This window comes from Eulemur rufifrons, chromosome 3 (assembly GCF_041146395.1).
Source record: "Eulemur rufifrons isolate Redbay chromosome 3, OSU_ERuf_1, whole genome shotgun sequence".
NCBI lineage: Eukaryota > Metazoa > Chordata > Mammalia > Primates > Lemuridae > Eulemur > Eulemur rufifrons.
Window position 1 is genome coordinate 59,444,348 of NC_090985.1, and position 72,089 is coordinate 59,516,436.

The 72,089-nt window shown below is 41.2% G+C and overlaps 1 protein-coding gene and 2 pseudogenes across 3 annotated transcripts; 1 reads left to right on the forward strand and 2 right to left on the reverse strand.

Annotated features, from left to right (window-relative positions):
- Positions 1 to 337: 337 nt before the first annotated feature.
- Positions 338 to 39,780, forward strand: ANKRD46 (ankyrin repeat domain 46). 3 transcript variants are annotated; one of them, XM_069466172.1, is made up of 6 exons: positions 338 to 389; positions 1,005 to 1,095; positions 29,197 to 29,292; positions 31,622 to 31,959; positions 33,137 to 33,295; positions 37,785 to 39,780. In XM_069466172.1, the coding sequence occupies exons 4-6, from the start codon at positions 31,649 to 31,651 to the stop codon at positions 37,999 to 38,001; spliced, it is 687 nt and encodes a 228-aa protein (XP_069322273.1). In that variant the 5' UTR covers positions 338 to 389; positions 1,005 to 1,095; positions 29,197 to 29,292; positions 31,622 to 31,648; the 3' UTR covers positions 38,002 to 39,780. The 3 variants fall into 3 exon arrangements, with proteins under 3 accessions (XP_069322273.1, XP_069322271.1, XP_069322274.1); XM_069466170.1 differs by lacking the exon at positions 1,005 to 1,095 and having other exon boundaries at positions 340 to 389; XM_069466173.1 differs by lacking the exons at positions 338 to 389; positions 1,005 to 1,095; positions 29,197 to 29,292 and adding an exon at positions 30,082 to 30,119 and having other exon boundaries at positions 37,785 to 38,264.
- Positions 4,360 to 5,678, reverse strand: LOC138381379 (heterogeneous nuclear ribonucleoprotein A1-like; annotated as a pseudogene).
- Positions 6,100 to 6,802, reverse strand: LOC138381380 (thyroid transcription factor 1-associated protein 26 pseudogene; annotated as a pseudogene).
- Positions 39,781 to 72,089: the final 32,309 nt, after the last annotated feature.

Sequence of the window (72,089 nt, forward strand, 5' to 3'; positions counted from 1 at the left end):
TAATTCATACCTATAGCACCATAAAACTGTCTTTGCCTTTGAAGCCTCTCTGTAGCTGAGAGGGTGGGATGTGTATTTAGAAAAAAGGACTTGAACCGTGCAAAATGCTCCCGAACTCGGATCGGATAAAGGCTGTCTTGTCTTCTCCGAAAGCCGCAGTTTGGGCACCTTCCCTGGTTGAAAGCGGGCTCCTCCTGAGTCTCTGACCCAGAGCAGGCCGGGCTGCCGTGCGGACAGCCCACCTGCAGGGGGCGCGCCGGCTGCCGCGGCGCCAGGCCGCTCTGGCCAAGCGAAGGCTCCGACTGCCCCCGTGGCTGGCCTTTCCCCCTCCGCCCGCCGTCGCCAGCGGGAGGTGGTGCCACTGTCGCCGCTGCTCGTCTGAGTCGCAGGTACCTGGGCCAGGGCCCGTGGGCAGCACCTGGGCGGGAGCCATTGATACCTCCCCTGCCGGCCCTGAAGAGCGGAGGCCCCCTGGGCGGGGGCGGGGGCGCCGGGGCTCCATGTTCCGCGGTGGCCGGAGGGAGCCGGGCGGAGGAAGCGCCGCGGGTCCGAGGTGGCTTCCCCGCGGGCTGTGCTGTTCGGGAGGGCCGGGAAAAGGCCTGCGGGGGTTCTCGTTTGCTTTCGCAGGGTAAAACTGTGGTTGTCAGCCGGAGGTGCCAGCCTGGATTAGCGGGCCGCGGCTGGGGTGCGCTTGCTCGCGGTTAATCCAGAGGTCAGCGCGGAACCCTCCGGCCGCACGTCTTGTTGTTAGGCCAGGGTGAAAAATGTGCTTTGGCAGCATTAGCATGGAAAGTGCATGGCAGAGTAAAAGCAGCCCGCACGCAGTGTAGGCGTCAGTAGAAGCTGTTGAGATGTGAGTGAGCTGTCCAGAGTGACACATGGCCCCAGGTGGTGCCTGTGTTAAAAAACAGGATTTGCACACTGTCCACTTAGGGCTCAGGTAATCACAAACTTCCACTCTTGGTTGACACGTGATGCTAAGAAGCAGATCGTTTTCTCTCCAGATTTTCCAACACTGCTCTGCTTCGAGAAAAAAGACATTTTATTCCTTAAAACGTTCCACGGTGTCCAGAACTGGCTACAGAACATAATAAGGTAAAAATATACCATTGGATAGTAACACTTCTCAGTCTTTAAGTAACAGTGGTACCTAGGAGCTTCTTAGTTTAAAGAGCTGTAATATCAGTGGTGTGGGGATTATTTTTATATTCTAGTAATAGCTATCTATCTACTGTGCTTATTATATATCAGACGTTTGCCGAGTGCTTCTAACACCTAGTACCTTTATTTAATCCATGTAGCAATCCTATCAGGCACCATTCCAACAGGCAGGTAAGGAAACTGAGGCACAGAGAGTCTAAATTAACTTGTTCAAGGTTAGAAGCTAGCAAAGGGTGAGTGGGATTTGAACCTCATCTCACTCCAGTTTTTGTTCTGCTGTTATCTGTCCAAACATGGTAGTATTCTATAAGATGTTTGTTTATTAATTTGATTTCTCTGAGCCTTAATTTTCATGGCCATAAGCAAGGGTCCTATATTAACTCCTTTTTGGTTTAAAAGGCATTTAATGAGATAAATGTTTGCTCATTAAAGATTATAGTGATAATAAAGTTAAGCCTGGACTGGAGTCCTACTCCAGTACAATTTGATTTGGTATAGACGTGGGTTGGTTTGGTTGTTAACAAGCTTCATTACTTTTCATTATTTGTATTTTCATACCATTTTTAGTGAATTTACTTTGCCTTTGCAATATTATGTTAGCGGTACTGGAGAGAAATCAAAGATTTTTTGATGACAGTAGTTTATTTAATATTTTACAAGATGTAGGAAAGGTATTGGAGAGAGGCTGTTAAGTGATGAGGAATGAAGAGGTTTGGGGCATGTTATGTAGAGCAAATTGTGTTACTTGCTATGGGAGATAAAGGATTCTTACAGTTCCTGTCTTTGTCAGAAGGGAAATTGTATTTCCCAGTGTAGAATTATAGTGTCCCAAAGCGCTAAGCCTTATCAGGGTTTAATAATTTGCATTTGCAGTTTTCATATAGTAAGTATGTACTGAGTGCCTTCCATGGCCAAGCTCTGTTCTAAGCCCTGGGGATGTAAGAGTGAACAAATGAAGTCCTTGTCCTCATGGAGTTAACATTCCATTGGAGGAAGATAATTTTTAAAAATTAAAATATCTCCAGTCAGATGATAACAGTTACTAAGAAGAAAAATAAAGTAGCAAAGGGGGATAGGAAGCACCAGGGAAGGAGCAGATGCAGTTTAAAAATAAGGACAGTCATGCAGCTGTCTGGGAACAGTACACCAGGCACGTACAAAAGCCCAGAACTTGCCAGTCTTGTTGGAGGACCAGTACAGAGACTAGTGGGTTTGAGGGGAGGGAGGGAAGACGGGCTGAGGTCAGAGAGCTAATGGGTCCTGGCAAAGACTTTGGCTTTTACTCTGGGTGAGAAGAGGGATAGGTGGAGGGTTTTGAGCAGAGGAGTGAGGGGATCTGTCTTAAGGTTTTTAAAGGATCTCTAGCTGCTGTGTTTGGAATGGACTGAAAGGCAAGGGTGGAAGCATGGAGACCAGTAAGGAGATAGTGCAGTAATCCAAGTGAGAGGGGATGGTGGCTTAGACAAGGCAGTAGTAATAGAGGTAGTAAGAAGCTGCCATATTGTTGGTATTGCTGCTGATGGATTGGATGTGGAGTGTGGGAATAAGAGTGAAGCATGACCCCATGGCTCTGGCCTGGGAGGAGATAGGTGGAGCAGGAATCTGGAGTTTAGTTTTAATCAGGTTTGAAGTGTCTATAAAGTTGGGCTACAGAGACTGGAGTTCAAGGGAAATGTCCAGCTGGAAGTAGAAATTTGGGAGTCACTAGCAGAAGGGTGTTATTTAAAGCTAGGAGGCTGTGCGACCTAGTCCAAGGAAATGAGGATTGAGCCCTGAGGCTTTTGGAGAGTTTAAGAACTACAAAGGAGACTGAGGAGGAAAAGCTTTTGAAGACAGGAGGTAAAGAGGTAAGTATGGAGTGCTGAAAGCCATGTAAAGAAAATGTTTCAAGGAGAAAGTTGCCAACTATATCACCTTCTGCTAATAGAACAAGTCAAGGAGGATGTAGGCCAGGACCATAGGAAGGTCTTTGGTAACGTTGCAAGAGCACTTTCAGGAGAGTAGTAATGGAGAAAACCTGATTGGTGTGGTTTCAAGAGAGAGTAGGAGGAGAGGAATTGGAGACTGCAAGAATGGACAGCTCTTTAAAAGAGGTTAGCTGTAAATTTTTCATATGCCAGTTATTTGAAAGCACTGTAGTCATTCTCACAGTAAATAATTTTTATTTCTAACTTCAGCTACTTAGCAACTAGATGTGGATTGTTTTATCAATGACTGGTAGAAATAAGATAACTATACAACTACTGCTAATACTAATGTATAATTAACTTTCAAAACCAATATGCAATGAAATGAAGCTTGTCCTTTTTTTACATAATACATTTCAGGCCAATAAAAATGCTTGGGTGGAGTATGTTCTTTTGTCACTTATCTTTTTTTCTTACCTTAGGTTAAAAAATTAACTTAGAGGTGCTACAAACTGTATAAAAGCAAAACACACATAGATATTGAAAACCAGGATTTATTTTGAAATATGCTGTCTTAGTAGTATTAAGAATTGACAATGCTGGTTTATGTCATTTCTGTTATAAAAATTAAGTAACAAAATAAAACTGTACTTTTCTATTATTACCTAAAAAATATTGAGACTGATACTTCATTGAAAGTAAGTAATAGTATGGGGTAAGTAAGGCAGCATGGTTTAAAAGGTAGTAAATGTATAAAAAGAGTACAGTTTTTACCTGAAGACATGAATTTAGGTTCTTGTTTCTGACCTGAGCAAGTTAATGCCCAAACCCAAATACAAAATAATCAAGGTGTACAGTAAATACCAAATTTATACTATTTTGACTATAGATAATATGTGTCTTTTTCATGGCAAATACAGCTATCTGTTGCATTGTAAAGATTTTTTTTTTTTAAAGACACATTTATTCAGCATCATGATCAGACTATTACATTTAGGAATCAACAGCATGGGTGCAAAAAAAAAAAAATCTACATTAAAACCCTTTGTTGGAATGCTTTACACTTTCCACAGAACAGAAACTAAAATAACCTGTTATACAATTAGTCACAAATACAGTCCTCGAGTTTTTTGCCCATACACAGGAGTATTGTCTAAAACATGTCTTCTTTGTAGCAGCTAGGCCCTGCCACCACTGTGCTTGGCTGAGTTCACAAATCTGTTGTAACCTGTAGCTTCCCTGTCACTTCTCTGGCTCTCCTCTCCTGCTAAGCTTTGTTTCCTGGGAATAATTAAAACCTTTTGTCACTGCTATAGCTACTGCTGCTACTGGAACCACCATAACCACCCTGGTTTAGTGGTTTGGCAAAGTATTGGCCTCCACCACCACAGGGGCCAGAGCTTTTGCCTCCAAAATTTCCTCCCTTCATGGGTCCAAAATTTGAAGACTGATTGTTGTAATTGCCAAAATCATTGTAGCTTCCACCACCTCCAAAATTGCTTCCATCATTACCTAATCCATTGTACCCATCCCCATTGCCACCATATCCACCACCGCCACGGCTGCCACCAAAGCCGCCTTGACCACTGAAGTTTCCTCTACGGCCAAAGTTGTCATTCCCACCCAAACCACCTCCACGACCGCCACCAAAGTTTCCAGAACCACTTCCACCTCCTTGGCTGGATGAAGCACTAGCCATCCTTTGCTTTGAGGCTGGATGAAGCACTGGCCATCTCTTGCTTCGACAGGGCTTTCCTTACTTCACAGTTGTGGCCATTCACAGTATGGTGTTTCTGAATGACAGTCTTAGCCACAGAATCATGGTCATCAAAGGTTACAAAAGCAAAGCCCCTCTTCTTGCCGCTGCCTCTGTCAGTCATGATTTCAATCACTTCAATTTTCCCATACCATTCAAAATAGTCTCTTAGGCAATGTTCTTCTGTATCTTCTTTAATGCCACCAACAAAGATCTTTTTCACAGTTAAGTGCACACCTGGTCTTTGAGAATCTTCTCTGGAGACAGCTCTCTTTGGTTCCACAACTCTTCATCCACCTTGTGTGACCATGCATTCATTGCTGCATCCACCTCCTCCACAGTGGCATACGTGACAAACCCGAAGCCCTTGGAGCGCTTGATGTTTGGCTTTCTCATTACCACAGAGTCTGTGAGTGTTCCCCGTTGCTGAAACTGGCTCCTCAGATTTTCATCTGTCGTTTCAAAGCTCAACCCTCGGATGAATAGCTTCCGCAGCTGTTCAGGCGCTTTAGGAGACTGACTTAGACATGACAGCAGTGGGAAGAAAGACTTTAACGATGCTTCCTCGGCAGCATCCACGGGCAGAAAGCTGCATTGTAAAGATTTTTGATGATTAAAACATTTCAAAGTTTAGGATTATATCTGATTCTTAAAATCTATTAATTTTATCAGAAAGATGAAAGATCTTTCAATCTGTGGATTGAAATCTTTTTTTGTTTGCTTTTTGTTTTTTAGCTTAAGTTTGTGCCTTTTGTTCTTGTTTTTTTCTCTGGGAATTTTTCATGGGTTGGATCTACTCTCTAGTTGTCATAGCTGTTGTCTCACGCATCCTTTGAAACTTTTTTCTTTTGCATCTATTAATAGCTTCTTAAGTTAGGTTCTTCCATGACTGATTTCCTTACTGCTTACAATTTGGATGTTTTTTCTGTTATATTTTTATAATATTTAACTTAACCGTCTCTAAGTCCCAGTGTGCTTCCTTTTTTTTTTAATTTTCAAAACATTTTATTTCATACAAATTTCATATGGTGCAAAAGTATTACATGCTTGAGCCTATCTCCCAAATTGAAAGTTCTTTCAGTTCTTCAGGCCAACCTTCCTTCAGAGGCAAATAAATAAGAAATATGTCATATTATGTAGAGCACATATAGAAAAGTTTCTTTTACGAGAACAAAAATATTTGGGTATTTTATATTTAATACAGTTTAGCAATCCAGTTTACATTGACAAAGCAAGTTCATTGTTAGGAGGTACCCATTACACATACAAAAGAACTCAACAGACAGCAGATAAGGAAAAAAATACCTTATTTAATGTTTTTCTTGTTATTTTTTGAAGGAGATAGTCCACCTGTAAATTCAAGTTTGATTGGCCCTTTTTAGTCTTTTTACTCAAAATTTTGAACACTTCCACTTTATTTTTTGTAGTGCTTTTGAGCTTCTTCTCTCTCATTTTCTCCTCTCAAATTCTTGTTTCTAAGCAGCACACGTGGCTTGTACCTGTTCATGTTCTTCTTGTACTTATTGATTTGTTGTTTTCTTTTTATTTTTCTTTGGAATATTAAAGGACTTTACTGTCTTGCTACTTGGGTTTTCTAGCTGAGGCTGGTCAAAACTACACTGATCTTCAGACAGAGCCTGGTCAACTTTCCTTAGTTGCTTCCTGAGTCGTTCCTCTTCAGCTAAATAGAGATGTTTCAGATGATCTGGGTTTCGATCTTTAAACTGGGATTCCTGTGATGTTTGAGAATTCTTTTTCCTTCATAGCAATTTCTTGTAATTTTGCTGAATCTTCAGTTTTCTTCAAAATGCAAAGCCTTGTCCCTCGCGAACGCTCCCCACGAAGGCTTGCGAATGGTTTTAGGCCGCCACATCCTCTGTTTCACATTCTTATTCCTGAATCTGACCAAAGAACCCCCTTCACCTCACATCCCCAAACCCCCCTTCCACCGCCACTGTGCCAGCCTCACTGGCGCCATTTCCACAGACCCCCTAATGTGCTGCTTAATACTATTGTTTCCTCATGCTGAGTTCTTAATTTTTTCATATTCCTGAGAGCACCGTATTTTCTGGATTTTTTTCAATTTCTCATGATAAATAATTTTTAGTGGTGTGCTTTTCTCCATGTAGAACTAATGCACCTTTTCCTTTACGGTGCATAATTATTTAATTCACTCCATATTGACTTTCAAAACTGTCACTATAATATTGAATTTGTCACACCAGTACCATTCTACTAAAGATATTTGCCAGATTTCTTATAAGGAAAATAGAGAATTGGATTTTGTGTGGACATTCCAAAAGTACACAATTGTGGTCTTTGTGAAAGATTTACCTATTTAAAATCATTTTCAGTATTATTAGAACTTAAGTTTATGGTTATGTAATATCTTTGTGATAAGTTACCTTTTTTCCCCAACTGGTAAACAGACCTATGAATTATTAACTTAAATTTTGTATCTAAAATAAAATCTATTGCAAAGGAATAGCTATTTTCCAAATTAAATAGATGCTTATTCTATTTTAGTGCTGTTCAGGTTTTCTGAAGTTTATCTTTGTTCACTGGGATTGTTAGCACTTCCTCCAAGTCAGTGTTTAGAAGCCTTAAATAATTTAACTTCTGACTTGCCAGTACATTGTTAGAGAATCAAAACAATTCCAAGACCAAAACATGTTCAATAAGCGGAAATATACACCCATTTGACTAAAAAATGGATAGTTTTCTTGTCTCTAGCTGTCATGTGGCCCGAAACACACATATGTCAAAGAAATCATATGCAGATATTTGCATGCATTCAATAAACTATCCAATAAGTGCTTCTAATAAATTTCTGAGTATAATCAGTTAAAAGATTTGTGCACATTATTATTTAGGGATAGTACCAAGTCAGTCAGATAAAAATGTAAGAACAAATGGTTTATTTAGCTGCCTTTTCCACGTTGGATCTTCATGAAATAAGGTACTCTGCTATGTTTTACTTTTAAAAGTAAATATATTAAAACCAGCCAAATAACCTATATTTTCTCTTGTTACATTATGATGTCTTTTTTTCCTTTGGCCTAAGTTTAATTTTTTAAAAATTATCCTGAGTGCAACATTGTTGGAACAATTTACCTAGGCATTTTTTACTTTGGTGGCAATGTTAGTTCTAGTATCAGTCAGCTTTTTCCAGCAGCCAAATGGCACTGCTTTAATTTAAATCTGTCTCTCTGTCCTCTCCGCATCTTTTGGCTGTGTTGGGTGTTACGCTGATTTTTTTTCTTAAAGCAAAAACTGTGGATTGTTTATAAAAGGGTTTTTCCACAATAAGCTTATTTTTATTCCACTTACTTATTCAGAATATCCTTTCAACTTGTTCTTTAGTTTACCTCCTTATTCAATTTCTACAATTTACCCAGCTCTGTCAATTTTCAGTCTTCTCTGCTAAACATGAGATTTCTTAGGCCTTAAATCAACTCTTTCTCAAAGAGAGTTAGATATCATTGCATCCCACCCTTTGAAACATGTAACACAAGCAATATTTTTTTCCCTTTTAGAAAGCAATGACAGAAACATATAACAGTAGGCATCAAATAGTAATGATCACTTCAGATTCTATGTCATTTAGATATTTTGTTCTAAGTAACAGAAAACCTAATTTATTATAAAAAGAGACTTTATTGATGCCTATATATGAAAAGTCCAGAGTTAGAATGAGCTAGAATGAGCTTCAGGTTTAATCAAGGGTTGGCCCTATTTCTCTGTTCTGCCTCACTCTGTGTACTTCCTATCTGTCTATGAAATATATATCAAAATGATTGAAGCAATTTTAGATGTCCTGTTTACACACCATATTTTCAGGAAATATGAGAATGGATTGCTTTAGCATTCTAAGCAAAGAGTCTTATTGGAGTGATCACCTGCTCACCTTTAAATAAACCTTTACAGATAGGGGGATGTAATATGTTACATGGCTTTAAATAGTCAGGACCCTTTCAAAGCATATAAACAGCAAAGAGTAATAGAGTTGGGTACCAGTGGGACAGAAAAAGTAGGAATGGATTCTAGGTAGGCTCTGGGCATCTGAGGAAATGAGAAACACATAGTTGATTTTCAATCAAAATAGTATATTAAATTCATGTTTTGGCATATGGCAATAATTGATAAAATATAAAAAGAGAAAGCCAAAAAGTATAGTCAGAATAATAAATAAGTTAAACATCTCTATAGAGTAGAGGCACAAAGTGATGAGTGGGGCTGCAGCTGTTCTGGAGGTGGGCAATGGCAGCCAGGAATTTGGCTCCTGCCAGATGACGGTGCTTAAAAGTACATCACACAAGACAAAGGATTGGAGTAAGGCTTATGTCTTGAAGACAGGGCCTTGGGTAGAAACTACGTAAGTGTAAAAGAAGGCCAAATAAAACTTGCTGTTGACTCCTGCCAGAATCTAATGACTTAAAGATGCTGGGCCTAGCAAGGTAGGAGGACTCAGACAGTCTCACAGTCAGAACCTGAACCAAACTTGACTCAGTGATTGGGCCTGTAGTAGCCTCAATCTCACTTACAGACAAGAGCTCAAACTCACCTTTTATAAAAGCTGGCTCTGAACTACATCCCCTCCTGATTCTGATATATAATATTATTCGAGAGTGAGATCAAAATAAAGCCATTTTCAAATTTACAAAGACTAAAAAAGTTTACTGCACAGATCCTCCAAAACAAATTCAATAAGTGTGTCATTAGTCACATACAACTCAAGTGGCGTGCAGTGTAAAAATTGATTCTAGCACCGCATGAGTTAGGTATAACTCACATACAGAAAGCAAAAAAATAACAAATTTTTCATTAAATTAGAAAGGATCGTTTTGTTTTCAAATTCTGTTTTCATAATAAAACACTGTGGCCTCAGGGAAATTTTTTTTTCCCTAATGAGGCAGTCAATGTGTTAAAACTGTGCCAACAAATTCTCTGATACACCTCCCTTCAAGAGGTGGATCCTAAGTCCCCTCCCCTTGAGTATAGACTGGATTTATTAACTCGCTTCAAACAAGTAGAATGTGGTAGAAATGTCTTTCAAGGTTAGATCATAAAAGACACTGCAGCTTTCTCTTTGTCTCTTGTGTCACTCACTCTGAAAGAAACCAGCTGCCATGTTATGAGGACACTCAAGCAGTACTACAGAGAGACCTGTGTGGTGAGGAACTGAGACCTCTTGCCATTGCTAGTGAGGAAGTGAAGCTTTCTGCCAAGAGGCATGTGAGCTGTCCTGAAAAAGAGCCTCCAGACTTAGTCAAGCTTTTAGATGACTATAGCCCCACTGAAATCTTCAACTGTAACCTTATGACTCTTAGCACCACCCAGCTAAGCCACTTTCATATTCCTGACCCCCAGAAAGTGACATAATAATCATTTTTAGCTGCTTAATTTTAAAATTCATTATATACATTTATGATTAAAAATAAATCTCTTATTATATCTATATTGTCTCCCTACTTGTTCCTGATGCTGTTTACTTGTGCTTTTTCTTGTTTTATTTCTTTCCTTGATCATTATTAGTAGAGGCTTGCATATTTAATGTTTTTTAAAGAACCAGTTGTTTAAGTGCTACTGTTTTCTCTTTTGTTGATTTCTGTTCTTCCATTTCTTTCTTATACTTTAAGTTTGATATGTTGTTCTTTTTTTCTTGTTCTGAAGTGGTATTCTTAACTCACTTTTGCTCTTCTTTTTTAATAAATGTATTGAAGGCTACAAATTTACATTGACTACTAAGTTAGCTGGACGCCACTGGTTTTTATATGTATATTTTATATTGTAGTTAAGTTTAAATATTATATAATTTCTGCTATGATGTCCTCTTTATCCCACTAATTATATAGAAATGCATTTTAAATACCAAAACATGGTAGATATTACAAGAAAAGAAAGCCACAGACCAGTATCTATCATCAACAAAGTATTAGCAAGTCAAACCAAACAACTTATGAAAAGAATTATGCATCACCACCAGGTGGGGTTTATCCTGGATATGCCTGGTTGATTCAACATTTAAAATCAATCATTTAATATAATCCATCACATCAATAGGCTAAAGAAGAAAAACCACATGATCATATCAGTAGATGCAGAAAAAGCATTTAACAAAATCCAACACCCATTAATGATAAAAGCTTTTAGTAAACTAGTATAAAGGGAAATTCTTCAACTTGATAAAAAATACACACACACACACACAAATCCTACAGCTAATTTCATACCCAGTGGTGAGAAACTTGAAGCTTTCCCATTAAGATCCGGAAAAAAGCAAGGATGTTCTCTCTCACCACTGCTTGTCAACATCATATTGGAAGGGCGAGCTAATGTAATAAGGTAAGATAAGGAAATAAAAGGTATACAGATTGGAAAGGAGGAAATAAAACTGTTTGCAGATAACATGATCATTTATATAGAAAACCTGAATAGGTTGACCAAAAAACAACTTCTTGGAAATAATAAGCAGTAATAGCAAGATTTCAGGATACAAGGTTACTTGCCTATATACCAGCAATGAACAAGTGGAATTTGTAATTAAAAACACAATACCGTTTACATTAGCACCTCCAAAAATGAAATAGTTAGGTATAACTCTAACAAATACGTACAAGACCTATAGGAGGAAAACTATAAAACTCTGATTAAAGGGATCAAAGAACTAAATAAATGGAGAGATATTCCAGGCTTATGGATAGAAAGACAATATTTTCAAAATGTCAGTTCTTCCCAATTCAATCAATAGATTCAATGCAATCACAATCAGAAGAATCCCAGCAAGTTAATTTGTGGATATTGACAAACTGATTATAAAGTTTATATGGAGACACAAAGGACCCAGAATAGCCAATACAATATTGAAAGAGAAGAACAAAGCTAGTGGACTGACACTACCCAATTTTAAGACTTACTATAAAGCTACAGTGATCAAGACGGTATGATATTGGTGAAAGAATAGAGCAATGGAACAGAATAGAAAGCCCAGAAATATACATAAATATAGTCAACTGATCTTTGACAAAAAAGCAAAGGCAATACAGTGGAACAAAGATAGTGTTTTCAGCAAATGGTGCTAGAACAACTGGACATCCACATGCAAAAATATTAATCTAGACACAGACCTTAGACCCTTCACAAAAAATAGATCACAGACATGATCATGTAAAACACAAAACTATTAAACTCTTAGAAGAGAACATAGGAGAAAATCTAGATGACCTTGGGTTTGGTGATGACAAATACCAAAGGCATGATTTCTTTCATGATTAGGGTTCACTCTTGGTGTTATATATTCTGTGGGTTTGGACAAATTTGTAATGACATGTATCCATCATTATAGTAGACAGATTCATTTCACTGCCCTAAAAATCCTCTGTGCCCTGCCTAGTCATCCCTTCATCCGTCCTAACCCCAGAACCACTGATATTTCTACTGTCTCTATAATTTTGCCTTTTCCAATGTCATTTAATTGAAATCATGCAATATGAAAGAAAGAATTGATTAGCTGGACTTTGTTAAAATTTTCTGCTCTGCAGAAGACCCCGTCAAGAGAATAAAAACACAAGCCATAAACCAAGAAAAAATATTTGCAAAAGGCATACCTGATGAAAGGACTGCTATCCAAAATACACAAAGAACAGTTAAAATTCAAAAATAAGAAAACAAACAATTTGGTTAAAAAATGGGCCAAAGGCCTTAACAGACACCTCGCCAAAGAAGATATACAGATGGCAAATGAGCATATGAAAAGACGTTCCACATTGTATGTCATCAGGGAAATGCAAATTAAAACAATGAGATCCCACCACACACCTATTACAATGGCTAAAATCCAGAACACTGACAATAGCAAATGCTGATGAGAATGTGGATCACCAGGAACACTCATTCATTGTTGGTGGGAATGCAAAATTTTACACTACTTTGGAAGAAAATTTGGTGGTTTCCTAAAAACCTAGACATATTCTTACCATCCAGCAATCACACTCCTTGGTATTTACCCAAAGAAGTTAAAAACTTACACCACACAAAATCCTGCACATGGATGTTTATAACGGCTTTCTTCATAATTGCCAAAAGTTAGAAGCAACCAAGATGTCCTTCAGTAGGTGAATGATAAACTGTGATACATCCATACAGTGGAATATTATTCAGCACTAAATTAGCTATCCAGCCATGAAAAGACACAGGAAACTTAATACATATTACTAATTGAAGAATCGTACTTACTGTATGATTCATTATATGACATTCAGAAAAAGGCAGAATTATAGAGACAGTAAAAATATCAGCGGTTCATGGGTTGGGGAGAGGGAGGGATGAATAGGGGGAACACAGAAGATTTTTAAGGCAGTGAACTGCACGATACTGTAATGATAGATACATGTCATCATAAATTTGTCCAAATCCACAGAATGTATAACACCAAGAGTGAACCCTTAGGTAAACTATTGACTCTGGTAATAATTATGTGTCAGTGAAGATTCATCAGTTGTAACAAATGTACCCATTAATGGGGAGTGTCTATGCATATTTGGGAGGGAGGGGCTATGGGAAATCTCAGTATTGCTATGAACCTAAAACTGCTCTAAAAAGTAAAGTCTATTTAAGAAAACACTAAGTAATAAAAATTATACTCACAACTCAGTTGTGATACTAGTAATGTATTTTTTGGTAAAATTGTACTTTAGAAAAATTAAATTTTTTTGTTTTCAAATTCTTGTGATTATTTAAATTTTATTCATTCTTATGTGGTTATTTTAAAATAATATTTTACTTTGTTCTTCTAATTTATATTAGCATGACAGTATATGCTTAACACGTACATTTTTGTGAATTTATGGGTGTTTTTCAATGTTTTGAAATGTTCCTAATTTTTCACTTGAGATGTATTGAACATTAACTTGGTAAAACATTAATTTTGATCTTTTTAAAAATAAAATAGGCCGGGCGCGGTGGCTCACGCCTATAATCCTAGCACTCTGGGAGGCCGAGGTGGGCGGATCGTTTGAGCTCAGGAGTTCGAGACCAGCCTGAGCAAGAGCGAGACCCCATCTCTACTAAAAATAGAAAGAAATTATATGGACAGCTAAAAATATATATAGAAAAAATTAGCCGGGCATGGTGGTGCATGCCTGTAGTCCCAGCTACTCGGGAGGCTGAGACAGGAGGATCGCTTGAGCTCAGGAGTTTGAGGTTGCTGTGAGCTAGGCTGACGCCACGGCACTCACTCTAGCCTGGGCAACAGAGTGAGACTCTGTCTCAAAAAAAAAAAAAAAATCAAATAAAAAATAAAATAACCAATATTAATGCTAATATTTCCGTATTATATAAAGTAAGTATTGAAATACCCAGACTGTCATTTTGCTTTAGTATTGGGTTGATTCCACATCTTTGCAGTTGTGAATTGTGCTGCAATAAACATTCAAGTGCAGGTGTCTTTTTGATAGAAAGACTTCTTTTCTTTTGGGTAGATATCCAGTAGTGGAATTGCTGGATCAAATGGTAGGTCTACTTTTAGTTCTTTGAGGAATCTTCATAATGTTTTCCATAGGGGTTGTACTAATTTGCAGTCCCACCAACAGTGTATAAGCATTCCTTTCTCTCTGCATCCTTGCCAGCATCTATTGTTTTGGGACTTTTTAATAAAAGCCATTCTGACAGGAGTAAGGTGATATCTCACTGTGGTTTTAATTTGCATTTTTCTGATGAATAGTGACATTGAGCATTTTTCATATGTTTGTTGGCCATTTATTTATCTTCTTTTGAAAAACTTCTGTCCATGTCTTTTGCCTGCTTTTTAATGGGGTTAAATTTTTTTCTTGCTGACTTGCTTGAGTTCTTTGTAGATTCTAGTTATTAGCCTTTTATTGGAAGTATAGATTGCGAATATTTTTTCCCATTCTGTAGGTTTTCTGCTCTGTTGATTATTTCTTAGCTGTGTAGATGCTTTTTAATTTAATTAAGCCCCATTTATTTATTTTTGTTGTTGCTATAGTAGCCATTGGGGTCTTAGTCATAAATTATTTGTCTAGATCAATGTCTAGAAGAGTTTTTCCTCCATTTTATTCTAGAATTCTTATGGTTTCATATCTTACATTTAAGTCTTTTATCCATCTTGAATTAATTTTTTGTGAGTGGTGAAAGATAGGGGTCCTGTTTCATTCTTCTGCATGTAGCTATCCAATTTTCCCAGCACCATTTATTAAATAGCGCTTCTTTTCCCCAGTGTGTGGTGTTGTCTGCTTTGTCAAAGATCAGTTGGGTGTAGGTAGATGGTTTTTTATCTGGGTTCTCTATTCTGTTCCACTGGTATATGTCTTTATTTTGGGGTGTTATTTTAAATGCATTGGGTTGCCATTGACATATTCAAAGCAGGGGAATGATGTGAAATGATTTATGTTTTTGGAAGATTTTTATTTTCCTATAGGAAGAATGGATTGTAGAGAGGCAAAAGTGGAAGTGGAGAATGGTTAGGAGTTTATTATAGTAGGCTAAGTAGATGGTCATGATTGGACCGTGGGAGCCACTAAAAGTTTTTTTAGCTTGGAAATGATGTTCACAAAGCGTGGGGTGATAAAATGAACATGGTAACCTACTGTAGATTAACTGGGGAAGGGGTGACAGGAGAGAGAATGAGTCAGAGACCAATTAGGAAGACATTGAAAAACTTCATGTATAGGATTGTTTGTTAGAGCAAGAATTAAGAATGGAGGCAGTGTGAATGGAAAGGAAAAAGACTTTGCAAGACAATGAAGGAAGAATCGACTGGGCTTTTTGTCTGATTCGGTGTCAAGAGAAAAGAAGGCATCAAGGATGATTTGAAGCCTGGGTTACTATGGGAGTATTAGTAGAGAATTTTGGAACAGTGTCTTTGAGGTGTATGTATGGAATGTTTGGTTTTGGTTTCTGGGTTTGTTTGTTTGTTTGTTTGTTTGTTTTTTTAATGTTCTCCCATTGGTTTGAAAAGTGTTTGGTTTTAGATGTGATATTGAGGCCACTGCCTCCATATAGGACTGTTTATAGAACTGCCCCATGTGTGTGCACACGTGCCGGCACACAGTACTTTTATTATCTCTCTGTCCTTGCAGAGCACCAGGCTCTAAGAGTTGCTCCCATCCTTGCTGCTGACCTGCAGAGCAGAAATCTTTTTACCTGTTGTTACCAAGATATGAAAATTTTTTTACCCTTAATTCAAGGGGAAGTTTTTTTAAGGTAAACTTTTACTGGGAAGCTAAGGGGAAAAAAAGAGCATTTTATATTTGTATATTGCATTATAGTTTTTAAAGTTCTTCTGTACAAAAATGCTTTTAAGTAGGTAAGGTAGATATCATTATCCCAATTTTGCAAATGAGGAAACTGTGACTTGTAAAGAGTTTGACAACACAAGATAGTACCCTAGAAAATGACAGTCAGAACCTGATACAAACCTTTTGATTGGTATCTAGTACTCAGTGCCTATCCTAAAGAATAATTCTTGATAAATTCACAGAACATAGATCTCTTGATTCAAGTCCTTGAGTCTTCCTTTGCTGTTTATGGCTTATGGTCATGTAACTGATTATTTTTCCTAGCTTCAGCCTTGTCTAGAGTGAGAGAGAAGTGGTACTTTTGGGTTAGCAGAACCCTGACACCAAGGTTTGACCCAATTCTCAATTGCTTCTAGATGTTGATTATAGTCTTCTCTCCAGTTACTAGTCCCCTTAGTGGCTCAGCCCTTCCCCCGACCTTATGCTCATTGTGCTTGCTTCTGTGTGTCCTGGTCCCCTGGACAGGCAAGGCATTCTCTTCCCTGGTTGACGGAGAGTGATCTACTTTGAGCCTTAAAAGACCAGAAACTGGCTGCAGAGCATTAGGGACGGCTGTGGTGACAGATATCTTCCTGCTTGGGATGGCCAAAAGGAGGGTAAAGGAGAGGTTGAGAGACGTAAATGAGAAACATTTCACACGGTGTGAGGGAGTAGAAAAGGTGGACGATCCCAAGGTAGGTTTGTGGGTGAGGATCTGGGTGGTGGAACTAAGTCCCAAATGTACAAAGTCCAAGTAACAGCAACTGAAGTAAAGTAGAGAGAAGGGTATTTAATATTTGACATTAAGAAGTTTGAGGAATTCTTGGGTTAATCTTTTTTAAGTGATAAGTTATAGATCTGAAACCATCTAATAAAATATAATTTAAAAACTAAAGTTTGGGCCAGAGAAGATAAAAGAGAAGTGGTATGAAAGGACAGTGTATTTGGATAAAAGTATTTTAGATTTATTTGAATTTGTATCACTGAGGGAAATATGCTAAAATATTAGTGGTAAATTTAATAGTAACCTTGAACCTAAAAGTTTGCCTTTAATTTGTTTTTTATCTGTGTTCTTGTACTGCTCTACAGTTTAAGATACCAGGGATTTCATATTACAGATCATTTCCCCAAATCCAAAGCTTGTGAATTCTGAGAGTCTAATTTGTTTTATTTATTTAAATATAAGGAAGCTATTCTGCTGTCTATTGTTTAAGACTATAAAGTCATTATCTTTAGATATCATTTTAAAGAACAATTTTCCTATCATAATTATCTTTACTTAATGTAGTTCTCTTGAGTACATGGGCAAAAAATTTTAAGTACCAGTTGTTCAAACTTGAAAATTCTTAACAGTATTATAGTGCCTCTATGTACAGGAATAGAGAATTTTTTAAAAATGCATTTACCATATTATTCCAAATCTCCTTAGTATTTGTTATAGAGCAAATGACAAAATATTAAATAGTATTGAGAGATTGAGAATAAGAACCAGAAGGAAAATAAGGTTTGTATTTGCCAGAACTAGCAAGAAAATTTAATTGACATTGTTTAAAAAAAAAAAAACCAAAAAGAAAATTTAATTGACATTGTTTAAAAAAAAAAACTGTTTATTTAAAAGATATTTTCTGGAAAACAGCAAATCTGAAAGAACCACTTAGCTGTTAAAATTTGAGATCCATAGTCACTGACCATTTTGGTAGGTCTCTGGGCAGTCTGTAAAAATAGTTCCATGGGAAACTGATATAGGGACTTGTCCTCTGTTCCCATTTCTGAAAGATTTCCCAGAACTCTCTGAGTACACACATATAAGTGAGCCAACTCACAGATATGTTATTTTAATAGGAGAGGCTGTGTGTAGGGGCCAGGTCTCAATCAGAAGGAGAATTGCTATAATTTATTGTCTTCTGCTCAAAATTATTGTTCTACTGAAGAAGCACCAGGACTGCTAATGCAGCTCTGCTTTAGAACATCGACATTTCCCGCTTCTTGCCCCACCTCTTAGGTTCCTAAGTGGCAGCATGAGGAAAGCTCCAGCCAAAAAGTACAACTTCTGCCTATAATCTTTTATTTATTTTTATCCTTGTAAACTGGGCTAGAAAACCTTGGGGGGGGGAGAGTCCCTATTTTTCTTTCTTGAACCCTGAGCCATTTCTAAGCATATGCTCCTACTTTCTTTTCTCTATCAAAAGATGCCTCCCCAAAATAGGTTCAAAGGAGAGACAGCAGGAAAAGAACCAAAGACTCCCTTTATTTATTTATTTATTTTTTTTGAGACAGAGTCTTACTCTGTTGCCCAGGCTAGAGTGAGTGCCGTGGCGTCAGCCTAGCTCACAGCAACCTCAAACTCCTGAACTCAAGCGATCCTCCTGTCTCAGCCTCCCGAGTAGCTGGGACTACAGGCATGCGCCACCATGCCCGGCTAATTTTTTCTATATATATTTTTAGCTGTCCATATAATTTCTTTCTATTTTTTAGTAGAGATGGGGTCTCGCTCTTGCTCAGGCTGGTCTCGAACTCCTGATCTCAAACGATCCGCCCACCTCGGCCTCCCAGAGTGCTAGGATTACAGGCGTGAGCCACCGCGCCTGGCCAAGACTCCCTTTAAAGCCTCAGATACTCCTCAACTCTCTTAGATATAAGACTATTTATTTCCTTCCTACCAAAGTCCTCAGCATTAAATCTCACTTTTTCCAGTGGAAAGAGGAAATATTAATATCTAATCCATATGGTGAGTCATTCTACCATTTCTCAACTTGTGTGTCTGTACTATAAACATGCTGTTTTTAAAAGGCTGTTTGGCTAAGTTGGCTCCTCAGTCAGCTCTCCAGTTGTTTTTTGTTTTATATCTTCTTACTTGCAAGGGCTCCTAGAGATTGGAGTGGGTGAGGTGGGATGTAGGTCTAATAAGGTTATATAAGGAGTTCTAAATTTCAAAGTTCTACCCAGGCCATAAATGTAAACATCATGGTAAACTAAAGTGATTTGCATAGTTTCACACGCAATCAGAGAAGTCTACTAGATCCTCTCTGGGGTTGTATAACCTAGGGAGGAGGGCCCTTGTCCACCCAATGTCACCAGAATGTACATTCCACATGAAAGATGCAGTACATGCTAGCACCCATCTAGCACATAATTTAGAACATGGAAGGGTACAGATTACAATGGAATTATGAAAAATAAACCATTATGTTGAAGTTGATGTATACTCATGTGTCACTTAACAACAGGGATGTTCTGAGATGTAAGTTGTTATGCAATGTCATGTTGTGTAAACATCATAGAGTGAACTTACATAAACCTAAATGGTGTAGACCACTATACACCCAAGCTGTGTAATATAGCCTCTGCTCCTAGGCTACAAACCTGTACAGCATGTTACTGCACTGAATACTGTAGGCAGTTGCAATACAGTGATAAGTATTTGTGTATGTAAATATATCTAAACATAGAAAAGGTACAGTAAAAATACAATATTATAATCTTATGGGACCACCAGTTGTATATGTGGTCCATCATTGACCCAAGTGTCATTATGTGGCACACCTCTGTATTTTACATTTCTACCATGAATCATGACTAGGACTAGAACCTTAGGGGGTGAGGGTAGCATGTAAAATAGGATGTAAAGTTGTAGCCTTACTGGTTCTCAGTGTCCTTACTTGTAAGATAATGAGATTGGTTAGATAATCCTGGATGGCCTTCCAGCTTTAAAAATTTCATGGAAATACGGTCATGTATAGGCTAGATGTGTAGTAGACACATCCAGATTTGTGTAAGAACCTAAAGACACTCTAAGATGTTCATATAATAACCAAATCGCCTGAAGACTCATTTCTTATAATGTATCCCTGTCACTAAATGACACATGACTGGAGTTAAGTTTCTTCTAAGAACACAGTTAATCTCATATGTCTTCAAACTTATTTGAGGTGAAGTCTGGTTTAAATTTTATGGACTATTTAGAAAATAAGGAATAGTTTGCAAAAATTATAGTTCCTATATTTTGAAACAATACTGAATAAATGAATAAGTAAGAATGCCATTTAAGTAGCACTTTATATAAATTAAATCTGCCATATAAATTAAGTCTGGTAAGGTAGGTTTAATGAGGTTGAGGTTTCTGAATAGGCCTGGAATCATATTTATGCTATTAATTTCTTGATAAACTTTTTTTTTTTTTTTTTTTTTTTGAGACAGAGTCTCACTCTGTTGCCCAGGCTAGAGTGGATAAACTTTTTTTAAAAGGAAAATTTAACTTCATTCTAACCCTGGATTTTCACAAAATTACAATTAGGGAGAATTATAATAAGTAATTGAAATGAAAAAAATAAATTTCAAAGATACTCTCCTTGCTTTATACCTGTACTAGATAGATGCTGTAGTTGAACTTGAAATCCAGGTAGGCCACAAGGTGGCACCATTAGGCCATAAATAAAGTTCTGTTGTAGCTAGAAAAAACTGATTTTTTAAAAAATTAAATAACTCTATTACATAAGTAATACATATGCATGAAAGACTTTATATTGACTTCCCAGTGCTTACTTAATATCTTTATTTTATAATTATAGATTATAAACCAGAAACTTCCAAGGGAGGAATTCTCTTGCTAAGAATTTTAAATATGATAAAATTACATGGTAAAGATTTTGGAAAATACTAAAGTTATTAGAATAAAATAAAATATCCAAAATAACCAATATTCCTTTTGTGAATAGTTAATTTTGGTTTATTCTAATGCAATATCTTTTCTAAAAGTTGAGTTGTACCTAAACTCTAACAATGCAAACAAGTACTAGTTAAGTAATATAAACATTGTCAGGGATATATCAGGAATTCTTGTGTGGTGTCTTTTGATTTCCTGGAGAAATAAAAATTTAGGTAAGTATTTTCTTCTTATCCCAACGAGTAAGAAATACTTGAGAATAATGAGTCTAGGAGTTTAATTACTTCCTGTCAAGTAGAAGACATTTCCAAATATTTTATTATTATTTTTCCACACTTTAAGAAGTTTACTTTGTATGAGATGATTACAGAGTTAATTCAACATATGTGTGCTAGACTGTTTCCTATAAAGTAAGAAACGCTTCCAGATATTGTTTTCCCGAAGTTTAAAAAAGAAGTTCACTTTGAATGAAATGATTGTAAAGAATTAATTTGAAATGTATACACTAGAGTATGTTTCCCCTTATGTAATCTTTGATGAAGAGGTTTGCTAAACCAATTCATTAAACAAAAAAGAATCTTATAAAACAAATTTATTGATTTGGGTTTTTTTTAACTCATGAAATGAGTATAATGATAGTATGTACTTACCTTATAGAGTTTCTGTGAGGATTAATGAGTTATTACAGGAAAAACACGCAGGACAGTGCCCGAAGTATAACTTCATCAGTGTCAAATATTGTGTATTTCAAATGTTGCTAAGCAATTGTTTGCATAGTAATAGCAAACATGAAAACAAGAAATTCTTTCTTCCTTTTTCATTGACCTTAGTTCCTTAAGAACATCTACTAAGTAATACCTGATTAACCTCATTTTAATTATATGAACTTAATATAATGAACTGACTTTTCTGTAAGTATCATTCTGTAATTCACATAGTTCAAATTTTTAACCTCACCTTTACTATGTTAATGAAGTTTTAATTATAATTATGAATTTATTGATAGCTTGGCATTGATGATATCATGAACTTAATAATTTTAGACACAACCAATTAGACTACAGTGTTGGAAATACCACATAATGTGAGTTCTCCACAGATTTTGATATAAAGTAAAACCGTGTCTGTGGTGGAACCAGATCTATCTAAAAATTGCTCTTTTTGAACTTGTATTATTTTTGAGCCTTGGAAATGAAATTCAGAGGGTTCTACTAATAATCTTCCTCCTTCCAATGTTCTTCATAGTACTGGGATATCTTGAAAGGAAAGTGTTCTTAGTCCTTCCTTTTATTTACTTGCTACCATGCTTTCAGAAAGATGGTGACCCTTTTCCTTTTTTAAGAACCCAAAGTAAATATTCACATATTTTGTCCTTATTTAGGACAGATAACTCGAAGGTTAAAAATTAGAATCCTAGCCATGTGATCAGTGAGAATTTATTTCCTAGGCACTTCTGATACAATCTTCAAAAGAAATAGATAACTAAGTATCTTAAATCCAGCCTAGTGTACTATGAACTATTAAATATAAACCAGAATTTTGCAAGTGTTATAGTGAGCAAAGAAAGCATTGTGTCAAGATTGCTGTCACAGTAAAATTACCCATAAAGAAATGAGACTGGTTCCATAGCCATCCATTAGTCAGCCTCATCTGTGTCACATCTTTTAAATACATTGCCTAAGAACCCATTATGATAGTCACATTTCGACCAAAAAGATTATTTTAAAATTCTTTTAGACTATCTGCATTTGATTAGCTGAGAATGTTAATGAATTTGAATCTATGCAATAGGAAAAATATAGAGCAAACTCTTTTTTAACATGCTAAGGAATACAGTAAGAAAATTATGGCACATACATGCAATAGAATGCAGTTGTCCTTTGGTATCCATGGGGAATTGATTTCAGCACCTTATTTAGATACCACAATTTGCCGATGCTCAAGTCGCTTATATAAAATGGTGTAGTATTTGCATTTAACCTATAGTACCTATACTACCTATACTAGTAACCTATAGTACCTATACCTATACCTGGTCCCTCCCATATACTTGATTGCTTATACTACCTAATACAGTGTGAAATGCTATGTAAATAGCTATTATACTGTATTGTTTAAGGGAATAATGACAAGAAAAAAAGTCTGTACATGTTTATCCAATTGCAAATTTTGTTGAATATTTTCAATCTATGGTTGGGTGAATCCATGGATTCAGAACCCACATAGAGGGCCATGTTACCCGTGTTCTGTATAAATTGTTACAGAACACAGGTAACATGGAAGGCTGTTCATAATACAATAAGTAAAAAAAGTTTAACATTGGTATGTATAATATGAATTAAATATGTATCTTCACTTAGGGGAAAAGAGCTAGAGGACTATAGCTTCAAAATATTAGTAATTGACCGGGTGCGGTGGCTCACGCCTGTAATCCTAGCACTCTGGGAGGCCGACGTGGGGGGGATCGTTTGAGCTCAGGAGTTCGAGACCAGCCTGAGCAAGAGCGAGACCTCGTCTCTACTAAAAATAGAACGAAATTATATGAACAACTAAAAATATATACAGAAAAAATTAGCCGGGCATGGTGGCACATGCCTGTAGTCCCAGCTACATGAAAGGCTGAGGCAGGAGGATCGCTTGAGCCCAGGTGTTTGAGGTTGTTGTGAGCTAGGCTGATGCCACGGCACTCTAGCCTGGACAACAGAGTAAGACTCTGTCTCAAACAAAAAAAAAGAAAGAAAAAGTATTAGTAATAATTATTTCTAGTTGGTAGGATTATGTGTAACTTTTATTTTCTTCTATATTTTTATATGACTAAAAATTTTTACAGTGAACTACAGAACTAGTCATAAGAATAAATGTTACTTTAAAATTCTGTGACAATGAACTTAATTAAATGTACATTCAATAAAGAATTATGGGATTCTCCCAGGTCTAAACTTCAAGAAAAATTAATGTACCAGGCACCATACAATCTGCCAGGATATATAGAAAAATCAGACCCATTTCTTGCCTTCTAGAAGCATGGTCTGGCAAGAGCTTTAGGACAATTGTGGGCAAGCAACGAAGTTTTACAGTAACTGTTTTCTCCTGATTTTCTTGATAACTGTATAGAGGAGCATGGCTCATTGGAAATATAGACTAAATATGAAGCCCTACTCTGCCAGTTATAGTTTTAATTGTTAAAATTCCTGCTTGCTCACAGCTCTATTTCCTTTTTTCCCCTGCTTTATTTTTTATTTATTTGTTTTTATTAAGGGGGTACAAGTGTTTTTATTACATGGATATCTTGTATAATGCTTAATACATTGACTGTCACACTAGAAAAAAATTTTTTTGCCCTGGGGCCACAGTGTTTTGTTACGAAAATAGAATAAAAACTTCAAAAACAAAATGATCCTTTCTAATTTAATGAAAAGTTTGTTACTGTTTTCTGTGCATGAGTTATATGCAACTCACGCTACGCTGGAATCAGTTTTTACACTGCATGACGCTTGAGTTGTATGTGACTCGAGACATATTTATTGAATTTGTTTCAGAGAATTGAGTCTTCATATGCTTCAGGAGGCCCTGGCCTCAAAACTAGCATGATTTAAATACAACTCACATGGCAGTTAATTTGTTAAGTCAGGGCTTTTGGTGTGCCCATCACCAGAATAGTGTTCATTGTACCCAATAGGTAAGTTTTTATCCCACACCCACTCTCCCGCTTGCCCCCCTTTGTGGTTTCTCGTGTCCTTTATATCGCTTTGTGCCTGTGTGTACACCTCTGTTAGCTCCCACTTAAACATGGCTTTTTTCCTTCCCCAATATCTGTGGATTTGTGCATAGCTCAGGTCTTAAGAACAGTAATTTTAAAGTACTAGCAGTTAGGATTCAATAACTTCATTGGAAGTTCTTGTTTTATGGTTCTTTGACGTTATTTTATATTTTGAAACAACTGTATTGTTTTAAAAGGGTAAGAATAACCAAGGGATATAGAGAATCCAGATTTTGTAGTTCCATTTACTTTATATTATTCATTTTCTCAGTTTTTAGCACTTTTCTTTGACATTAGAAAATGGTGAGGGTAATAAGATCTGACCAAGTATCTCTCCAGCTGTGCCATTTTTTCCTTGTGTTTTGCTAAAATGTCTGATGCTTTGACCTCTAATCAGAATTGCTGTGGAGGCGTAATATAGTCAGTTCACTTGAACCAAGAATGTAGCACTGGGTCTTGCCTTTCCCAATGACTTTTCAAAATGAAAAATAAATCAGTACATCATGTATTCTTATTGATAGTGGATATAGGAGAACAACTTAAAGTTATGATATAATTATATATTAATAATAAAATAGAACATGTTCTCTTCCTTAGTTCTTAACCATCAAGAATACTATCTTAAAGTTGTGTAGATTGACCTAAGATTGTGGATCCAGAGTTTGAGATACAAAAGAAAAAGAATAGTAGAACTTTCCATCAAGTCATTGGATCATAAGCTTTCGCAAAAACCTCATTATTATTTTGTCATTAGGTTGAGACAAGCACTGTTTGACATTAGGAGCTCTTGTTGAGATTTAGGTGACTGCCTCATCCCAAAAGATGAATGATTCCATCCTCATGAAGTCTCACGGGCAGTGCCACAGAGCACAAAGTGAAGAGTTTTAAATGTTAGACTGCCCGTGTTCTCTAAAACCCGTCCCCTGGAGTTCTGCTTTTCACAATCCCAGCTCGTCTGCCTCTGAACCAGTCAATGGACACTGTCCCTTATGGACACTATCCTTTATGAACCATGGCCCTGGTTAACAACCAGCATGTTTTCTGGGGCTTACGGATTTCCATATTGACTATTCTTGTACTGAGCCATATGGTTTTTTTCTCTGCCAGGAACCAGTTCTTTTTTTCTTTCTTGGAGGTTTTTACTCTCCAGTAGATGTCACCCCATTGCCAGAAGTGGCTCTGTTAGCAGGAGATCAATGTACTACACAAGCTTTCTTCAGTACAGGAGAGGACAGTCTCTCCAGAACTGCACCAGCCTAGGGAGGATAATAACTATTCTTTTTTGAGTGCTAAGTCACACAGCTAGTAAGTAGCTGAGCTGGGGTTCAAAGCCAGGCAGACCAGCTCCAGACACATTCTGGGTGGAGTAGCCAAGTCCTCTTAGCAGCATCTGACAATAGGAAAAACGGCCTCTCAGTGGTACATTCCTAGAGTTGCCCCTTTCAGGAGAGTCAGACTGCCACATCTCTTCCTTTCCTCCTTTCTCCACCTCCAAGAGCAGCCTTCATTATGCTTAGCTTTCACATTCATTCATCGAGGAACACACTCAGCCCTGAGTGAATCTTGAAAGATGCTAGTTCACGGTTTACACTCATATTAGTGCCTCTAACTCTGCTTGTAGAATGGTTCTTATTAAATACTCCCTTTGGTTAACACCAGGGCATCCACCTGTGCCCTTCCACATGCTTGGTTGTACAAGGTCTTCCATAAATAAGCTCACACCAGACAAATGACTGGAAAAATGACCTCACATCTTTTTTGCATGGGAGAGAGAGGCACATTCACATTCAACAGTCTTTCAGTCAAAATCTTTAGGCCTTCATATGACCCGATACTTGCACTCCTGACCATTTATCCCAGAGAAACGAAGATTTACATTCACATAAAAACCTGTGCACAAATATTTGCAAGAGCTTTAACATAAAGCCCAAAACTGGAGACAACCAGATGTCCTTCAGTAGGTGAACTATTAAACAAACTCTGGTACCTCCATACCATAGAATACTACTTAGGAATAAAAAAGGAACAAATTATTGATACACACACAGTACCTGCATGAATCTCAGAGATTTATGCTAAGTGAAAAAGTCCCAAAAGTTCCATACTGTATGGTTCCATCTTTAACAACATTATTGAAATGACAGAATTATAGAAACTGAAGACAGAATAGTGGTTTCCAGGGGTCAGAATGGGAGCAAAGTAGGTATAGCTTTAAAAGAGCAACATGTGAGAGATTCTTTGTGGTGAAGGAAATGTTCTGTGTCTTGACTGTATCAATGTCAATATCCTGGTTGTGGTATTGTATTAGGCTATTATTAGTAAGTATGAAATGTCTGATTTCCTTAAGTACTAAGTTTTACTATTGATATCTCTGACATTTCACTTTGACACTTCTTGTTTTATTTTTATCGTGATGGTACATCCTCAGTTTTTCAAACACACATTTTGGCTTATTATCTTTCAAATTTTCTTTAGAGCAATTGTGAAACCATGGATAAGTCAAAAATTCATGTTATTTTTGACTATGAGTTCCACCGTGGAACCAATGCAGTGCAGATAGCTCAAAATGTCAACAGAGTGTTTGGGAAGGATGTGGCTAATGAATGCACAGTACGTCAATGGTTTGAGAAGTTCCATTCTAGTGATTTTAATCTTGAAAATGAGCCACGTGGGCGACCTGAGATAGCAAAACTGTGTCGATAGTTTAGGCAGATACTTTGATTAATTGTACTGCTTCTTGTTTGAGATATAATAAACTACATTTGTGATTTGAAATCATACATTTCGTATTTAATGACCTAATAGTATAGTTTTGCAAGATGTTACCAATGGGGGAAACTGCTTTAAGGGTACACAGGATCTCTCTGTTATTTCTTACAACTGCATATGAATGTATAATTATCTTTAAATAAAAAGTTTAAGAATCTTTAGTCCTCTTCACCCCTTGAACAACAGTTAATATGTATTGTGGTTTTTATCACTTTATGATTTCTTGGGGAAACTATTAATAGATTTCTAGTGATTAAAGTCTAATTCCAGTCTTGGAAATTTTCTTGGCAGGTTTCTAGTAATTTAGTCTAAACATTTCTATAATATTAAATATGAATTACATATAAATCTGTAACTTGATCAAGTGTGTTTTCTTATGGGGCCTGGTCATATCAAAAGAAAATGGCACGAGCAATGTCTTTCTAGTGGATCTAAGAGAACATTAAGATTTTGGGGGGATGTAACTATATGATCTATAATTCTATCTCCAGATGAAAAGCAAAAGTTGTTCTTTTCATAATGTGAATTCTCCTACCTTCAGAAGAACTCACTTGCACCATTTTAATTAATATTGAAAATGAAGCCAAATCCTGTGTTAGAGAGGCTTTAATCGTGAAGACTGTGCTTCAGTGGTCAGGATAAGAGAGGAAAAGTACTAGGCTTTGGGTGAATTCAGAATATTTGTTTAAGGAAATCAAATTAAGTGGCTCAATGAGATGAAGCTTGTTTAAATTAATATTATGGGATCACAGAAAACTAGGAAACAGTTGGGGAGGGCAGTTGTTTTGTGTATTATCGTGGCTTCCTCATCCTTACTGGTACTTTTGTGGGACTGACCCTCACATGCCGCTTGCCAGCCACTGTCATCAGGTCCAGCCTAGCACTGATAGCCCTTATGATACAACCTGACTTACATATCGTAAATGGAGCTTCATAAAATACCATTAATTATTTCCCTATATAAATTTAGGGATTTGGTAGCAGTGAACATGAATGACGAGTTAAAAGTTAACCTGAGTTTCAGCCTGACCATGAATTTGGGATTTGGATTTTATATCCCACCACTTAGCATGGTATATGGCACATTTCAGGCACACAGTAAATGTCTGTTTAATGAATTAATACTGCTTTTTTGTGGTCCATGGTCCCTCCAGAGAAGAGTTGAGTGGGCAGACAGGGTAATCGCCTGGTCTCTCAGTACACAGAGGTGTGGCCTGAGTGGGCCTGACAGCACAGAAGTGTGAGAGTAGGCAGCACCGTGCTGCGGGGGCGGGCAGGCGGGCTGTCTGGAGAACACTGCACGTAGCTCTGGGCCAGATTTTCCTGCACACTCAGGGGAAAGGACAGTCTCAGGAACAGATTTAAAGAGATTTAAATACCAGCATTCAAGAGAGATTAGAAATATTTTTTCTTAAATGTATCCTGTTTGGTTTAAACATAAGTATTAGCTGTTGTTACCCTTTTCCCCTCATTATGAATAGTATTTTATTTCTAAAAATGCCTTTGTAGACTAATCTGGGAGATAGCCTCCATTTTATAATGTGAGAAATATGCATTCTGAATTCCAAATAATGACTGAGAGTAAATTTTCAGAGCCCAGTTTGTTCTCTACTGAGGGTACAAAATTTGATGCTTTTTCTTTTATCTTTCTGTCCATGCTTTCTTGTTTGTGAGCAACAGAGCAGCTCCTTATTGAGCCCTTCTTTTTTTCCTTTCCACTACCTTATTACCTGTCAGATACTTTACTGGCCTCACATGTTGATGCCTTACCCACAGATTTTCTGGTTAATATCTGCAGGTCCCACTGGCCTATCAGTATCTAATAGAACAGCAAGTTCTTTTTCATGCCACATCTTTGTTATAACTGAGTTTTCTATTTACTGTAGATCCTTGCCGGCACATTGTAGCATTTTTGGTGAACCTTCGTAAGAATTCAGAGACACTGCTGAGTGACCACTGAAAGATCTCATCTTAAGGCTTGCGTGAGTATTCTCTACTGTGGACTTCCTCACGATGTGTGAAACCTCCAGTGAACTGTGGCCTTGCTTTAGGGCAGATTCAGTTCTGTGATCAAGATGAAAAATGTTGTCTGTCATTGGACTTTATTAAATGTGAGGGTAAGTTTAGCAGTTTCTTAAGGACTCAGAGAAACTGACAAAATACACTACACTTATTCCTACCTAAAAAATAGACAGAAATGGCATGTGTTTTTTACTGAGCCAACATTCAGAAGAATCTGTCTGCAAACCACAAAAATTCTTACTTTGTTTGAATCAAAAATACCAAGTAGATTGTTTTTTATTATCTAGTTTTACAGAATTTAATCAAAACACATTACCTCTTGAAATCCCTTGATATATGGTATTATTTTTAAAATGATTTATGGTGGCTTTATCTTCTTCATGATCCAATCTAGTAAATACTATAAGGAAAAATAGATTACCTTCAAAAAAGAATTCTTGAATAATTTATTGAGCAATTTCTTCTCATTAAGTTAATTTTTAAAAATCATTAAGTGTTATAATATGAAATTTATTTTATCTTGATCTCTGTAATTCTTAATCACAAGCAGATTTTTCTCTTTATTGGAATTAACCTTAACAGCTCCTTCTCACCCTTCATATCCAATGAGTCATTAAGTTGTGCTAATTCTATCTTCTCTATTCTTCTCCAGTATGTCCCCTTCTATCTACCACTGCCTTAGATGGCCATCATCATTTCTTGCCTAGATTACTACATGGCCTACTGATTGATATCCCCTGCCTCCACCTTTTCCTCTCCAATCCAGCCCCTCCATATTGCCATCCAGGTAATCTTTCTCAAAGACTAGTAAGACTGTGCCATTTCCTAGGCTTAAAATCCTTCAATGGCTCCTCACTGAAATTCAGATATAATAAACCTTACCATGGAGTTGCTAGGAAGATTAAATAAAATTCATTAAAAGTCTCTAGTTGGTGCCTGGCTCAGAATAGGACCCCGTATATTCTAATGCCAGCCCCTCTTTCCACCGAGAGCCTATGGCAGCACCAGAGCCCTAGTGTAAGGCAGCCCAGGACTAGGGGCCAGTGACTTTGCTGGGAAACCAGGGGCCAGGAATCTCACCACACTCAGCAGCCGTGCCTTTCTGAGTCTCCTTGAGGTTATGCACAAGAATAGATTGGTCTAGCATCCAATTCCATCAGTGTTCCAGAAAGAAAGAATTGACCTGATCAAGTATGCAAGCCAAGCCCATCTGTGACTAAACTTTGGTAACTTTAGAGTAAGAGAGCCATCTCTGTAAATGCATCAGTCTTTGCCTTTCTGTTTTCTTGTTTAGGTTTGTTTTCTCTTCAATTTCTTAGTAAAGTTTCTTTTGACAGGCTTTAACATTTTGTTAAATGAACCAAGGAGAAGAGAGAAAGACAGAGAGACCTAGTTGTTTGCACTTTGGTAAAGCAGAATGTTCTGAGAGTTCAGGCATTCTAGTGGGGCAGGGAAGCTTCAGTGAGAGGTATGGGCAGTCTAGTGAGCTGGGTTAGTCAGAGGGATGAGACTCACATTGGACCCACCTGGAGGTGCTGCTTCTGTCCTGCTCCTGTATTCCCAGACACCTACTTTTTTCCCCTTCACCTCTCAGTCTTCAGACAATGGGAGTTTTGCAAAATCAGGTATTGAGAAAACCACAGAACAGAGCAGAATAGGATTAATACTGCAAAAAAAAGCATAATCTGAATTGATTTCATGATATTTCCAATTTTTAAATTCAGTTTGTTACTTTCCTTAGCCTTTCTCTTTCTATGAAAACTTGAAATTTATACTATAAAGTTATAGCAGGTCCTTATGGAGTGTGTTACTTCCATGCAGGTAGTTTTGTTTACCATATAGAGTATCTCAAATACAAGAAGAAGCAAATACATGAAAGAGAACATGTATTAAGAATGTCTGTCAGCAGTGGCATATATATATGTTATATATATAGGTAGTTCTTTTAAGTTTAAAGATCACATTTATGTCTTCTGACAATGTAATAAACTTAAATCTAAGCAAGTACATCTTAGCTTTAAAAATATCTCTTAATCTTTTTATATGGTGAAAAGCAAAATAGAGCTTTATAGTAGTAATTAATTGTAATTTTGATCCAACAGATGTGAAGAAAATAAAGTAAAACATTTTAATAGAAAATAAAGTATAATTGATAACTTGTTTCTGTTTGGTAAGGTAATTTATTAGAGGCGGGAGGCCAAGAAGGATAAGAAATAGTGCTTTTCTAAATGACTTTATTGTGTTGATTTCATTTGGCTTTATCAAATCTTACCTCATGTTTCATTACAGGCGTGTTCTATCCATCATATCAGAACAATGTCCTACGTTTTTGTAAATGATTCTTCTCAGACTAACGTGCCCTTACTACAAGCCTGTATTGATGGAGACTTTAACTATTCCAAGCGGCTTCTGGAAAGTGGCTTTGACCCAAATATTCGTGACAGCAGGGGCCGAACAGGCCTTCACCTGGCAGCAGCCCGAGGGAATGTAGACATCTGCCAGTTATTGCATAAATTTGGTGCTGATCTTCTGGCCACAGATTATCAAGGAAACACAGCTCTTCACCTTTGTGGTCACGTAGATACTATTCAGTTCTTAGTTTCCAATGGACTCAAAATTGATATTTGGTAAGTTCTCTGTGGTTTTTGAAGTCTAGTCATTTCTTCACATTAATCTCTCAACCTACAGTCTAATCTCCGAGTCTCTGATTTTGTTTCCTCATTGATCAGTTGTAATAACAAGTTTAGAAAGGCATTTAGGACATTGTTATCTTGTTAGGTGAATGAGGGAACAAGGAAATGACTTCTAGATTCATGCTGAAGCAGTGTAATTTTATCTATGAAAATAGTGGCCCGTTTATGCTACTAATTAATTATATAGTATAAGACAGGGAAAAAGAAAAAAGTAACTTTTGTTGAAAATCTGTGAGCTAGACTGTGTTTACTTATGTTAGCTCATCTAATCCTCAGAGTGAATAACTCTCATGGTAGGTATTATCTTCATTTTACAGATGAGATAGTTGTGACAAAAAGGATTAAATGATTTGACAAAGGTCACAGAGTTTATAAAGGACAGAACTGGAATTTGAACCTAGTTCCCCTGACTCCAAAGCTCATGTGCCTTCTGTCATGTTTCGGGCTAGTTTCATAATCTCTCTGGGATCCAGAGTCCTTTTTAGACTGAACCAGGATTTTGTCTTTGTTTGTTTTAGTGATACCCTGTTTCTTGAGTGGGAAAGATGTCAAGACTATTGAGCTTGACCTTTAAATTACAGTTACATGCTGCCCTAATTTATCTGTATCATAATGCCCCTGAATCTGAATAAGACAGTAAATGGTTCTATTAATGTGATGTGAATTAACTGCAGGATTTAATGTGATTTGGGTTCTCTCTTGTTGTTAGTGCTAAATAGCTGAGTGAACCAAAGCAGCTTATTTGACTCCTTTTTGAAAAAATCCTTAGACTTTTTCTATATATACTCTTCCCATAAAATATAGATGTCAGATAAGAGTGAGTCTAGAACTAGACTTTCCAATTAATCTCTGAGGAGATGGTCTCTCTTTCTTTTATTTATTGTCCTTTATCCACTCTTTTGCCTATATATTCTTTCGCCTTTTCCCTGGAAGGGAAAAAAAAAATAGGTTAATTCAAAATTCACCTTCTGCCTCCATCTTTGGGTTTTAGTTTTGAGTCAATCAGGCTCATCTTTTCTTCACTGAGATCTACACAAATGGGTACTAACACTGTAACTAACAATGTAGTATAACTGCTATGATGGCCTCTTTATTTTTTGAACATTTTTAGCAATCATCAAGGTGCTACCCCCTTAGTTCTAGCAAAACGCAGGGGTGTGAATAAAGATGTCATCCGACTGCTGGAATCTTTGGAAGAACAAGAGGTAAAAGGATTTAACAGAGGAACCCACTCAAAACTGGAGACCATGCAGACAGCTGAGAGTGAAAGGTACTTGAGATATTTATTTATTTATTCATTTGTTTGTTTGAGACAGGGTCTCACTGTGTTACCTAGGCTGGCCTTGACTCCTGAGCTCAAGCAGTCCTCCTGCCTCAGCCTCCTCAGTAGCTGGGACTACAGGCACAAACCACCACACCCAGCAAGATAAAATTTTTTAAGTGGCAAGTCACTTTAAGTACCTGGATCTTTTACGGTGACTTTGTGAGCTTTATATTCTTTTACTTTCAGGTGCAGAGTTTTGATACTTTCCTTGAACTTTATATAGGCCCTTATGGCTTCAGATTACAATTGAAAAACTATAAACAGAAACTATTAATACTACATGCACATGATGTTCTGTTAGCCACCTGCTTTATTGACAGCACAAGGGAAAAGAAGCAGTTAAGAGCTGAATCTAAGGGAAGAAAGCAGGAGTTTGAGAATTTTAAGTATAGGTCACAAAAAAATGGAATTTCAAAGAAGAAGAGAAACATAAGTAAGCCTAAGAAGTTAGACAACGTTAGAAAAGACCAAAAGGTAGTTTCCATAGTAGGGAAGTGGAATGCTAAGAGACAATAAAAACAGGAGAGGGAAAGTAAGATAAGATGTAACACATACACATTTCAGGAATGTGGAAGGGACTTTCAAGTGAATTTGGAACTAATGAAATTTGGGGCTCCTATAAGTAATTGAAACTAAGATGTGACTGACAGCATGTTAAATATGTCATCATTTTTCACCTAGAAGCAGCAGAGAACAGAGTTCAGGGAGCTCTGAAAAGGTGGCAAACCATCTTTCCCTTGGCCTCACTGGCTCAACAGGTAGTCAGTAGGCCAGACCTAGTTGTTGTAGCATAAAGCTTCGTCAACCATCATGGAGTTTCAGCCATGGAGTTTCAGTGAGGTAAGAAGGATGATGAACTTACTATAGTCTCTTCCCAAAATTTTCAGTAGAATATAAATAGAACAAACAAGGGCCTAGATTAGCATCAGCTGTTGACCTAGAAGCTGATTCACTAGGACTTGAATTTAGGCTCACATAGACCACTTATCCCATCAGGATCATTGTTGGGATTGTTGTTTCTGTGAGTTCTAAATGAAATCCTCTCTAGTTTCCATAGCTCACCCTTCTTTGATTCCCCTGTGTACCCATTGCGTTCCTCTTCCTTTGTGTGCTGGTGGTTGTACTCCTTGGGGACCATTAATTCCACTCTCAAGCTTAGGTCTTTTTTGTTTAGATACTTTCAAGCACTTATTACTGTCCTAAAGAAATTAAAGAGTTTTACTTCTAGAACAGTGTATGCTTCTTATGAGTTATCGCCAAAAGCTGAGAAATACACAAGAAGTCAAAGATGCATTTGCAAGCCCTTTTTCTCTCTCCTGTGTGCTCTGGATTGGCAGTCAGAATGCCATAGCACTTTAATAATATTGAGGCAACTATTATTTGTTAAAGATTTTGCTCCTCCAAAACATGGTGTATGTTTGGGACCTTGGTATATTTTGGGGACCTTCATTTTGTTAATAGCCAGTTTCTTGGCACTTCTTTATCAGAAATATACTTTTAGCGTTAGTTTGTCTCAGTTGTGATTACTTATTAATTGAGCAGTGATTAGTCATTTGAGCAACTCAGTATGCAACACTCCTACTTCTTTCACATACCTGCCATTTCACTTCAGCATGAGAGTTTGTATTATAGTGTATAAAACCAGTTTGTCAAAAATTAATTTATTAGTACTTTCATTACCTATCTTATTCCCAGCCTTCAGTGTCATGGTACAAATGCAGTGGTTGAAGCTTAAGTTTAAAGGCAACATCATTAGGAAAATGCAAATCAGAACCACAGTGAAATGCCACTTCACACCCACTAGGATGGCTGTAATGAAAAGGACAGACAATAACAAGTGTTACCGAGGATGTGGAGAAATTGGAACCCTCAATACATTGCTGATGTGAGTGGAAAATAGTACAGCCGCTTTGGAAAAGTCTGGCCATTCTTCAAAAAGTTACACATAGAATTATCACCTGAACAGCAAGTCCACTTCTAGGTGTATATACCAAAGAAAATTGAAGCTATATATTGATACAAAAACTTGTACACAGATGTTCATAGCAGCATTATTCACAATAGCCAAAATGTGGAAACAACTCAAATGTCCATCAACTGATGAGTGAATAACCAAAATGTCTTTAGTTCATCCAATGGAATATTATTTTGCCATAAAAAGGAATGAAGTACTGATGATACATGCTACAATGTAGATAAATTTTGAAAACATGGTACATGGGAGAAGCCAGGCACAAAAAGCCACATATTATGTGATTCTGTTTATGTGAAATGTCCGGAATAGACAAATCCTTAGAGACAAATAGTAGATTACTGGTTGTTAGAAGCTGGGGGAAGGGGCAATGGGGAATGACTGCTAATGAGTACAGTTTCTTATAGAGGTGATGGAAGTATACTATTACAGAATTAGTGGAAATGGCTGTACAACTTTGAATATACTAAAAACCACTGAATTATACAGTTTAAAAAAGTGAATTTTATGGTATGTGAATTATATCTCAATTTTTAAAAAGTAGAGGAAAAATTTTAAAGAGATTGGCTAGTATGTGGCATTATGGCATAGCTGTGTAACCGCTTTTTCTAGAGTAGAATGTAATAAAGTAAGGTTTTAAATGTATTTACTACAATATTTTCCATTTCTCTTAGGATCCCCTGAGACATAGTACAACTTCTATGGGCCTTTTAAGTTGATGAAAAATATTTCCCCACTCTTCCATATTATCCTAAATTTAATTTGGTTCCCTTTTACTTTGTAGGTATGGATGACAAAGACAGTGCAGATGACACATGTTTTTTAAAAGGATTATATTCACACACACACACCCTCATTATGTTGGAGGGAATTTATTGGACAGTAGAAAGCATTTCATTACATAAAGTTTCTATAGAAAATGCTGATTGGCAGAGCTTCACGAGTTCCTAGAGAATGCGTCCTGAATTCTCATTTTATACCTAACATCTCTGAGTATGAGACTATGTCACTCAGACATAGTTAATAAATTTTATTAATATATAGGTCCAACTAAGCCTCTCCTGAGATTCTTTATCTATTATGGTTTTTACTTGGTTAGGCCTTCTTAAAGTTCTAATCTTATTTTTAAATTTGCTCAAGTTTTCTTAAATTTCTGTATTGTAGATTCCCACTGAAAATATTGTCTTTTAAAGACTAAATATCTTTTAATATTAAAAAAAAATGTTCGGATGTCAGGCAGAGTGGCCCATTAGGAAGTCAGCATCCCATGATCAGAGAATACCTCTAATACTAGTAAAGGCTGAAGGACCTTTTGTTAATGGTGTGAAGAAGTAAAGTTTTAGGTTAAAAAAAACTGCCAGTTTTGCATGTGCTTACTTGTTCATGGTACATGAGACTAAGACATTGTTTTATGCTATTTTCATGGTTCTGAGCCAAGATGCTTGGAAGAACCTAAGGGGTATAGGAAGGGTGGTCATGACCTTCTATTACATAACCAACAAATAGTTGATACATGTGATTGTGGCTATTGCGGCTTTAGTCTAGATGATACACTGTTACTGGGCCTTTCTGTCTTTCTTCTTGACAGAATTTATTTTCTCACAATTCTAGAGGCTAGAAGTCTGAGATCAAGATGTCAGCAGAGTTGGTTTCTTCTGAGGCCTCTCTCCTTGACTTGTAGACGGCTGTTCTCTTCAGGTGTCTTCACCTTCATGTCTGCTTATTTTCATTGACATAAATTCTTTTTTTTTTTTTTTTTTTGAGACAGAGTCTCACTCCGTCACCCCAGCTAGAGCGCAGTGGTGTCATCATAGCTCACTGCAGCCACCAACTCCTGAGCTCAAGTGATCTTCCAGCCTCAGCCTCCCGAGTAGCTGGGACTACAAGCATGCATTACAACACTCAGCTAATTTTTTCTATTTTTAGTAGAGACAGGGTCTTGCTCTTGCACAGGCTGGTCTCGAACTCCTGGGCTCAAGCAGCCGTCCCACCTTGGCCTCCCGAGTAGCTGAGACTACAGGCACACACCACCCCGCCCAGCTAATTTTTAAATTTTCTTTGTAGAGATGGGTTTTTGGTGTGTTGCCCAGACTGGTCTCAAACTCCTGGCTTCAAGCAATTCTCCCACTTTGGCCTCCCAAAGTGCTAGGATTATAGGTGTGAGCCTCTGGGCCTGGCCATTAATAGGGTTTTTAACTTGGCTGTCCTTATATTCAACCAAGAAACATACTCATTATGGTTTAGCAATTTCCAGCTTAAGGTAGATTGTCCAGATACCTGCGGCTATGTGTAAGTCAGTACGTAAGCATGTGAGAGTGTATGTATGTGTCAGTTGTCTTCTTGTACGTGTTGTATTATAAGTTTGGTCTTTTCTAAACAATATAGTCCCCATCGTTTTATGTTTTTGAAATGGGTGAAGTGTTTGTTTCATGCCCCTTTCTTTTCTTTTTCCTTCTTGCACAGTGCCATGGAAAGCCATTCTCTCCTCAATCCCAACCTACAGCAAGGCGAAGGAGTCCTTTCCAGCTTTCGAACCACGTGGCAGGAGTTTGTAGAAGATCTGGGCTTCTGGAGGGTCTTGCTCTTGATCTTCGTCATTGCTTTGCTGTCTCTTGGCATTGCCTACTATGTGAGTGGGGTGCTACCCTTCGTGGAAAACCAGCCTGAATTGGTGCATTAAAGCGGCTCATGGGAGATGAGGCAATTGCCTCTTTCTGACTTTGTATTTGTTCTCAGTTTCCCAAAATTCTTCTTAGTGCAAGGCAGTGAGGGCTGTACATTTTTCTCTTTGTGTTTTTTCTTATCATAATCCTTTTAGATAATAACGTGTTCATTCGAACTAACTACACCCTATAATCAAGTAAACTGCATCGTAACACTACCTCTGATTCAACCTAACTTCTTAGGTAAACCTATACATAGCCTTGTTGACAAAAACATAGAAATGACTAGAAAATGGGAGATAAAGGAAGAGGCTATGAAGTCTTTGCTATCAAAACCATACCCTGATATAGGACCAATTGAAGTATTGAAAAAGCAAAAGTATTTCTTACATGATTAGTTTTTGTTTTGTTTTTGTTTATTTTTGCAAGAGCCCCCCTTTTTTCTTTTTATTTACTTTCTCAAGGGATAGGGGAAAGTTTAAAACTTGAAGTACATTTCTCAGATCTTGTATAGCAAATTAGTATTATTAGAATGTGTTTGGTTTTTTTTAATATTTTTGAGTCTAGTCACAAACCAAACAAAACTTTTGGAAATTATCTATATTTTCTTCAAAAATGATTGATTTAAATCTTATATTTATTTGTTTTTAGAATAATTTTTTTGTAAACTACATTGCTCATTAATATCTGTGAAAAATAAACTTGAGGAATTTCCGGTTTCCCCTAGTGTTTATTTTAAAGGTATCATATTCATCAAAATTACACTCAGAAAACACTTTTTTCTACTGAATAGTTAGCAGGGAAAAATAATTCTGATATTTAATTGTCACAAGTCTGTAGTGCTATTGTTTTAGTGAAAAATTCAGTTCTATAAGCTAGCTGTGTTGTCACAGTTGTATCATAGTTCATGATTATTTCATGTGCAATCCTGTTTAGAGGCCCTCTTAGACTTTTCTTAACAATCCCATCCATATCAGTAATTCTCTGAAGGCAAGAACAGATGGAGTATTTCTGAGTTAACAGAGCTGAACAATATTGTACTGGGTGTCATAAACTGTTTATGAATGGTAATATTATGTAAATTGAAATCTGGCTCCCAAACTATATTGCAGCTTTCAGCAGTATGTTTGAAAGCCTCTTTTGTTAATGATTTTGTAATGTTTAAATCATATTCTTGGGTTATTAAAAAACAATATGAAGGCTTGATAGTTTTTCATTGGGTAAAGTCAGAAAATTATACAGAAAGAACTAATGGTTTTATTTTTTAGAACAAAAGCATCTAAGCTACTGCTAATTGAATTGTTGCTAGAATTATAAATTATAGTTTAGAATAGAATTGGTATTTCTGTGATTCTTTTTGCTTCTTGATATTTTCTCTTTTGTATTTATATATCTAATATTGAAGCTTTTTCTTTCATGTGGTTTTATCTTCTCTTAAAGAGCTGTTGTAAAATTCCTGAATAACTAGCTGCTTCAGAATCAGCTTGCAGAGTCTTGCTTTTAAGTTAGATGTGAACAAAATAAATCATACTTGGTGTAAATACAGCAAAAAAATAGTTTGCTTTAGAATAGAGAACAGTAGAACTCAAATTGAAGTATATTCAGAATGAAAGCTTTGGAAATAGCCTTTACATTTGTTTGTAAATCTAAACAGATACAAAATGGGTCAATATATATATAAATACATTGCATTTTTAAAGATTAATGTTTCCTTTTAAGTGCTGATTTCTTTGTATTCTGTTCTCTGCATTCATTATTCGGTAATACCATCAATAAATGTATTTATAAATCCTTAATCTTAATTCATTTTTTTAGTGTATTGTAATTTTTCTTTTAATTTGGGGATTTTAAAATGGATTGCAATTAGCTGTTTAAAAACAGCTTTTTTTCAAACCTGATATAATAAGTATATTGGGTTTTATATATGCTTGCCTTATAAATATTCTGAAACTAATTTGAATGATTTGCTTGTGGGTTTAAGAGTGATGATAACTACCATGATCAAGCACCTCCCAAATTATGCAGGCCACTCAGCATGCACCATCTCATTTCATCCTTATGCCCCCTTGGGCACTACATGTGCCCATTTTATAGGATAAGAAAACTGACACAGAGAAGGTTAAGTAGCTCGTCCAAGGTCAAACAGCTAGGATGTGATGGGTTCCAGATTGAGGCTCTATCGTTAATTATCAGTTTGCTCTTTCCTCCTGCCCCGCTGTCTGTCATGAATCTGACAACAAAACCATGTTTATCCAGAACCTCACCTGATGCCATGTCAGCAGGACGTCTCTAAATTGCCCACTCCTGTTCTACATACTTATCTTTTCCTCCTTCTGTGATGCACCATTTTTATATGTCCTCCCAGTGTTATAACCTTTAACATTCAAACTTCAACCCTGGCGTGTTCAGAAAACCTTCCGTAATTAACTACACCTCACTGCCCCTTTCTCTACCCTTCGTTTCCCGCCACTTACCACACGCAGTTTTATTACAGTTACTTTGCATTTCTTGATCTGTTTCTCTGTAAACACAGTATTTTTAAAATTTCTTTCATTAATTGTAAGCTTCGTGAGAGCAGGGACTTAATCTATTTTTACAACCCCATCTGTCCACAGAACATCTGTAGAGCTCTTTGCACACAAATATTGATAATGTTACTCTTTTACCTGTAGCTAGATTTTTTTTTTTTAGAATAAATAGCTTTTTGCCTTTCATGCATTCTCCCCAACAAGCTGCATGTGTGAACTGGGCTGGTCTTTCTCCCCCAGTGTGCCTGCCACTTGACAGGTGAACGAGGCCTTTGCATAAGGAGCATGCAGGCTTTCGACCAGCGTAACCTGCCACAGGTTTACCACTTGGTGTAGATGTCCAGGAACAATAATCACTTGTTTTGTTTTTGGTGTTTTCTTAACACCAGGCCCCAGTCTTTGACTTGTGAAATTGTTTGTACATGTTATCAAAGTGCTTTCAGCTGCAAGAACCAAAACCCAAATTCAAAACAGTTTAACCCATAGGAAATTTACTGTTTTCTGTAACTGGAAGTCCAGTTACATAAAGTCCATTTACATAAAGAGGTAGGATAAACCCCACAGGTAACATAATCCAAAATCTTTAGCTCAGTTCCCCTGTGCTTTTGGCTCTGCCCTCCTATTTGTTGGCTGCATCCTCCAGCTGGTTCTGTGAATAATACAGAATTTTCAGGCATCACATCCATTTATAACCATGTAAAGAAGAGACCTTTTCTGGGACTCCCTCATGGGAAACTTTGCTGCAAAGCCCCCAGCAAAATTCTGCTGTTTTATTGGCTAACATTCATCATGTACCCTGTTCTGAAACCAACCAATGCCATACACTCACTAGTCGACTTAGACCTGGAATGATGAACCAGTCATTGGAGGGGCGGGGTGGGGGGGGTGGAATTCATATGCTGGGCTTGGACTAATGGTTTTAGAAATGACTGCTGGCAATTAGTGGGCAGAGGCCATAGATATTTTCCGTCCCACAGCACATGGGACAATTTAGCCCAACAAAGAATTGCTGCTCTACATCCCACATAATTCTTTTTTGATTCTTTTTTCTCTTTTCTTTTTTTTTTTTTTTTTTTTTTTTTGAGACAGGGTCTCACTTTGTCACCCGAGCTAGAGTGCAGTGGTGTCATAACTCACTGCAACGTTAGACTCCTGGGCTCAAACGATCCTCCTTCCACAGCCTCCCAAGTAGCTGGGACTACAGGCATGCACCACCATGCCCAGCTAATTTTTCTGTTTTTTGTAGAGACAGGGTCTGGCTCTTGCTCAGGCTGGTCTCAAACTCCTGGGCTCAAGCAATCCTGCCACTTAAGCCTCCCATAGTGCTAGGATTATAGGCTTGAGCTACCGCACCCAGCCTCCCACATGATTCTTGAATGTTCTGCTGGATATTCATGTACATTAAAAAAAAAAAAAAAAACTAGTTATCTGAGCCTAAAACCCAATTCCATTTTAAAACAGGGTATCTTTTGGCATAGTTTTAATGTATCATGAATTTTCCAAGAACCACAACCACCATATAATTAAAAGAAGATTCTACTATATTTTGTTCAAAATTTGATCAAGAATTATACCTGTTTCAAAAAATCTTGTTACTGACAGCAGTGCTACTGATGATAATTAAGTCACCAAGATAATCTATTATAGGTATTGATGACTTTACTGTTTCTTCTCATGTAGTTGTGCCTGAGCATTTTCAAATTGAAATACACATTATAAATTGTGTTCCCTTTATTTTGCATTTTTATTACATGATTTGTGTGAAATCATTTTATTGATTTCAGCAATTGTTACTCCCTTTCATCTGGGACCCATACTACAGCTTATCTTATTTAGTCATCTTGATGTACCTTTTCCAAATAGTTTAGCTTGGAGGGGACACCAGTAGCTTTTCCCAAAGTTAACAGAACATCGGGGGAAAATGAAACAAGCATCTGGTTAAACCACCCTTTAAAATTGTTCAGGCCGAAACAATTCCAGCTGTGCTAGATGAAGCAGAACACTGGGATCAAGCTCATTCCTTTGTGCTCCAAAGTGAATTCAAAACAATTTTTTAGGTAGGATCCTGGCCTTGCCATGGCTACACGTAGACTGGCATTCTGTTCCGTTGCTCATCCTTGGACTTTTCACAGCACAACCAGACTGCCCCGCAGCCCAAGGCATAGGGGTCTACATTCATCTGGCAACAGAGATTTGTCCACAAACCAGGTAGGTGTCAAGGACTAGAGTCTGGAGTTCCTCGTTACCCAATATTCATTAAAAACTTAGCTGATAGCAATATTTAGAGTATTGCTTGGAGGATGTTTTAGAGCAGCACTGTCCAATCAAACCGCAATGATGAAAATTTTCTGCATCCGTGCTGCCTAGTGCAGTAGCCGCTTGCCACCTGTGGCTATTTAAATTAATTTAAATTAGAAATTCAGTTCTTTATTGCATTAGCCACATTTCTAGCGCTCAATAGCCACAAGTAGCTATTGTATTGGACATTGCAGGTCTAGAACCTTTATGTTTTTTTAGAACAGTGGACCACACTGTTCTAGAATCTATTTTGGGTTCAAGTCAGGTCAGTGTAGAGCTAGGTACTTGAACTGTGTCATGGCGGTGCACACCCCGATTGTTCTTACTGAGCTCTTCATTAATAAGTGGTAACACTATACAGTGCTCATCAACTCAGTGTTTGCAAATAATATTATTGTCCCCACCACACAGTTAGAGTTTGAATACTATGCCCAGGGCCACACAGCTGATAAGTGGCAGAGCTGGGATTTGAACTCAGGCCGTATGGGGCTGAAGTCTCTTCTCTCCATCATGCTGTGAGGCCATCGTCTTGAAGTGAAAATTGTCTCCTACCCCATGGACCCATCCATGGCATCTAGTCTGAGGAAAGTTACAGAGGATGCTGTTGGCACACTTCTTTATGAAGACTCCTGAGGAGGAACTCCTGCTTCTTACTTGTGCAAACTACTACATTTCTGCTGAGCAGTTACTGTGCTTTCATTCTATGTTCTCTAGGAACTGTATAATCAGGTAGAATTCCTCTTTCTCATTGAATGCTGAAAAACTTAATGCCAAATTTGGGTTCCACCAGAAGCAATTGTAACATAGGTCAGTACGATGGTTTATTAGAACTTCATTCCTGGTTTATTGTATATTCTCATCTTTAGTTTGATTTTCCTGTTCTAAATGTTCACTTTTCACTTACGCTATTCTGTATTATTGAGGCCCCTTTAGGTTGTTTTGAGATCGTGATGGGGGATGTGTAGTTAGACAGTTATTAGTATGCATTGACAGGACTAGCACAAAGCTACCTGTGGATTTCTGGAGCGTAACAGCAGAAAATGTATTGACCTTCTGGAATAGCAAACAATACTTTGTTGCCTTCTATTCAAAATGCAATTGTGGTTTCTGGCATACATGAAAATGTCAAGTTTACCTTATTTATGTGTCTGTCTTTGTTCCAAAAAAGGATTTAAGTTCAGCTGAATAAGCAGATAATGATTCTAAACTGGAAATCATATGTCCTAGGTTGTTCTATTCTAGCATCCTGATGAATCATTTGAATGAAGCCTGAAAAATGAACATTAACAAGTTACTTCAATCATAGAATTTTAGATAAGGGGGGAATTAGAAGTCATCTGGGTGGGGGGATGGGGTGTCCAAGAGAGACTGTGTGACTGTGGCCCCACCATTAGGAAAGGAGCAGGGCTGTTATTTGAATCCAGACATAGTCCATTGCTCTTATTCCTTCCATGCTGCCCTGACTCACACACTGTCGTTGCCCCTCACCCCAATGTGCTATTCTAAATGTTATTTAAAAATACAAGTGTCTGGTGCTAGATACATAAAGATGGACTTTCTTGCCATTATGTTCTCTGTACTTTAATAGCTAAACAAAATACCGACCTTTTCAAGTTGGTATAGCATCATAAACCAAGGATGTATTAATAGATCTACCATCTTTTTTTTTTTTTTTTTTTTGAGAGGCAAGGTCTTGCTCTGTCGCCCAGGCTGGAATGCAGTGGGGTGACCATAGCTCACTGCAGCCTCCAACTCTTGGGCTCAAGTGATCCTCCCACCTTACCCTCCCGAGGACCTGGGACTATAGGCACATAACACCACACCCAGCTAATTTTTTAAATGTTTTGTAGAGATGGGTTCTCACTATGTTGCTCAGGTTCATCTCAAACTCCTGGCCTCAGGTGATCCTCCTGACTCAGCCTCCCAAAGTGATGGCATTACAGGCAAGAGCCGCCACACCTGGCAATCTTCTTTTGATAAATGATTTCTCTAGAGAAATCTTTCCGTTTCTCATAACAAAATTCATGTCAAATAATGCACTTTCTCTATAAAGCACCTTACACCATGAAAATGCTTTGAGGAAGCTAAGCAGAAAGCTCCAGGGTTTCCATAGCAGTAATGATGTTAACACATTTTTTATTACCTAGTCACAGTACTTTTCTTATTATAAGAGCAATTATTTCTTGAGGCTTATTGTCTGCTGCATACTTCTGATTCAAGTTAGGAGACCAGTGGTTGCAGGAACATTTGTAAACTTAAGCCCTGGGGTTATAAAATGCCTTACTTGATGGTGTTTAACAAAACCTTATTCACTGCCTGGTTCTCCAGTGTGCCAGGATGTCTTGCAGGTATTAATTGAGCTCTTCATTATGTTTTCATATGTTTCATATGTCACATCTTTAAAAGCATGTCTGTAAAGGCAATAAGATATGTGTGAAGATAGAATAACCCACACTCAGGATAAACCTGTCATCATTTCCGCTTAGGAATCACTCATTTGGGGGTGTCCAATGGCTCTTCTCTTCCCTTTTTTTCCATTAAGATTTATTATTGTTTTGTTGTTTTTAACCTGGGTTTTTTTTATGTCTGAATTAGTGTAAAGATCAATTTAAAAATAAGCTCTGACTTAGAGATATTTCAACTTGAAATGCATAATAGTAAATTTCCCAAGATTAAAAAAAATAGATAATTTATTTTCTGGAATCATTACAAATTAATGTGTGCATATATTATTTTACAAATAGATGCATCTCAGCAAATTTCCATTGTTCTCCTCTTTTTTTCACAGTATTGCTTTATATGCATTTAAAATTTTATGATGTGCAACGTCAGCTCTACAGAATGCTTGTGTGTTTGTGTGTGTCCCTAGGCCAAATTCCTTTCTGGGAGGTTTAAGAATAATTGCTAGCCTAATTCTCCCACATCTCCATATCATAAATTGCAAATATTTAGAAGTGTGCATTGCAGAGTTAGTTATTTCTTCCTATAATTGGCCTATGAGAAGGTTACTCTCTGCCATGATAAAAGCTATTCCCCTTCTTTGGGGATTAATTTCTAAATTTGAAGACTCTGGGTCAGAGTTGTCTGGACTGTGTTTCCCTGAAATTTCAGCCCCTAAGAAATAAAAATAGGTTTTGAAATAGATTCTAGGCCACTGGCACAGAAAGCTGGCAAAAAGCTGTAACTTACTTTGGATAGTCCCAGTTAGTACAATTCCACCAGCACAGTCTGTTCTTTTAGATTGTGATTCAAGTTTAGGAGAAAATAAAATGTAGGGATCCCCAAATGTCACCCTAACTCCAAAAGTGCTTTTGCATTCTTACTCTATAGCTTAGGCTTTGGTAATTCTCCTTTATTTTTGTAGATCCCCTGATGTGAGGGGAATGGAGGCGTACTTAGTTAGATATCAGTTATTTATTTGACTTTACTGAACAATCCACATTTATTGGTTATTTTAGATAAGCTCCAATTTTGGATCAGACAGTGGAGGCTGTAGTTATACTGGAAAACGTGGACTTGGAGCTAACAGATCCCAGCTTTACTTAATTAGAACTGAGCTCGGTCAAATAAGCTTTCTGAACCTCTGTTTTCACATTTAGAACAAATAATAGCAACCTCATAGACTTATCATAATTAATAAAAATAATAGCTATCTTATTTCATCTGTGTTGTACCAGGCCCTATAAGGGTTGATACCGTTATTATCCCCATAAAGAAAATAAGGCTTTAAAAAGTTAAGTATGTTTCCTAAAGTATGTTTCCTAAAGTCAGGGAGTAGAGTTATTTTTCAAGCCAGATTGTGTCTAACTCACTCCAGTGATTTTTGTGCTTAACCATGATTTTGTGCTCGCCATCAGTTTTTTCTCCTATTAAGTGAGACACTACATCTGAGAGTACCTGGGATTTTACAGGGACTCAACGTATGTTAACTTGTCCTTATCTTGGCAGACTAAATTGTGTGTTTTATTGGCTGAACTCTAGTTTTTTGTGCTTAACTAATTTACATAGTATCACAATTTCTGATTTGCTGAGGAGGTTTTAATAACTGCTTTATTAATTACAAACCCTGTTTATGGTTTTACATAGCAATGGTTTTATAAGAGGCCATAAAACCTTCCAGGCGTCACTTCATTAACTCTGGCAGTCCCTCCTCCATATAGGAGCCTCTTAACCATTCAGAAAACCCAGAGACCTGTCAGTGTTGGGAGAAGGGAAATACCCAGACTCACAGCCCCTGAGCTGGTCAATCTCAGGTTTATATCGAGCAGGGAGGTGTATCCTTTTTAACCAATTGTGAGGTTTTACAATGCCAGATGCACATCCTGTAAGACTCAAGAGGATGATTTCGACTGAGTTTCATGAGAAAAAAATTCAGATATTGGTAGTCATGTTTGGTAAATTCTTTTGAAAGGTATTCCTATAATAGAATTACTCTTAGAGCTAACAGAGTAAATGAGAATGATGGAAGCTCATATTTTCTTAATGGTTGAATTTTTTTGTTGTTGTTTAGGAAGCACATAGGTGTTCTCTCATGATTTTGGTATCCACGATTATGTTGGCATTATAAGATCCCAGGGCTGTGGTGACATCATCTTGCCTAATCACAAAAATGTTTTAATGGCTGAGCTCAGAAACCCACTTTACTGATTATGGTCTTCAGAAAGTATGTGTTGGTCACAAGAAATGAGAAAGCACTATGTCCTCAATCAACAAACCTGCAGCCATTGTCCAGTCACCATTCCGGAATCCTCGTTCTGGAAAGTGCCAACCCAGTCCCCAGTGTAAAGGAACTCCATCCTATCTTATTCCCTTTTTGACAAACTCTGTACCTTTTCAAGGCTTGCCCTGCCCTAGCCTTGAGCTGCTGTTGGAAGAGAGCCTTGAAGGTAAGCAGTTACCTTGTTCCCTGCCCCGGCTCAGAGAATGCTATACAGAGAAGGGTCCTGGAGCTCCCCACCCCGCAAGATGACAGTGCCCGTTTCCAGACTGAACACCTGTCCCTGCTCAGAATACAGTTTCTATTAAACCAACAGGCTCATTCTTATTAGGAATTATTCTGAGTCCCCTTTCTGCTGCTGACTGAAATTCTTTATTGTCTTTGATGGGATCCTAATCACTCAGCCAGTAGCTTAACTTAGGTTCCTTGGTTTACCACTGCTCAAATAACATTCCCAGTGTGGAATAAATATAGACAGTCAACTTATTTCAATGCCAGCCTTTTAAAATGTGTACGTATATGTGATTCTTTTTGGGTCATTTAATTTGGATAAAATAAGTTGTAACAGAGGGTTGACACAGTGCTTCTGAATTACAAGAATAGATGTGAAAGGATAAGATACCCCACCTCCAGCACCCCAAGGGAAACATACACACACACACACACACACACACACTTGGTCTCCTTACCTCACCATGTACCAGATTCATAAGAAAATAAACAAGGCGCTCCTTTTCACAGACACCCTCTATTTTGTGACTGGGAGGCAGAAGAGTGTGGTAGTTAAACATGTGGGCCTTGGAGCGAGACAGACCTGGGTTTGCATCCCAAGCCTGCATCATGATGGAGAGGCCTTGGGCAGGTTAGCTACACTTTTCCCCTAGCTGCAGATTCATTATCTGTTAAATGGGAATAGTTACAGTAACCAGAGGATCAAATGAGACAGCGTGTGCAAGATGCTCAATGCAGGATTCGGTGCACAGTAACTCTCAATAATTAGTATAATTATATGATTACTTCCTCTTTAGGAACCTAAAACTCTGCCCCGCACTGCGTTAGAGAGCATTTATTTGCTGAAAGACAGGCCAACTTCTGTTCTCGTGTAATTGGTCAGGCCCACAGGCACTGGCGGATTGGGTTTCCAGATGGCTTCAGCTCTTCTCTGAGCTTTCATTAAATAATACCTTAATTATTAGCTCAAGAGCACATTGAACACAGTCCCCGCCAGTCTTCCTGAACCTTCCCTGCGGGAAGCCACGGCCTTTTGAGGAGTTACTAACCCCTTTCCTGTGAGTGTTGAGAGCTGAGGGTAAGAGGGTGAGCAAGCCTTTGCTTTCTAGTTCTGTATATTTAGGGTCTGATCTGGTTAGGGCACATCTCTGCAGGGTGGCAGAACTGGGACTTTTTACCTTCCCCACCTGTACAGGGAAGGAAGCAGGCGTGGACGCTTCGCAAGGCAAGACAGAAGCTGAATCCAGGCTGTCTGACCTCCAGGTCAGTGTTCTGTGCGCCTGAGCCTCAGAGGCCAAGAGAGGAGGGACACAGACGTCAGCGTCCCTGCTGGGTGGGCCTGTCACCGTCACGACTTGTGTCACGGAGCATCATCTCCGCTCTGTAGTTAGAAGGAAGCAGAAGGACCTGCCGCCGCCCGTCCCCTCCTGCCCAGCCCTGCCCTGCGGGCAGCCCAGGCACCTGCCGCCCTCCTGGCCTCCCGGATTCTCAAGACGGAGCTCAAAGAACCATCCCCTCCTCTGCCTGGGCAGGGTGCCACCTCCACAAGGCAAATCACATCCATTTGATCTGGAACAAAAGGCTGCGGTGGTGTCTGAAATGACAACTCCCAGGCGGGTGATGTCATGCTGTTTTGTTTGTCTCCATGGACTGTGGGATCCAATTTCAGTTGTGAAGAAAATGGTCTGGGGAAAAAAGTTACTTCATTCGGAAAATTCCGAGAAGCCATAAATACAGTTTGCAGCTGATGAAAGCACAGTGACACGCAGACAATGGCTTTGGGTGGAAGAAGAGACCTCCCGCCCCAGAGGCCGGCCTCTTCACCCCACCCACTGGCAGCCTGCTTCTGAGAGCAGACACGTGTGTGGGGTTCCGGCAAGATCCGGAACAATCCCCTTCTTCCCTGAGGAGACTCCCTGTGACCCAGGGGCAGGTTGGCTGGGGCCACGGTTTCCCTGGTTCTCACCCTAAGCTGTCCCCTGCCCAGAGGCCGTCCCTGCAGTATCAGCACCGTGAGGCCACTTCCCTCTCCCGAATGGTTGGCCTGCGTTTCTGAGTTGCTGCTAAAGCAAATTAAAAATAACATTTTGTTTTGTTGTTTTCATTTCTTATTCTCTTTCTAGTCTTTCAATCTCTTGTGAATCCTTTTTGCTTTTCTTCCTCTTTTCTTTTTTTTCCCACCGTCGACACGATGAAAAAAAGGCAGAAATAGAAGGTAAACTCTATGATGATTTTCATGAGAACCCTAGAATACACAGTTCCCAGCCTAGATCTTCATCCCCGAGTCAGGGAGGAAGAAGAGGCGCTGCTGGAAAAGACGGGGGGCGGGGAGCTTAGATCCAGGGGCCCCTGTTCAAGATTGTTGCCCCCTGGGTTCACTCACCCACCCTTTTTCAAAAAAATCATATAAAAACAATATAGCAAGGTAACAGAATTTTGGAAGATAGGAGAAAATGTCCTTATCCTAATACCTTCTTCCTTTATGTGTCTTCCTGGTGCCAGGTCCAGTTAGGTGACTGAGCCCCTCAGTCTGTTTTGTTTTGTTTTGGTTTTTTTGTTTTTGCTTTTTGTTTGTTTTGTTTGTTTGTTTGTTTTGACACAGTGTCTCCTTCTGTCGCCCAGGCTGGAGTGCAGTGGTGTGATCATAGCTCCCTGCAACCTGGAACTTCTAGGCTCAAGTGATCCTCAGAGCTGATCTTTCCTGAAACTCTCCCACAGCCTCTTATTTCCATCCCCAAATCGGTTCCCAGAGTCAACGGGCACCTTGAGCTTGGTCCCGGGACACAAAGCCCCTTTCCCTTGGCCTGCAAGTCATGCTGATCTCCGAGCAGCCCATGTGTCGCTGGGTGCCTGACATTGTTGGGGAGCAAAACTTTTCCTCTGTCCTCTTAGGTTCTTTGGGGGGGCGGGGCTGTAAATTAAACTGACAAAAGACAGATTAGCAAAAGACAGATTTTTATTCAAATATGTATGTACTTGAGAGTTCACAGAAAAATGTGACTTGAGGGGACAGGTAGTATCTGGAGCTTACATGCCATCTTAATAGGGGGTGGGGTGGGGCAGAGGGGCACTTCTGGGAAAACAAATGACTTAGTAAAAATAAATAGGGCCTTAGGAGAGTAGATGGGAGATATGATAGTTTTATGACAATTTGTTATCCAGGTGCTGACGTGTGTTGACTTGTCAGTGATAAGAGTCAATCTCTGGTTGTGAAACTCCCGGGGAAGGGGTTTATGATAGTTGGATTCTCTGGGGAGGCTTTACTTTTAGAAAGATAAAGGGAGTTCAGAAAAGGCCTCTTCCTGCAGCTGTTGAGTCTCAAATGTCTTCAGCTCAAAATATAATCACCCTTATGGCACCATGACATGTTCTGGACGCCTTCACCCATGCAGGTCTTCCCTCTAGACTACCCCGAGGTCCACTAGCAGCCGCACTACGGGTCTGAGTTCAGTGCCAGAGCTCACTCCTCTCCCACACCTGCCTTGACACTCACCCAGGCACAGTCAGGCCCCCAGCCACCCACGTGCGTCTCAGTGGGGGACACACCAAGTGTGCAGGCTTAGGATGGGAGCTTTGGGAAGAGGGGCAAGAGCCAGCCTTGTTTACCTCTGAATCCGCCACTCCTGACCCACTTCCTGGCATATTGTGGGAGCTCAATAAATGTCCCAGGAACAAATGGAGGAGACCGTGAGTGTTTTTAATGAGGGCTTTCTGCCCCCCAGGCAAAGTGCAGCAAGATGCTCTAAGAACACAAACAAAGCCAAAGCTTTTTAAGAGGTCCTCATTAACCCAATGAGTCAAATCCTGAAGTGGCTTTTATCTTAATGGAATTTGGCTGTATCTCAGTATTACTTGAAGTACAGGAGCCATCAGTTTGGGTTTAGGAAAGGTGGATTTTCGAGATCTTGGGATTTGATTTCTAGATGCGAGTAGTTTTTCCTCATAGGCCAGCGCTGTCCCATAGAAATACAATGCAAGTCATTTGTGTCATTTTAAATTCTCCAGCAGTCACATTAAAAGAGTAATAAGAAACAAGTGGGCCGGGCGCGGTGGCTCACGCCTGTAATCCTAGCACTCTGGGAGGCCGAGGCGGGTGGATTGCTCAAGGTCAAGAGTTCGAGACCAGCCTGAGCGAGACCCCGTCTCTACTAAAAATAGAAAGACATTATATGGACACCTAAAAATCTATATAGAAAAAATTAGCCGGGCATAGTGGCGCATGCCTGTAGGCCCAGCTACTCGGGAGGCTGAGGCAGTAGGATCGCTTAAGCCCAGGAGTTTGAGGTTGCTGTGAGCTAAGGTGACGCCACGGCACTCACTCTAGCCTGGGCAACAAAGTGAGACTCTGTCTCAACAAAAAAAAAAAAAAAAAAAGAAACAAGTGAACTTAATTTTAACAGTATACTTTATTTAACCCAATATATCCAAAATAGTATCATTTCAACAGGTAATCAATATTAAAAAGTATTAATGAGATATTTTACATTATTTTTTTGTACTAAGTCTTTGAAATTTTACACTTCCAACACATCTCAATTTGCACTGGCCATATTTCAAGGGCTCAGTAGCCACGTGTGGCAAGTGGCCACTACGCTGGTCAGTGCAGTTATGGACAAGGGTCATCTAAGTTAGTATTTCTGGAAGGTCCCCATGAGATATGATTCTAAGAAGTGGGCCGTGGCAGCCTAGCAAACCAGAGGCCTGGGTCTATGGGAGGTCGCGGGGCACAACCAAAAACAACCCAGGAAGAGTCCAGAGTCTCTCAGTGTTCTCAGTCCTGAAATGGGACGGTCCCTTCACATCCACATTTTCTCTGTGGTCTCTTGAATCAGTTTCATCAGACCTAGGCTGGCAGGCCAGAGGTAGGAAGTTTGCTCCTGCTGGTAAAACTTCATTCATTCACTCAATAAATCCTTCGTGGGCAGCTATTATGTGCCAGGCACTGTTCTAGGACTTGTGATATAGAGTGAACAAAACAGATTCCCTGCCCTTGAGTAGACGATGAAAAGTAACAGAATAAACATGAAGATTGCAGAGTATACTAGAAAGTGGTGGGTGCTGTGGAAGCAAAGGATAAAACAGAAGGCAAGGAAATAAGAGGTGCTGGTGGCGGGGCAGGTTACATTAAATGTTGGGGTCAGAGCTGGCCTCATCGAGAAGGTGAGATGTGAGCAAGTCCAGACACAAAGAGTAGAAGCAGGTGAGGAGGTTGGCCGGAGGAGCATCCCAGACAGAGGAAACAGCCAGAGCAAAGGCCCTCTGGTGAGCAGGAATGTGTTGACACGGGGAAGCTGTGAAAAGACCAGACCTCTGGCGGGGACTGAGCAAGGGCGAGAGTAGGGAGATGAAGTCACAGAGGTAAGGGGTGGGGGAAGCAGACTGTTTAGGGCCTTGCCAGCCACTGCAAGGGCATCAGCTTTCATTCCAAGAGAAATGAAAACTCACCATAGGATTTTGAATGCTATGGTCTGCCTTCTATTTTAACAGGAGTGTAGGAGGGCAAGAGTAGAAACCTGAGCACCCGTTAGGGGGCCCTTGCAACAGTCCAGGTGAAAGATGATGGTGGTTGGACGAGGGTAGTAGCAGAGAAGATGATAAAGGTTTACGGATACATTTTGAAGGCCGAGCCAGTAGGGTATGAGAAAGAGTAGTGAAAGATGACTCTTAGGTTTCCGATTTGGGAAAATGGTAAGATGTCAGGGCCATCTACAGAGACAGGAAAGGCTGTAGCGGGGGCAGGCGTTGGGTTTTGGGCATGTTGAGTTTGAGATCTCTATTCAGTATCCAAACAGAAATGTCAAGCAGGCAATTGGAATTATGAGATAGAATTTGGGAGAAAAGTCTGGGCTAGAGATAGGACTTCTCTCTCGTATTGGAAGTTCTCAGCATATAGATGGAATTCAGAGTCCTGGGACTCGGCGCAATCATTTGGGGCCCAGAGAAGAGGCTCCTGGAGCATCCAACATGAAGAGCGAAGACGCAAAGGAGACTGAGAGGAGCGATCCGAGGTAGAAGGAAAACCAAGAGCTTATTGTGTCCTGGAAGCCAAAGGAAGAAAGTGCATCAAAGAAGAAGGAATCAACTGTATGGAATGCTCCAGTTAGGTCAAATAAGATGCGACCAAGAAATGAGAATCAACCGCTGGGTTTAGCCACATGGAGATGACTGCCACTTTGATGGGAGCAGTTTCCATGGCATGATGGAAACAAAAGCCTAGCTGGGGTGGGCTTTGGAGAGAATATGTGGGGTAGAATGGGAGGCAGTTGAGTATAGCACATTAACTTCCCTGTGAGTTGTATTTAACTCATGCTAGTTTTGAGCCCGGGGCCTCGTGAAGCATATGTAAGTCACATCTCTTCACCATGGGAGCCCCAAGAACTATTTTTCAAGTTGCATGTAACTCACACACAGAAAACGATAAAAATAACAAATTTTTCATTACATTAGAAATGATCACACTCGCCCGGGGAAAAGAGTGAGACTCTATCTAAAAAAAAAAAAAAAAAAAGAAAGAAAGAAATGATTGTTTTGTTTCGAAGTTTTTATTCTATTTTTGTAATAAAACACCATGGCCCCAAGGAAAACAATTTTTTTTTTTCCATTGTGGCCAGGTCTGGTGGTCCAGCAGAAGCTGTTGGTCCTTGGCGGCAGTGGATGCCTCTCTCCCAGTGCTCACCCTTTCACCCCTGCCAGCCCCTCAGCCACACATGGGAGTTCAGTGCAGGATGGGGAACTCCAGGGCTGGGGAACAACCTGTGTTTTCCTTTGGGTAGGAAAGGGCCAGGTGTCTATTGGGGGAACTGGGGCAGCTGTAGCCCTCTGAAGGGGACAGCAGGCTGATGGTCCTTGGGGGAGAATTCAAGGCGAAGGAAGCAGCAGATGGAGATCCTCGGCCCCAGCTCAGAATCTAGAACAGGGGCCCTGTGTTTCTTCTGTCCCCATTCTGGGAGGATGGAGCTCTGAGCCTGGCTGGGAGCTCAGGTGAGAGGTAGGTCTGAGCACCCCAGGACAGGGTCATATTAATGACCGTGGAAGCCCAGGTTAGAAACTCAGTGGTGGAAGAGACAGCCCAGGGGAGAGAACTGGGACAGACCCCGGATATGATTTTGGCCACTGCCAGCTGTCTCGCTACCCTGACTCCCATTCCCACCCTCCCCAATCCCTGCCCCACACAGACTTCTCATCTGGCCTCTAGTGGGGAACTCCCAGCCCACGTGCCTGGCCCTGCAGTGTGTGGGGGTGGTGGAGAGAGTGTGACAAAGTGACATCTCCTGGGCAGCAGAAGTGATCTCCAGGTATGCATTTTGCAGAGGCTAGCAGTATGGTGTCTGCGTAGATATATCTATTTGTATATGAATCAATCCATACCCTGCGGTGAGAAACTGTCACCCTTGAAAGGAAGGTGGTAAATTCCCTCTCATTCAGAGAATACCTCTCTCCTCTCACCCAGCTGCCCCCGGGTTTCTCATCGAGATAGTAATTCATTGTACAGGGGAGGGGGCTCACCAGGTGGAAATCCCCGCTTCCTCCAGAGAGCATTGCACAGTGTCCTACCCCTACATCCCCGGCAGCAGCTCTCCTCTTGGAAGCCCGTGGTTACCCTAGGTCCTGTCCAAACTCTGGGCCCAACTCTGAAAAATGAGTGATTGGAGCAGATGTTGTTGTTTTGTGGTTTGGTTTTTTTTCTTGTCTGTCCAACATCATTTTCTTCTGACAACAGCACTTCAGTTTTCATTTGGGGAAGAACCTCTTCTCCTCTCTCTGTTTATGTGCTTCTGGTAGGGGAGAGGGCGTGTGACCCAGGCCTGGCCATCACAGCCGTACATCTCTCTGGCCACAGGGATGGGCACACGACCCAAGCCGGGCCTGCCAGAGTCACGTGCGGCAGGTGCTGCTGGGCTGGATGGAGGGGGCAGAGCCTGTCTGAGCGTGGTGCTGATGCTCAGGAGAGCAGAGGCCTGAAAGCAAACTCTGAACACCTGGGTCACTTGGCCTTTTCGGTTACAAGCAAATTCCTTTCCTTCCTTCCTTTCTAACTTCCTTCCTTCTTTCTTCTTTTAAATAAAATTTATAGGAGACCACTGATTTGGTGAGCTCCTGCACTAGGCTCCAGTAGACCAAACCAAGATGGAGTCACTCATGCTAAAGTTCCATATTACCAAACTGAAACTCAATTGTTTATGAGATCTTCCCAGAAATCAGGAAAGAGAGAGAGATAACACTCAAATCCCCGAACAGTCCAGCTGTAGCCAGCAGAATAAGGAAGTCCCCTCTGCTTTAACCCTTATAAGGAAAGTAACCTGAAGGAACCTGCTCTAACCAATCTGCTCCTTGTTCCCTGTGTCTGCTTTCTGCTTTGAAGCAGCTTTTCTAAATGTTTAGAGGAGATGCCGCACCGATTCATAATTACAAATAAAAGCCAATTAGACCATTTAATTAAATTTATTGTAATTCTGTCTTCTGACACTTTGCTCTTTTTTTCTCTTTCTCTTTCTTTCTCCGCCCGCCCCCCTCCCCCCATCTTTCTGTCTTTCCCATTTATTTTGGCTTAGGCCAGTTTGAGTTTGGTTTTTATGTCTTACAGAATTGTTCCAACAAATACCCTTAACAGCATTGTCACCTCCCATGTCTGCCTGTCCTCCAGTATTGTCTGAGAAGGGCTTAAGCTCTCAGTTTTTGAGGTGCCCTGAGACTACCGAGCCATCCCAACCCACAGCCCCTTTTGTCCCCTAAAGTGTTAGATAAGAGGATATTTTAAAACTCAAATGCATGTATTTTTCTATTATACAAGTCATACAAATATTTATTTTTAAATTAGAGAAAGCAGGGAAATTATTCATCATCCAGCTACTATGAGCATTTTGGCTTATTTCCTTACAAACGTTTCCCCATACACATTTCCATACCCGTAGCCCTTGTGTATACAAAACGTGTGCTGCCACTATTACTGTCATCATCATACAGGTATTGTCATTAGCACTTCTCTCTCTCTGTGGTTTGTCAGTCTCCATTGCCAGTGGCTTCCCTCAGCGGAGGTAGAGCTGTTATGAGATCAGAAACTAAGTCAATCACCTCGAACGATGTAAAACACGTGTCAGGTGGGAACTCCTCCATCACCTGGGGTTTTTATACTGCTGCCGGGTTCCACCCCCAGAGACTCTGATCCCGCGGGCCTGGAGTGGGTTCCAGTTTGCCTTCCTGAGCATCTCCCAGGTGGCACCAACACTGGCAGGCCTCAATGACAATAAGCATATTCAAGTTTGAGAAGCCCAGATATAGATAAGTCCTAACTTTCAGTTCAATGGTCATTTACTCAGCACTGATTCATGCACCTGTGGTTTTTCAGACGTCTGCATTTTTTTCTTGGGGAACCAAGTTTCGGAGGGGGATATGACCCACAGCTTCGAACCTAAGGTCCTTAGGAAGCCCCAACTTCACATAACCTGAATGGGAAGACAGCAGGGAAGGGTTTCTTTCACTCTCCTCCCTGTACTTTCCTCCAGGTGGGTAGAGGTTGAGGGGCAGGCTGTGGGGGAGGCGGAGCCTTCATTCAGTTTCATGTTTATGGAGTGTGGGGACTGCGGTGGGCGATGCAGTGATGAATAAAACAAAACGCGACTCCTGCCCTCTAGGAGCTGAGGCCCAATGCGAGGATGAACACGAAATAAATAAACGCTGCACAAGCTGGGAAGGGGCCAGAGTGGAGGAGGCCCGGGGTTCCCTGCGAGCACAGCAAAAAGGCCCCCAGCTGGCCCTAAGCGATCAGGGAGCCCCGGAAGCAGCACTGCGGGCAGGTTAGCCAGGGGAAGGGCACCCCTGGCAACAGGAACAGCAAGGGCAAAGGCAAGGAGGTGCCCTGAGGTGTTGGACGGTGAGCAGTGGAGTCGGAGGGCGAGGGTGGCCAGGCTCAGGCAACCCCAGCTGGAAGGACAGTTTGGAGCCTCTGAGATCTCTGGTCCTAAGCCCCACATGGAGCCAGCATAGGACCATTAGTGGATTTTCCACTAGTTCTCTAAGTGGAATGACTTGGTTTCTCTGATTACTTTTAGTTTTGCCTCAATGGCATCACATTTGGCCAATAATTCCCCAAACCTGGTTGAGGTTTGCACGTATCTGGCCACCATGAGGCCCATCAATAGCTTCTGCAGCCATGGCCACATATCTTGCTAAGGACAGGGCAATGAATTGGTTGGGTTGCTAGCAGAGAACCCAAATAGCAGTGGCTTAAGTAAAATACAGGCATATGTTCTCTGCAAAATAGTCCAGGGTTACGTAGTAGTCCCACGGTCAAGGTTAAGCACTTCCAGCACTCCAGCTCACCACCTCTGCTGCGTTGGTGCCCGAAGTGCGGCAGGCCCCGCAGCACAGGCGTCGCTGGGAGCTCGAGAGAAGGCAAAGCGGGCCCCACTCCAGACCTGCAGAACCGCGGCCTGAAGGTTTAACCAACCCCCAAGGGATTTATTTGCAAACCTGTAGTCGAACAAGTTGGCCTTATGACTCATTGCAGTGAGGGAGATTGCACACCATGGGGAACCATTTCAATAAAAGGGTGTCTGAAAGGACTTACAGGCCTCAGGCTTTGATTAGGTGGATGGGGGAGCATCCGGGGAAGCGAGGGTTTGCTCTGGATTGACTACTGTCAGGAAACCGGACAGTTCTGCGACTGGGTATCTCAGCAAATCTTATCTATAAGGAGGGTAGACCAGACCAGATCAAGGCTACAGTTGTAATTGGTAAAGAAGCGGCTCTCATTAGCCAGGAGAGACAATGTTCTGGGTTTTGTCTGTGCTTAGACAAAGTTATGAAGGGGTCTGTTTTGACTTACTTTATCACAGTTGCAGAGTGACCTTGACTGACGTTGGTGTCCTGTAAGATGGTTTATGTTCAACAGAATAACCAAGCCAGCTTCTAAGAAGACTAAGGCCTAGCTGAACGTGTCAGGCCATTTCCCAGATGTCAGGAGATGCTCTTTCTTTTCTCAATATTAAAGGTTGAGAGTCAGTGTGTTAGTTTGTGGTTTCCTTTTTTAAGGTTGCCTCATGGGCCAATATGGTTGCTAGTGTTCCAGCCATTACATTAATGTTACAGGGTTAGGAAAGGAGGTGAGGAGGGTGAAGTGTATATTTCTTAGATCCCTTTGAGAGGCTTTTAGGACCCCCTCCCCCAAACAACTTGCATTTATATCTTATGGGCTATCCCCAGTTTCAAGAGAATTGGGAAATGCAGTCTTAGCTGGGTATATTGCTGCCTGCTCCCAGCCCGCATCCGGTACTTTTGATAAAGCAGAAGGGGAAATTGGGCATAGGGTAGGCGACTGCAGTCTCTCTCAGATAGGGAAGCCAGGGCTCAGGAATGGGGAAATTCCAAGCCCTGAAGGGTGATGAGATTATATCTTCTCTTCCTTATCCTTATCAGTACTTAACATTCCTGCAACCAGAATTGACCAGAGCTTTCTCAGTAAAAAAAAGAAAAAAAAAAAAAAAAAGAACCAACCTGTCTTCAGAGTCTGCGAGAAATTCTTGTAATGTAGACTTTGTTTCTCAGGTTTTCCATCCCACTGCCTGGGAGAGCAGGAGTGATATAAATATCCACGTCAGAATCCCCCCAAGGCCGTAGGCATGGTGGGAGAGCTGTTGGAACAAGAAAGGAGGTGTCTCCGAGAAGTGAGAAGTGTTGATCTGCTCTATAAGGTTTATCCCATCCTTAGGGAGGAGAACTGTGGGAGGAGGACTTGTTAAAACAAGGTAGACAGAGCTAGTGAGGATGTCTGGCTTCCCGTTACCAGCACAACCGCTGTGAATCCCAGAGGTCACCAGCCTGTGTATATCGTAGGGTCACATTGATGCCCAATTCACAAGAACTCACCCCACACCCACCACACGTCACGAAACCACCAGCTCAAGTGGAACTTTACTCCCTTCGCAGTGTCCCTCCGATCATTTTCCAGAAGCCCCCAGAGGGACACCTGACATGTGCCCCCGTGGTCATGTGCCAGTTGCCAGGTTCATTGCCTCATTTAACACAAATTTATGGAGCACCCTCGAGATGCCAAGCCCTGTGCTAATGGCAAAAATTCTTCCATTGGCCGGACTCTACTCAAGGTCCCGTGAACTCTTTTTCAACTAGGCCTGGCATTTGTCTACACTCATCTCTGCATTGTCTGATTTCAGCAAGAATCCCATGGAGTCAGTTTCACCAGAACCGCCCCCCTCGACATCATCCCCACCATGTCCAGGTGACATCTGTCACCCTGCCTGCCTTCAGATTCCGTTCACCCAGAATCCCCCTTACCTCTGATGTTTCATTCTTCTTAATAATTTTCCACTGATGGGATTTGGGACACACTACCCCAACATATGACACCTTGGCCTTTGAGAAAACAGCGTAAGCAGGAAGGCCCCTCTGACCCTCTCCCACTGTTCTCCCCTGAAGCAGGCCATAAAAGACACCTCTGACCTTCCTCTAACGTAGGTCATAAGACCCTCATTCCAGAGGGATCTTCCCTATGCCCAGAGAAAAGGAATGAAGACACAGCAATGCCAAGGGGAAATGAACAAGCAGGCCTTGCTCAGTTTCTCCCAGTTTGTTACCTTTAGATCAGACCCCATTTTATCCAATTATCCTGCAGGACTGTCTGTAAAAATATACAGTTCTCCCTGTTTCTTTGGGTCTTCGTTTCTGAAGGCTCCCATGTCACGTGAAACTTGTTTTAAGTAACTTTGGATGCTTTTCTCTTGTTAATTTGTCTTTTGTTACAGGGGCTTCAGCCATGAACCTTGTGATGGTTGAAGAAAGTATACTACATTTCTCCCCTAAACCATCCACTGACCCCCACCCACTTCTGGGCTATAAATTCCCACTTGCCCATGCTATATTCAGAGTCCAATTTCTTTCCCCCAGTGCAAAATCCCACTGCACTGGTCCCTACGCTTATTGTGATGGTCTCACCTTGAATAACATCTGCCTTACTGTTCTTCAGCAAGTGGCACTGAATGATTTTTAACACTAGCCTTGAATGATGCAGTCATTAAGGAGACACTTCCCTGTGCCTCCTCCGTAAATGAGAATGCTGGTTCCTGCCTAATAGGCCCCTGGGAAGAGTCAATGAGACCCTGTTTGCAAAGCCCTCATCCCTGTGCCTGGCACACAGTGGGGACTTCACAAATGTCAGCTATTCGTCTAGTATGACAAGTCTCCACAGCACTTGGCAGGACGCCAGGCATTCAGTAGGAACACAGTAGGTGCTCAGCGACTATTAACACACTGGCTGAATCTCTCTTCAGTTGCCTCGTGTGGGTTATGCATTGGGAAATTTGGTTCCCTTTTTCTGTGGGTTTGTCTGAAATCTGCAGCACTGGGGAAGCCCACAGCTGATTCCACATTTCTTCAGAGCCTGAACTGACAAAGAGATGGTGGGGTCAAGTTCACAGGCAAGCCTAGGAATTGAAGCCGGGCTGTTCTCAGTTGCCTAAAAAGAAATGGATAGAACCTTTCTCACAAACATGTTCCTGTTCATCCCACCCTTTTCCACATTAAGCTTCCTAAGGTAAGAGCATTCTCTGGGGCAACCCTCTGCCTCAAAGACGGATTCTAGGGACAGCAAAGATCCTGCAGGTGCCCTGTGACCTGCTGTAGGGATGGAGGCTCTGTCCCAAAGAGTGAGTGTCTCCATCGTATGTTGTCATCATGACACCTCCCACTTGTTGACCCTGCCCTCAGCTCCAGATCCTGGACTGGCCATTTTATACACATTATGTCTCCTTTCACCGCCATGATAACCCCATCCTACAAGAGAGGAAACGGAGGCTCAGGAAGATTAATTCACTTGCTCAAGCCCACACACCTGGTAAACAGCAGGGCCGTGCTCTCCACCTGGTTTGCCCCGTCCCAGCCTGGCCCACCGGCCACTCCCTTTGCAATGGGCGGTCACTGGCCAAGGATTTGAGGGCCCAGCTCTGAGCCAGGCCAAGGCTCCAGCACCTTCTGAACGGAGGCAGGAAAGGCCTTCCTCCCACTGCCCAGGTGAGGGTTTTCAGGTAGATACAGTATAACACTAAAAAATGAAATGTAATTTTTAAAAAAGTATAGCAAAAAAAAATTGCCTCTTGCAGCCATTTATATGCATTTCCCCTGATTTAAGCAACTGTGAATGTGAGAAAAGCATTCAGCTGTTGCAAGAGTGGTACTTGACTCATTACAGAGAACAATCCTTTTGAATCTATGAGAATTTTCTAGAAGTCACATGCCGTTTTCACTTTTACCTATTAACACTGGAGCTTACATTCAGTTTTTTCAAAAGCGTCCCAGTGCAGAGGCAGCCAGCAGCCAGCGCGTGGGCTGGGTCTCAGGCCTGTGCCCGAGGTCACTGTTCTGTGGAAGCGGAGACCCACTCAGCAAGCTGCAGGCTTGGGCTCAACCCTGAACTTATTTTGAAAGAAAAAGGCCTGCAAAAAGGTCACAGTGAAGCAACAGGAAACAATCAACATCTGTCGCTGTCTGGACTCTTCTTTGGCTTGGGGGCTACTGTCCAGCACAGAGCACTGAGAGGGAAGGACAGAGCCAGGAGGAAGTGGAGTTCCTGGGCTGGACTGGGGCCGAGGGCCTGGCTGAGCTCCCCGCACACATCTGCCTCCCTGAGTCCCAGGCTCTGCCGGGTGGAACCAAACCCACCCTGGGCCAGGAGCCAGCGTCAGGGCTCACCTGGGAGAGCCCTCTGCTAAGCTCTTTGAACCGCGTGCCAAGGCTGCAATTTCAATGATCAGAAACTCCTGCAGCAGGTTCCCCAGAGCTGGCTACCATGCTAGTAGAGTTCTGTTTCAGTTTACTGGTACAAAGGAGACCCGCTGCACAGAGCCAAGCAGAGTGCGTGTGCGTGTGTGTGTGTGTGTGTGTGTGTGTACACCTGCATCTTTTGGGAGTGAGAGTATTTGCATAACAGATATCTTTGCAGATACCAGACAAACAGGAAGTTTCTGAACCTTTGCCGTTTCCTTTCGTTGTGAATCAGCAGCAGCTTCCTTCTCATACAGAACTGACGGCAGTGGAATGGCACAGGCGTGGGACGCAGGTGAACAGCACAAACGCCTCCAAAGGCACCTTCCCGGGTCGAGGGCTTCCCTGTGTGTCCCACCCCCAGCCTCACTCCCTGAGGCCATTTGGGTCCCAGCCCTATACACATGAGTGAAATGGTCTCCAGCCACACAACACGAGTTACACTAAAGCTCAGAACGAGGCCCAGACAGGAGGCTTGGGGGAGCCCCCAGCCCCTAGTTCCCGGCGCGGCTCCTGTCGCAGGGAGCTGCTGCAGAGTAACAAGCACACCCTGGGCTTGGCATTGGAAGACCTGGGTCCAGACCCTCGCTGTAGCCCAGAGAGACCTTGGGCAAGCCGCTGTCCCCTTGGTAATCCTGTACACAAAAAGGGAAGAATATGAGGCAGCAAATTAAAGCACAGGCTTTGGAGTCAGATACTTGAATTCAAATTCCGGCTCTGTGAGTCCTTGGGCAAGTTACTTAACTTTTTCAAGACTTAATTTCCCCAACTGTAAAATGAAAATAATAATATCTACTGGAAGGTCTATTGGGAGGGTTAAACGATATAATCACTTAGCACCAAGCACAGTGTCTGGCCCACAGGAAACTCTTAGTGTGAACCAGACTTCCCACCATCTCCACCCCCTCCTCCCTCCTCCCACCCCACCCACTGCTGCCAGATTCACGGGGTAGGGACCCCTGCCCAGCTCCGTCCCCAGTGCAGGGACAGCACCTGGCTTGGCCCCTAAAAAGGCTTAACAAATTAATTGAATGAATGAATGGATGTTCCTGGTTCATAGCAGGTGCTAAGGAAATATGTCTGTATAAATACAAATTTTTACAAAAGCCACAGACCAAATCATGTCCTCTCTACTTTTGAAATTCCCATGAGGGGGGCAGTATTGAATAACGATTACAAACATTACAGGCTTTGAAAGCAGTGCAGTCTGGTTTGTGACTTAGCTCAGCCTCTCACTAGCCGTGTGTCCTTTAACTTCTCTCAGTCTTGCTTTCTGCATCTGTGAAATGGACACAAGATAGTAACCCAGTCACACTGGGTTGTTGCAGGTGTAAATGAGATAATGTATGCAAAGCACTTAGCGCTCAACAAGCACATAGAGGAACATGTCAGATACATCCCAGCCTCAGGACCCTAGAAGAAGATGAGTCACAGACTTTACTTTGTTTTTTCGAAGAGAATAAGCCTCGAGGCTGATGTCCTTCTTGCCTCATTTCTGTCTTTCCCAGAATCCTTCTCCCTCCTTAGGCCTGGTGGTCTTTTCTCGTTGAAGAGCTGGAGCCCCGATCCCTGCGGGTTTCCTGGAGAGGACAGTGAGCTGCAGCCCCCTCCACTGACCTTACCGAGCCACTGCGAGAGAGCAGGGCACAGGAGGCCTGTCTCTGTGCAACAGGGACAGCACACTGTCCAGGTATTCATTCCGGGGCATGTCTGTCTCACTGGCTGGTCCTCTGAGGCTAAGCCCAGGGTGCCGCGGAGGCACAGGCCAACTGCAGAGGTCCGGTGTCAGACAGCCTGGCTTCGAATCCAGGGCTCTGCCACATACAAGGCTGAATGATCTCAGGCAAGTCTGTGACCCTCTCTCTGCCTCAATTTCCTAATCAGTAAAATGGGACCAATGGTAGTACCCAGGGCCGATGTTAAAAACACTTAACCCTGACACCACCCTGTTAAGTGCATGCCGGCCAGCACCAGGGTGTGCCTGCTAAATATTAGCTCTGCTAACCTCTCCTGCAGAGGCTCTCATGGCACCTGACACGTGGTAAACACTGCTAAACAATAGCCACTATTTTTACTATTTTTATTTTGAGTCATGCCCTGTAGTTCCTAGCACAGACCAAGCTGGAGGGGTGTTCAGAGAAGGTGATGGTTCTAAACAGCCCTGGTCTGGGTTCTCCCCGAGGTTAACTAAGGCTCATTTCCCTTCCTACCTACCTCCCTTTGCTCCCTAAAGTCACAGATGTGATGGGGATAGGATGGGACCTTAGTTTCACCTGTCCGTTGCAAACTGTGGTACATTCCTACTTCACCCGTGGGTGGGAGCTGTTTTCCCCATGAATGTTCTTTGCAAATCACCATCACAGCGATGTAAGAGCGAAATAGCTAACAGCCCAGTCACTGAGTACACATTTACAGGGCAAGTCCCGCCAATGTATAGCTAACACTGGGGCCCCTTGCAGTGTCTGGAAGGAACATTCCAGAGATGTTTGTTGAGCACATACCCCCAGACAGGTTCTGTATCAGGGGCCAGAGGTACTTCCCTTCACATTATCACTCCTTGGACCAGTGTTTCAAAGGGCCTCAGGGCATTGAGGAAAGGAGGCAGCCCTCCACAGCAGCAGGGGTTTAAGCTTGTCCATCCCCAGCTCCGCACCCTGCACCCCAACAATGCAAAGCCGGAAATATCAAGGATGCTAGGCCCAGCTGCCCAGAGATCCGAGGTCATCTCTGCCCCCAGGGACAGCCTGCTGGAGTCTGAATCTGCTAAAGGCCAGGACAGCTGGTCACCCAGGGAGGCCTGTGTCCCTGCCTGGGCTGTGATAGCCTGCTGGGCCCCGCAGTTGTGAGGATTAATAGCAGCCCGGGCAGTACCAGCAGGGCAGGGCCGTGCATCTGTGAAGTCCTCTCCTGCATCTCAGGAAAGATGCTCCCACCGGAGGGAGAGAGCGTGGAACCTGGCTGGGGAGGGAGCCGACCGAGCCTCAGAGCACGAGGCGGGAGATGCAGCCTGAGGAATTGCTGCCCCATCAAAGCCAAATGACAAAGTGCAAACACAAATGGGATTTTCTGGTAGCTGTTTTCTCAGTGGATTATTTTTATTATTATTAGAACTGCAACCTTTGTGAATAGAACCCAACAGGAATCCATCCATGGGTTATTTGAGCATCTGTACCTGTCCTTTGGTACGGCATGACTATGCACAACGTAACACCCAGCTGCCATGTCTTGTCTGTAAACCATACTCTATCAGGTTTTTATATATATTTTCTCTCCTTTTATTTATTCCTTGCCAAAAACATTGAGACATAGATTATAATGACAATAAATTGCTAACATTTATTAAACGTTTTCAATGTGCCAGGCATTGTGCTCGATGCCTTATAACTGACATCTCATTTATTCCCTCCAAGAAGCTCCAATGAAGTATCATTGTTGCCCCATTTCACAGATAAGTAAGGAGAGACCTGGGACTCCAGCCCAGATCTGCTGCCCCAGAGCCTAGGAGCTTCTCCTTTGCTCCCTCTAGCTTCCCATGTTAATCCTGCCTCCTTTCAGCCACCTCCCTCACCTCCCCCTGGGCCTCTGTCAGTCAGTACAGATGCACTACCTCTCCTTTTAGCACCAATGAAATAATCAGGACGACTCTCTCTTGCGCATTAGTGTGGTACACTCGTCACAATTGACAAACCAATTTGTTACATCTTTACTGCCTAAAGTCCATGGTTTGCATTAAGGTTCACTCTCGGCGTTGTACATTCAATGGGTTTGGACAAATGCATGATGACCCACGTAGGGACCAAGGAAAATTTCCCCTTCACCCTCTGAAGGTTGGCTGAAGACTAACCGACAAATGGCAGATTAATAGGAGAAAAGGCATACAAATTAACTTGATCACAGTTTTCCATGACACCAGAGCCTTCAGAATGAAGACCCAAAGATACAGAGGAAATTGTCCATTTTTATGTCTAGGTTCACCGATGTATGGACAGCTGGGTAGAAACATGATTGGACAAAAAGGGTGTGATCTCATGCTAATAGACAGTGGGGAACCCCGCAAGGCCTGTCCGTCTAGATTCTTCTTGGCCTCTCTGAGCAGCTTTCCTTCCTTCTGGGTGTGGGGCGGGAGCGTCTCTGGAGTGGGGGTCTTATGACCCACAACCAAAAACAGGATAGGTTGGATAATTCCTTTATGACCAGTTTTTACACAGAAAGGTGTCAGGAGAGGGAGTGAGAGTAATATTTGTAGGCTTTATGGCTGGCTTTGGGGAAGAGGGGTTCTGGTTTCTATGACCCACCTGTGGAAGAGGGATTCTAGTTTCTATGGCCAGCCTCAGGGGAGAATGAGAGGCCAGAGACAGGAAGACAGGAGGAGGGCAGGGAGAAACTTTTGCTTCTGAGGCTGCTTCTGAGGCCTTTGTTTTGGGATATTGTTTTCCGAGCCCCAACACATATATCCACCATTTCGGTATCACATAGAATAGTTTTCACTGGCCTAAAAATCCTCTATCCTCCACCTATTCATCCTTCCTTCCCTCCTAAACCCTGGCAAACACTGATTTTTTTCACTGTCTCTATAGTTTTGTCTTTTTCAGAATGCAGTATAGACATGTATGCATGTAGCTTTTGGAGGCTGGCTTCTTTTATTTAGTAATATGCATTTAAGCTCCTTTTGGGGGCTAATAGGACATTTATTTATTTACTAAAGAAACCTAAGACTTTAACCCATTTCTTTTTTTATCACTGAATAATATTGCATTGTCTGGGTGCACCACCGTTTATTCACCTACTGAAGGCCCTCTTGGTTGCTTCCAAGTTTTGACAATTGTGAATAAAGCCACAGTGAACATTTGTGAACACATTTTTGTGTGGAAGTTAACTTTTCTACTCTTCTGCGTAAATACCAAGGAGTGGGATGCCTGGATCATGTGATAAGACTACTTAACTTTGCAAGTAGTGTTTTAAACTTAATTTTACTCTAGATGTTTTGTGTTTTTTTTTTTTTTTTTTAGACAGAGTCTCACTCTGTTGCCCAGGCTAGAGTGAGTGCCATGGTGTCAGCCTAGCTCACAGCAACCTCAAACTCCTGAGCTCAAGCGATCCTCCTGTCTCAGCCTCCCGAGTAGCTGGGACTACAGGCATGCGCCACCATGCCCGGCTAATTTTTTCTATATATATTTTTAGCTGTCCATATAATTTCTTTCTATTTTTAGTAGAGATGGGGTCTCGCTCTTGCTCAGGCTGGTCTCGAACTCCTGAGCTCAAACGATCCGCCCACCTCGGCCTCCCAGAGTGCTAGGATTACAGGCGTGAGCCACCGCGCCCGGCCAAGATGTTTTGTGTTTTAATGGGCTTGCTTGATCTGGGGATTTGCAACCCTTCCAGCAAGAACAAGAGCCTCCTTAAGCACGCAGGTCATGTTTTCTCCCCACCAAAATGCCTGGTTCACAGCTTCTCCAAGGCAGGGAAGTGATTGTAAGGGATTTAAAACCAGTTCACCTGATGAGTATGCACAAAGCTCTCCTTTACCTCAAGCTAAACAATTTGGAATGTCAATAAAATTTGAAAAGAAAATTTTGGAATAATTTTGGAATATAATCAAATTCATCATACATACGTTATGAGAGTCCTGAATTTTCATGTATTTCCTTTCTTTCTCTTCTCTGAACGTTGTTGTTCTTATTAAATTGCTCCTTTTCTCAACACACATACCTCTAACAGGGCAGGGGCAAGCCTTATTTATCCTTGCAATGCCTAAGCAAATATTTATTGAATGAATATTTTGGAGAAAAATAACTTGTTTTGCCTCCAGTTTAGCAATGTCTTTCCACTGAGTCTTACTGTCTGCAGGGTGAACCCATGAGCAGCACTGGAATGCCGTTAATGAGCTGATTTCACACATATTTATGCACTATCGACTTGCCCAGCTCACAGAGCCTGCAAGGAGGGCAGCAGGGCATGAGTTGAATCTCAGGGGCGAGTCCTTGGGATTCTGGGCCTTTCTCGTGAGCTCCTAGAGGAGTCTGCTGCTGCCATCAAGGTCCTTTGCACACTGTCACTTGGGGCCTCCCTGTTTCCTGCACCACTGAGGGACTCTGCAGAGGTACGGTCGCCTCCGCCCTGTCCCACAGGAGCCCCTGGTGCTGTGCTGCTCTGCAGGCTGACAGCGCCTCCAGGTTTTCCATTCTTACCAAGCTCCTCAAAGGAAGCCCATTGTGGTTGGCCGGTTTGCTTGAGTAACCATGTGCCCTCCACTGAAGAAACAGACCCAAGTTTCCAGGGAGCGTTTTGAATGACACGTCACACTCAAAGTCTCTCCTCATCGTGATCCAGGTGTGGCCCAAGAAGAGCCCTGCTCACCAAGACCCTCCTCCCACCTCACAAGAAGGACTGTACACTCCTCCCTGCTTTGTTCAGGGTCCTAGTTCTGGCATCCCAGGTCTTGCCCACCCACCAGCTCCAGCATCCTCATACCTTTTCTCCCAGACCCCACGAGTGAGCACTCATGAAAAGCAAAGTTCCCGGGGACCTTCTTCCCATTCTGGAATGCCCATGGTGGACTTGCTGAGTTGGCCTTGCTTAAGTTAGGGTGGGCTGGCCCACTGTAGCAAATAGACCCCAAAACATATTGATTCAAACACACAGAAGTGTATTTCCAGGCCACATACCATGCCAGGGTAGATGCTCCTGGTCAGCAAGTAGCTCTGTATTGCGACATGGCTCAGTGACCCAGGCTGCTTGTAGCCTTGCCTTCATCACTCCCCAAGGGCCTTCAGCCAGTGGAACAGGCACACTGGGGCCTCAGAGGCTCCTCACACTTCCTTGGCTGGAATCAGTCTTGTGGCCACTCCCAACTGCAAGAGGAGCTGGGCAATATCACCTGCTCTCACCCAGCGAGAAGTGGAGAATGGGTTCTGGCAGAAAGCCAGCAGCCCCTGCCACAGACCCATCCTCCAGATTCCATCCTCCCTTGCCTTCCTACCCTTGCCATTTGTCACCCTTGAAAAGTGCAGTATTGAGAATTTTATAACCATGGGACTAACACAATCAAGAGACAGCCACCTACTGCTTCTAAGGAGCAGATAATAGAATCTGCTCACTGAGGAGTAATCATCACTGTCTAAGTAACACATGCTGTTTCCTAGCACTGGTCTGCATTAGTGTTCTTTGAGTTTTTATTTTGTTTATTTTAAAATTTATTGTCCATGCTGTTATTCATTATCCCCAGGCCTCACTGATGTGTATCAGCTCCAGGGGAAATAAAAGCCAAACATTAGCAAATATCTTCTGTGCGCATAAATGCATTTCAGAGCTTCCAGCTCAGTATCAGTCTCGTGATGGGAATCTTTGGATAGGTTATTTGAATCCCATTCAGACACATTTGCCTTAATGATATTGTTAATGGAAGACAGGACCAGACTTGGGGTTACAGACCTTGACACAGGGGTCCTGTAGCTTCCACCCCCACCGCAGCTAAGGCAGGTTCCTTCCATCTGTCCAGGAGCAAGAGAAGTCAAGTTGATTCAGGGGAGCACCGGACATTGTTGGGTGCCCAGGGAATAAGATGCACTTTTGGTTTGGAGATGGGGCAGCTGCCGGGGGGAAGACGGGACCAAAGATACATCTCCAGAAACTGCATGGTGGTCCATGGAGATCTGTCCAACTGGAAGTGGTCATCTTCCTTATGGTTTGAGACTCCCCAAGTTTTTTGTCACCTAAGGTTCCCTTTCCTTTTCCTAATTATTCTAATTACAAGTGCGCCCATAAGCGCCCCTGTGCCTCTTTTTCTCTCTCTTTGCTTTGTCCCGCAGAGAAATCATCCTATCTTGTGACTTCTTGTGATTACTTTTATACCCAGGTCTCTCAGACCAACATCTCCCACCTCAGACTTCCTCTCAGGCTCCAGGTGGGTGAAGCCAGCAAGACCCTCCGCTGAGTGGTCTGCTATCATGTCAGGCACTCTGTGGCAGAATCAGAATGGAGCTTGACTGTCACCCTGGGTTCCCAGCCCTTTCTGTTGAAGGCCTCTCCACTTTGCTAGAAAGAGGGTGTGGCTGGGACAAATCTTGCTGCAGGCTGGTCCCATGGATTGGTGACACTGCTCCAAACATGTAGACATCTTTTGTCCTCACCTATTTACAGCAGTTCATATGCAGTCACCAAAGTCTGTCTGTTTTTTCAAACTGCCTCTTGGATTCATTTCATCGTCCTCATCTCCATTCCTACTGCTGCATCCCAGCACAGATTGACCCTACTCTCCACACACCAGCTTGGTTCCACATCATCTTCCTCACAAATCTAATTCCATCATGCCCCAGCAGAGTTATTTCTTGAAAAATGCTCCCAGGAAAGAGAAGACAGCTTTCTGGCTGAGGCATGTTGAAGCCTTAGCAGTGGGGATTGCTCAAGAAGGGGAAGAAGCCAGGAAGGGCTGGGCCCGGGGCTGTGGGGACACCACGCTGAGGGCCTGTGTGGAGGATAAGACCTGGCAATACTCATATACATCATGGTGATCACAGTGGCCTTGTACACTTGGCTTCATCCTGGCTGGTGCAAGAGCATCCTGTTGGTGGGGAGGACAGCAGGCGCTCCTGGGCATCAGTGACACTCAGCCAAGTGAGAGGCACCATCATGGTTTGGGTGGTTATCTCCAGTGGAGCCTCGCTTCCTCTTGGGGTGTGATCCAGTCTCCTCACCTTAGCAGACCAAGCCCTTTGGAAACCACTTCATCCATCCGACTTCCCAGTGTGAACTTGGTCTTCCAGTCTCCAGCAGAATCTTCTCCCACACCTCCTACTTGTGTGTCGCACCTGGTTAGGACGGATCCCAAGCGCTGTTGGTGAGCTGGAAGGACTCCTCTCCCCACTTTAAGCATCTGGAGCTCATTTGCTGCCCCAGGATCCTGTACATCTCCTGAGAGACATCCTTTTGCTCCCTCCTCCTTTGGGGAATGGACTTCAGCTCCGATCGTCCTCACTGGGAGTTCACTTTCACCCTAAAACCAGGCCCACAAACTGACATCTGGACCCCTGCCTGCTCTGGCCAGCCTCTCAGGCACCAGAGTCAGCAGACATACGCCCACCGGACCTGCACTGGGGACCATGCCCTAGTAACATGCTGCCCAGCCTCACCCCCGAGTCCCCTTCGAGCTCCTCCTAGGTCTTCTGCTGGATTACCCGTGCCAGACTGACTGCATCCCTGTCGTGGCCTGTCTTCTGCTGTTAACCCACCGGATGACCTCAGCTTGTCCTGACACCCACCCCCCACTGCCCGGGCTGTAAGATCTTGCTAAGACTTCTCAGTGTGTGACTTTGGTAAGTCCCACAGTTCCAAGTTCAGTCCTCTCCACCTTGATGGCCTCCTGCCTGGATCTCTGCTCCAAACTCCCTGTGAGAACCTCCCATTGCTCCCTCCTCTGTTTGGACACTCTCGGCACCACCCTCCCCATCGCTGGCCCCGCCCTGTCAGCAGTGTGCCATGGCGTTAGTCATTCCTGCTCCAGACCCCCTCCTGCTGTCCTCCTCTGCTCCCCACCAGCCAGGGGGCTGCCGGGGGCTGCCTG

Coding starts and splice junctions, on each gene's coding strand:
- ANKRD46 (XM_069466172.1), top strand. CDS start 31,649: ATGTCCTACGTTTTTGTAAATGATTCTTCTCAGACTAACGTGCCCTTA. Junction 31,960..33,136: donor GGACTCAAAATTGATATTTG/GTAAGTTCTCTG, acceptor GAACATTTTTAG/CAATCATCAAGGTGCTACCC. Junction 33,296..37,784: donor CAGACAGCTGAGAGTGAAAG/GTACTTGAGATA, acceptor CTTCTTGCACAG/TGCCATGGAAAGCCATTCTC.